The sequence below is a fragment of the Schistocerca americana genome, chromosome 5, assembly GCF_021461395.2.
Source record: "Schistocerca americana isolate TAMUIC-IGC-003095 chromosome 5, iqSchAmer2.1, whole genome shotgun sequence".
Taxonomy (NCBI): domain Eukaryota; kingdom Metazoa; phylum Arthropoda; class Insecta; order Orthoptera; family Acrididae; genus Schistocerca; species Schistocerca americana.
Genome location: NC_060123.1, coordinates 692739494 through 692811582, shown reverse-complemented (window position 1 = coordinate 692811582; position 72089 = coordinate 692739494).

Here is a 72089-nt window from a genome sequence, read left to right as displayed (position 1 = left end):
GGACCTTCTATTTGGCGATGAAACACAGAAATCGCATCCGAATTTAATACAAAAAGCACAATGCAGACTTAAGTTCAAGAGGATTGACACTCTAACCTTCTATGATTTGAACCTCTCCTGTGGGTCGTGTTTTAGATTCCAATGCTTCACTTCAGGTTTACTGTATCCATTGGACCTTCTTATTGACGATGAAACACAGAAATTGCATCCGAATTTAATACAAAAGCGCAATGCCACTTAAGTACAAGAGGACTGACACTGTAACTTCCTATGATTTGAACGACTCTTGTGAGTCGAGTTTTAGATTCCGATGCTTCACTTCAGGTTTCCTGTATATCTTGGACCTTCTTATTGATGATGAAACACAGAAATTGCATCCGAATTTAATACAAAAGGCACAATGCCACTTAAGTACAAGAGGACTGACACTGTAACTTCCTATGATTTGAACCTCTCCTGTGAGTCCAGTTTTAGATTCCGATGCTTTACTTCAGGTTTTCTGTATACCTTGGACTTTCTTATTGACGATGAAACACAGAAATTGCATCCGAATTTAATACAAAAGGCACAATGCCGACTTAAGTACAAGACCACTGACACTATAACATTCTATGATTTGAACCTCTCCTGTAAGTCCAGTTTTAGGGACCGATGCTTCACTTCAGGTTTACTGTAACCCTTGTACCATCTTCTTGACGATGAAGCACAGAAATTGCATCGGAATTAAATTCAAAACGCACAATGCCGACATAAGTACAAGAGGACTGACACTCTAACTTTCTATAATTTGAACCTCTCCTGTAAGTCCAGTTTTAGATTCCGATGCTTCACTTCTGGTTTACTGTATCCCTAGGACCTTCTTATTGACGATGAAACACAGAAATTGCATCCGAATTTAATACAAAAGGCACAATGCCGACTTAAGTACAAGAGGACTGACACTCTAACTTTCTATGATTTGAACCTCTCCTGTGAGTCCAGTTTTAGATTCCGTGCTTCACTTCAGGTTTACTGTATCCCGTGGACCTTCTTATTGACGATGAAACACAGAAATTGCATCCGAATTCAATACAAAAGGCAAAATGCCGACTTAAGTACAAGAGGTCGGACACTCTCACTTTCTATAATTTGAAGCTCACTTGTGAGTCCAGTTTTACATTCCGATGCTTCACTTCAGGTTGACTGTATACCTTGGACCTTCTTATTCACGATGAAACACAGATATTGCATACGAATTTAATACAAAAGACACAATGCCGACTTAAGTACAAGAGGACTGACAATCTAACTTTCTATGATTTGAACCTCTCCTGTGAGTAGGGTTTTAGATTCCGATGCCTCACTTCAGGTTCACTGTATCCCTTGGACCTTCTTATTGACGATGAAACACAGAAATTGCATCCGAATTTAATAAAAAAGGCACAATGCCGACTTAAGTACACGAGGACTGACACCCTCACTTTCTATGATTTGAACGTCTCCTGTGAGTCCAGTTTTAGATTCCGATGCTTCACTTCAGGTTTACTGTATTCCTAGGATCTTATTATTGATTATGAAACACAGAAATAGCTTCCGAATTTAATACAAAAGGCACTATGCCGACATAAGTACAAGAGGACTGGCACTCTCACTTTTTATGATTTGAACCTCTCCTATGAGTCCAGTTTTAGATTCCGGTGCTTCACTTAAGGTTTACTGTATCCCTTGGACCTTCTTATTGACGATGAAACACAGACGTTGCATCCCAATTTCATACAAAAGGAACAATGCCGACTTAAGTACAAGAGCACTGACACTATCACTATCTATGATTTGAACGTCTCCGGTGAGTCCAGTTTTAGATTCCGATGCTTCATTTCAGGTTTCTTGTATACCTTGGACCTTCTAATTGACGATGAAACACAGAAATTGCAACCGAATTTAATACAAAAGTCACAATGCCGACTTAAGTACAAGAGGACTGACAATCCCACTTTCTATTATTTGATATTCTCCTGTGAGTCCAGTTTTAGAATCCGATCTTTCACTTCAGGTTTACTGGATCCCTTGGACCTTCTTATTGACGATGAGACACAGAAATTGCATCAGAATTTAATATAAAAGGCACAATGCCGACTTAAGTACAAGAGGACTGACACTCAAATTTTCTATGATTTGAACCTCTCCTGTGAATCCAGTTTTAGATTCCGATGCTTCACTTCAGGTTTACTGTATACCTTGGACCTTCTTATTGATATTGAAACACAGAAATTGCATCCGAATTTAATACAAAAGGCACAATGCCAACATAAGTACAAGAGGATTGACACTCTAACTTTCTATGATTTGAACCTCTACTGTGAGTCCAGTTTTAGATTCCGTGCTTCACTTCAGGTTCTCTGTATCCCAAGGACCTTCTTATTGACGATGAAACACAGAATTTGCATCCGAGTTTATTACAAAAGGCACAATGCCGACTTAAGTGCAAGAGGGCTGACACCTTTTATTTTCCAAGATTTGAACCTCTCCTGTGAGTCCAGTTTTAGATTCGGATGCTTCACTTAAGGTTTACTGTATTTCTTGGTCCTTCTTATTGACCATGAAACACAGAAATTGCATCCGAATTTCATACAAAAGGCACAATGCCGACTTAAGTACAAGAGGAATGACACTCTAACTTTCTATGATTTGAACCTCTCATGTAAGTCCACTTTTAGATTCCGATGCTTCACTTCAGGTTTACTGTATACTTTGGACATTCTTATTGACGATGAAACACAGAAATTGCATCCGAATTGAATTCAGAAGGCACAATTCCGACTTAAGTATAAGAGGACTGACACACTTACTTTCTATGATTAGAGCCTCTCCTGTGGATCCAGTCTTCGATTCCGATGCTTCTCTTCAGGTTTACTGTATACCTTGGACCTTCTTATTGACGTTGAAACACAGAAATTGCATCGGAATTAAATTCAAAGGGCACAATGCCGACTTAAGTACAAGATGACTGACACTCTAACTTTCTATGATTTGAACCTCTCCTGTGAGTCCAGTTTTAGAAGCCGTGCTTCACTTCAGGTTTACTGTATCCCTTGGACCTTCTTATTGACGATGGACCACAGAAATTGCATCCAAATTTAATGCAAGAGGCACAATGCCGACTTAAGTACAATAGGACTGACATTCTCACTTTCTATGATTTGAACCTCTCCTGTGAGTCCAGTTTTAGATTCCGGTGCTTCATTTCAGGTTTACTGTATCCCTTGGACCCTCTTTTTGACGATGAAACACAGAAATTGCAACCGAATATAGTACAAAAGGCACAATGCCGACTTAAGTACAAGAGGACCGACAATCTCACTTCCTATTATTTGTACCTCTCCTGTGAGTCCAGTTTTAGATTCCGATTTTTCACTTCAGGTTTACTGTATCCCTTCGACCTTCTTATTGACGATGAAACACAGAAATCGCATCCAAATTGAATACAAGAGGCACAATGCCGACTTAAGTACAAGAGGACTGACACTCTCACTTTCTATGATTTGAACCTCTCCTGTGAGTCCAGTTATAGATTCCGATGCTTCAGTTCAGGTTTACTGTACCCCTTGGACCTTCTTATTGACGATGAAACACAGAAATTGCATCCGAATTTAATAGTAAAGCACAATGCCGACTTAAGTACAAGAGGACTTACACTCTAACTTTCTATGATTTGAACCTCTCCTGTGAGTTTAGTTTTAGATTCCGATGCTTCACTTCAGGTTTCCTGCATACCTTGGACCTTCTTATTGACGATGAAACAAAGAAATTGCATCCGAATTTATTACAAAAGGCACAATGCCGACATAAGTACAAGAGGACTGACACTCTCACTTTCTATGATATGAACCTCTCATGTGAGTCCAGTTCTAGATTTCGATGCTTCACTTTAGGTTTACTGTATCCCTTGGACCTTCGTGTTGACGATGAAACACAGAAATTGCATCCGAATTTAATACAAAAGGAACAATGCCGACTTATGTACAAGAGGACTGACACTCTAACTTTCGAAGATTAGAACCTCTCCTGTGAGTCCAGTTTTAGATTCCGATGCTTCACTTCAGGTTTACTGAATAACTTAGACTTTCTTTTTGACGATGAGACACAGAAATTAAATCCGAATTTTATACAAAAGGCACAATGCCGACTTAAGTACAAGAGGACTGACACTCCAACTTTCTATGATTTGAAGCTCACCTGTCAGTCCAGTTTTAGATTCCGATGCTTCACTTCAGGTTTACTCTATACCTTGGACCTTCTTATTGACGATGAATGGCAAAAATTGCATCCGAATTTAATACAAGAGGCACAATGCCGACTTAAGTACAAGAGGACTGACACTCTAACTTTCTATGAGTTAAACCTCTCCTGTGAGTACAGTTTTAGATTCCGATCCTTCAGTTCAGGTTTACTGTATCCCTAGGATCTTCTTATTGACGATGAAACACAGAAATTGCTTCCGAATTTAATACAAAAGGCACAATGCCGACATAAGTATAAGAGGACTGACACACTTACTTTCTATGATTTCATCCCCTCCTGTGAGTCCAGTTTTACATTCCGATGCTTCACTTAAGGTTTACTGTATTTCTTGGTCCTTCTTGTTGACCATGAAACACAGAAATTGCATCCGAATTTCATACAAAAGTCACAATGCCGACTTAAGTACAAGAGGACTGACACTCAAACTTTCTATGATTTGAACCTCTCCTGTGAGTCCAGTTTTAGATTCCGTGCTTCACTTCAGGTTTACTGTATCCCTTGGACCTTCTTATTGACGATGGAACACAGAAATTGCATCCAAATTTAATACACGAGGCACAATGCCGACTTAAGTACAATAGGACTGACACTCTCACTTTCTATGATTTGAACCTCTCCTGTGAGTCCAGTTTTAGATTCCGGTGCTTCACTTCAGGTTTACTGTATCCCTTGGACCTTCTTATTGATTATGAAACACAGAAATTGCAACCGAATTTAATACAAAAGGCACAATGCCGACTTAAGTACAAGAGGACTGACAATCTCACTTTCTATTATTTGAACCTCTCCTGTGGGTCCAGTTTTAGATTCCGATGTTTCACTTCAGGTTTCCTGTATCCCTTGGACTTTCTTATTGACGATGAGACACAGAAATTGCATCCGAATTTAATATAAAAGGCACAATGCCGACTTAAGTACAACAGGACTGACACTCTAACTTTCTATGATTTGAACCTCTCTTGTGAGTCCAGTTTTAAATTCCGATGCTTCACTTCAGGTTGACTGTATACCTTGGACCTTCTTATTGACGATGAAACACAGATATTGCATCCGAATTTAATACAAAAGACACAATGCCGACTTAAGTAAAAAAGGACTGACACTCTAACTTTCTGTGATTTGAACCTCTCCTGTGAGTCCAGTTTTAGATTCCGTGCTTCACTTCAGGTTTACTGTATCCCTTGGACCTTCTTATTGACGATGAAACACAGAAATTGCAACCGAATTTAATACAAATGGCACAATGCCGACTTAAGTACAAGAGGACTGACAATCTCACTTTCTATTATTTGAACCTCTCCTGTGATTCCAGTTACAGATTCCGATGCTTCACTTCAGGTTTACTTTATCCCTTGGACCTTCTTATTGACGATGAAACACAGAAATTGCATCCGAATTTAATAGTAAAGCACAATGCCGACTTAAGTACAAGAGGACTGACACTCTAACTTTCTATGATTTGAACCTCTCCTGTGAGTTTAGTTTTAGATTCCGATGCTTCACTTCAGGTTTCCTGTATACCTTGGACCTTCTTATTGACGATGAAACACAGAAATTGCATCCGAATTAATTACAAAAGGCACAATGCCGACATAAGTACACCAGGACTGACACTCTCACTTTCTATGATATGAACCTCTCCTGTGAGTCCAGTTTTAGATTTCGATGCTTCACTTTAGGTTTACTGTATCCCTTGGACCTTCGTGTTGACGATGAAACACAGAAATTGCATCCGAATATAATACAAAAGGCACAATGCCGACTTAAGTACAAGAGGACTGACGCTCTAACTTTCTAAGATTTGAACCTCTCCTGTGAGTCCAGTTTTAGATTCCGATGCTTCACATCAGGTTTACTGAATACCTTAGACTTTCTTTTTGACGATGAAACACAGAAATTGGACACGAATTTTATACAAAAGGCACAATGCCTACTTAAGTACAAGAGGACAGACACTCCAACTTTCTATGATTTGAAGCTCACACGTGAGTCCAGTTTTAGATTCCGATGCTTCACTTCAGGTTTACTCTATACCTTGGACCTTCTTATTGACGATGAATGGCAAAAATTGCATCCGAATTTAATACAAAAGGCACAATGCCGACTTAAGTACAAGAGGACTGACACTCTAACTTTCTATGAGTTGAACCTCTCCTGTGAGTACAGTTTTAGATTCCGATCCTTCACTTCAGGTTCACTGTATCCCTTGGACGTTCTTATTGACGATGAAACACAGAAATTGCATCCGAATTTAATACAAAAGGCACAATGCCGACTTAAATACAAGAGGACTGACACCCTCACTTTCTATGATTTGAACCTCTCCTGTGAGTCCAGTTTAAGATTCCGATGCTTCACTTCAGGTTTACTGTATCCGTAGGATCTTCTTATTGACGATGAAACACAGAAATTGCTTCCGAATTTAATACAAAAGGCACAATGCCGACATAAGTACAAGAGGACTGACACACTTACTTTCTATGATTTCAACCTCTCCTGTGAGTCCAGTTTTAGATTCCGATGCTTCACGTAAGGTTTACTGTATTTCTTGGTCCTTCTTATTGACCATGAAACACAGAAATTGCATCTGAATTTCATACAAAAGTCACAATGCCGACTTAAGTACAAGAGGACTGACACTCAAACTCTCTATGATTTGAACCTCTCCTGTGAGTCCAGTTTTAGATTCCGTGCTTCACTTCAGGTTGACTGTATACCTTGGACCTTCTTATTGATTATGAAACACAGAAATTGCAACCGAATTTAATACATAAGGCAGAATGCCGACTTAAGTACAAGAGGACTGACAATCTCACTTTCTATTATTTGAACCTCTCCTGTGGGTGCAGTTTTAGATTCCGATGTTTCACTTCAGGTTTCCTGTATCCCTTGGACTTTCGTGTTGACGATGAAACACAGAAATTGCATCCGAATTTAATACCAAAGGCACAATGCCGGCTAAAGTACAAGAGGACTGACACTCTAACTTTCTAAGATTTGAACCTCTCCTGTGAGACCACTTTTGGATTCCGATGCTTCACCTTAGGTTTACTGAATACTTTAGACTTTCTTATTGACGATGAAACACAGAAATTGGATCCGAATTTCATACAATAGGCGCAATGCCGACTTAAGTACAAGAGGAATGACACTCTAACTTTCTATGATTTGAAGCTCTCATGTAAGTCCAGGTTTAGATTCCGATGCCTCACTTCAGGTTTACCGTATACCTTGGACATTCGTATTGACGATGAAACACAGAGATTGCATCCGAATTTAATTCAAAAGTCACAATTCCGACTTAAGTATAATAGGACTGACACACTTACTTTCTATGATTTCAGCCTCTCCTGTGAGTTCAGTTTTAGATTCCGATGCTTCACTTCAAGTTTACTGTGAACCTTGGACCATCTTATTGATGATGAAGCACAGAAATTGCATCGGAATTAAATTCAAAAGGCACAATGCCGACTTAAGTACAAGAGGACTGACACTCTAACTTTCTATGATTTGAACCTCTCCTATGAGTCCAGTTTTATACTCCGATGCTTCATTTCAGGTTTACTGTATGACTTGGACCTTCTTATTGACGATGTAACACAGAAATTGCATGCGAATTTAATACAAAACGCACAATGCCGACTTAAGTACAAGAGAACTGACACTCTAACTTTCTATGATTTGAACCTCTCCTGTGAGTCCAGTTTTAGATTCCGATGTTTCCCTTCAGGTTTACTGTATCCCTTGGACCTTCTAATTGACGTTTAGAACAGAAATTGCATCCGAATTTAATATAAAAGGCACGATGCCGACTTAAGTACAAGAGGACTGACACTCAAACTTTCTATGAATTGAACCTCTCTTGTGAGTCCAGTTTTAGATTCCGATGCTTCACTTCAGGTTTACTGTATACCTTGGACCTTCTTATTGACGATGAAACACTGATATTGCATCCGAATTTAATACAAAAGACACAATGCCGACTTAAGTACAAGAGGACTGACACTCTAACTTTCTATGATTTGAACCTCTCCTGTGAGTCCAGTTTTAGATTCCGTGCTTCACATCCGGTTTCCCGTATGCCTTGGACCTTCTTATTAACGATGAAACACAGGAATTGCATCCGAACTTGTTACAAAAGGCACAATGCCGACTTAAGTACAAGAGGACTGACACTCTCAGTTTCTATGATTTGAACCTCTCCTGTGAGTTCAGTTTTAGATTCCGATGCTTCACTTTGGGTTTACTGTATCCCTTGGACCTTCGTGTTGACGATGAAACACAGAAATTGCATCCGAATGTAATACAAAAGGCACAATGCCGACTTAAGTTTAAGAGGACTGACACTCTAACTTTCTAAGATTGGAACCTCTCCTGTGAGTCCACTTTTAGATTCCGATGCTTCACTTCAGGTTTACTGAATACCTTAGACTTTCTTATTGACTATGAAACACAGAAATTGGATCCGAATTTTATACAAAAGGCACAATGCCGACTTAAGTACAAGAGGACTGACACTCCAACTTTCTATGATTTCAAGCTGACCTGTGAGTCCAGTTTTAGATTCCGATGCTTCACTTCAGGTTTACTCTATACCTTGGACCTTCTTATTGACCATGAATGGCAAAAATTGCATCCGAATTTAATACAAAAGGCACATGCCGACTTAAATACAAGAGGACTGACACCCTCACTTTCTATGATTTGAACCTCTCCTGTGAGTCCAGTTTTAGATTCCGATGCTTCACTTCAGGTTTACTGTTTCCCTAGGATCTTCTTATTGACGATGAAACAGAGAAATTGCTTCCGAATTTAATACAAAAGTCACAATGCCGACATAAGTACAAGAGGACTGGCACTTTCACTTTCCATGATTTGAACCTCTCCTGTGAGTCCAGTTTTGGATTCCGGTGCTTCACTTTAGGTTTACTGTATCCCTTGGACCTTCTTATTGACGATGAAACACAGACGTTGCATCCGAATTTAATACAAAAGGCACAATGCCGATTTAAGTACACGAGCACTGACACTCTAACTTTCTATGATTTGAACCTCCCCGGTGAGTCCAGTTTTCGATTCCGATGCTTCACTTAAGGTTTACTGTATATCTTGGTCCTTCTTATTGACCATGAAACACAGAAATTGCATCCGAATTTCATACAAAAGGCACAATGCCGACTTAAGTACAAGAGGAATGACACTCTAACTTTTCTATGATTTGAAGCTCTCATGTAAGTCCAGTTTTAGATTCCGATGCTTCACTTCAGGTTTACTGTATACCTTGGACATTCGTATTGACGATGAAACACAGAAATTGCATCCGAATTTAATACAAAACGCACATTGCCGACTTAAGTACAAGAGGACTGACACTCTAACTTTCTATGATTTGAACCTCTCCTGTGAGTCCAGTTTTCGATTCCGGTGCCTCACTTCAAGTTTACTGTATCCCTTGGACCTTCTTATTGACGATGAAACACAGATATTGCAACCGAATTTAATACAAAAGGCACAATGCCGACTTAAGTACAAGAGGACTGACAATCCCACATTCCATTATTTGAACCTCTCCTGTGAGTCCAGATTTGGATTCCGATGCTTCACTTCAGGTTTACTGTATACCTTGGACCTTCTTATTGACGATGAAACACTGATATTGCATCCGAATTTAATACAAAAGGCACAATGCCGACTTAAATACAAGAGGACTGACACCCTCACTTTCTATGATTTGAACCTCTCCTGTGAGTCCAGTTTAAGATTCCGATGCTTCACTTCAGATTTACTGTATCCGTAGGATCTTCTTATTGACGATGAAACACAGAAATTGCTTCCGAATTTAATACAAAAGGCACAATGCCGACATAAGTACAAGAGGACTGACACACTTACTTTCTATGATTTCAACCTCTCCTGTGAGTCCAGTTTTAGATTCCGATGCTTCACGTAAGGTTTACTGTATCTCTTGGTCCTTCTTATTGACCATGAAACACAGAAATTGCATCTGAATTTCATACAAAAGTCACAATGCCGACTTAAGTACAAGAGGACTGACACTCAAACTCTCTATGATTTGAACCTCTCCTGTGAGTCCAGTTTTAGATTCCGTGCTTCACTTCAGGTTGACTGTATACCTTGGACCTTCTTATTGATTATGAAACACAGAAATTGCAACCGAATTTAATACATAAGGCAGAATGCCGACTTAAGTACAAGAGGACTGACAATCTCACTTTCTATTATTTGAACCTCTCCTGTGGGTGCAGTTTTAGATTCCGATGTTTCACTTCAGGTTTCCTGTATCCCTTGGACTTTCTTAGTGACGATGAGACACAGAAATTGCATCCGAATTTAATATAAAAGGCAGAATGCCGACTTAAGTACAAGAGGACTGACACTCTAACTTTCTATGATTTGAACCTCTCTTGTGAGTCCAGTTTTAAATTCCGATGCTTCACTTCAGGTTGACTGTATACCTTGGACCTTCTTATTGACGATGAAACACAGAAATTGCATCCGAATTTATTACAAAAGGCACAATGCCGACTTAAGTACAAGAGGACTGACCCTCTCACTTTCTATGATTTGAACCTCTCCTGTGAGTTCAGTTTTAGATTCCGATGCTTCACTTTAGGTTTACTGTATCCCTTGGACCTTCGTGTTGACGATGAAACACAGAAATTGCATCCGAATTTAATACCAAAGGCACAATGCCGGCAAAAGTACAAGAGGACTGACACTCTAACTTTCTAAGATTTGAACCTCTCCTGTGAGACCACTTTTGGATTCCGATGCTTCACCTTAGGTTTACTGAATACTTTAGACTTTCTTATTGACGATGAAACACAGAAATTGGATCCGAATTTCATACAATAGGCGCAATGCCGACTTAAGTACAAGAGGAATGACACTCTAACTTTCTATGATTTGAAGCTCTCATGTAAGTCCAGGTTTAGATTCCGATGCCTCACTTCAGGTTTACCGTATACCTTGGACATTCGTATTGACGATGAAACACAGAAATTGCAACCGAATTTAGTACAAAAGGCACAATGCCGACTTAAGTACAAGAGGACTGACAATCTCACTTTCTATTATTTGAACCTCTCCTGTGAGTCCAGTTACAGATTCCGATGCTTCACTTCAGGTTTACTTTATCCCTTGGACCTTCTTATTGACGGTGAAACACAGAAATTGCATCCGAATTTAATAGTAAAGCACAATGCCGACTTAAGTACAAGAGGACTGACACTCTAACTTTCTATGATTTGAACCTCTCCTGTGAGTTTAGTTTTAGATTCCGATGCATCACTTCAGGTTTCCTGTACACCTTGGACCTTCTTATTGACGATGAAACACAGAAATTGCATCCGAATTTATTACAAAAGGCACAATGCCGACTTATGTACAAGAGGACTGACACTCTAACTTTCTATGATTTGAACCTCTCCTGTGAGTTTAGTTTTAGATTCCGATGCTTCACTTCAGGTTTCCTGTATACCTTGGACCTTCTTATTGACGATGAAACACAGAAATTGCATCCGAATTTATTACAAAAGGCACAATGCCGACTTCAGTACAAAAGGACTGACACTCTAACTTTCTAAGGTTTGAACCTCTCCTGTGAGACCACTTTTGGATTCCGATGCTTCACCTTAGGTTTACTGAATACTTTAGACTTTCTTATTGACGATGAAACACAGAAATTGGATCCGAATTTCATACAAGAGGCGCAATGCCGACTTAAGTACAAGAGGAATGACACTCTAACTTTCTATGATTTGAAGCTCTCATGTAAGTCCAGGTTTAGATTCCGATGCCTCACTTCAGGTTTACCGTATACCTTGGACATTCGTATTGACGATGAAACACAGAGATTGCATCCGAATTTAATTCAAAAGTCACAATTCAGACTTAAGTATAATAGGACTGACACACTTACTTTCTATGATTTCAACCTCTCCTGTGAGTTCAGTTTTAGATTCCGATGCTTCACTTCAGGTTTACTGTGAACCTTGGACCTTCTTATTGATGATGAAGCACAGAAATTGCATCGGAATTAAATTCAAAAGGCACAATGCCGACTTAAGTACAAGAGGACTGACACTCTAACTTTCTATGATTTGAACCTCTCCTGTGAGTCCAGTTTTATATTCCGATGCTTCATTTCAGGTTTACTGTATCCCTTGGACCTTCTTATTGACGATGTAACACAGAAATTGCATCCGAATTTATTACAAAAGGCACAATGCCGACTTAAGTACAAGAGGACTGACCCTCTCACTTTCTATGATTTGAACCTCTCCTGTGAGTCCAGTTTTAGATTCCGATGCTTCACTTCAGGTTTACTGTTTCCCTAGGATCTTCTTATTGACGATGAAACAGAGAAATTGCTTCCGAATTTAATACAAAAGTCACAATGCCGACATAAGTACAAGAGGACTGACACTCTAACTTTCTATGATTTGAACCTCTCCTGTGAGTCCAGTTTTAGATTCCGATGTTTCCCTTCAGGTTTACTGTACCCCTTGGACCTTCTAATTGGCGTTTAGAACAGAAATTGCATCCGAATTTAATATAAAAGGCACAATGCCGACTTAAGTACAAGAGGACTGACACTCAAACTTTCTATGAATTGAACCTCTCTTGTGAGTCCAGTTTTAGATTCCGATGCTTCACTTCAGGTTTACTGTATACCTTGGACCTTCTTATTGACGATGAAACACTGATATTGCATCCGAATTTAATACAAAAGACACAATGCCGACTTAAGTACAAGAGGACTGACACTCTAACTTTCTATGATTTGAACCTCTCCTGTGAGTCCAGTTTTAGATTCCGTGCTTCACATCCGGTTTCCCGTATGCCTTGGACCTTCTTACTAACGATGAAACACAGGAATTGCATCCGAACTTGTTACAAAAGGCACAATGCCGACTTAAGTACAAGAGGACTGACACTCTCACTTTCTATGATTTGAACCTCTCCTGTGAGTTCAGTTTTAGATTCCGATGCTTCACTTTGGGTTTACTGTATCCCTTGGACCTTCGTGTTGACGATGAAACACAGAAATTGCATCCGAATGTAATACAAAAGGCACAATGCCGACTTAAGTTTAAGAGGACTGACACTCTAACTTTCTAAGATTGGAACCTCTCCTGTGAGTCCACTTTTAGATTCCGATGCTTCACTTCAGGTTTACTGAATACCTTAGACTTTCTTATTGACTATGAAACACAGAAATTGGATCCGAATTTTATACAAAAGGCACAATGCCGACTTAAGTACAAGAGGACTGACACTCCAACTTTCTATGATTTCAAGCTGACCTGTGAGTCCAGTTTTAGATTCCGATGCTTCACTTCAGGTTTACTCTATACCTTGGACCTTCTTATTGACCATGAATGGCAAAAATTGCATCCGAATTTAATACAAAAGGCACATGCCGACTTAAATACAAGAGGACTGACACCCTCACTTTCTATGATTTGAACCTCTCCTGTGAGTCCAGTTTTAGATTCCGATGCTTCACTTCAGGTTTACTGTGTCCCTAGGATCTTCTTATTGACGATGAAACACAGACGTTGCATCCGAATTTAATACAAAAGGCACAATGCCAATTTAAGTACACGAGCACTGTCACTCTAACTTTCTATGATTTGAACCTCTCCGGTGAGTCCAGTTTTCGATTCCGATGCTTCACTTAAGGTTTACTGTATATCTTGGTCCTTCTTATTGACCATGAAACACAGAAATTGCATCCGAATTTCATACAAAAGGCACAATGCCGACTTAAGTACAAGAGGAATGACACTCTAACTTTCTATAATTTGATGCTCTCATGTAAGTCCAGTTTTAGATTCCGATGCTTCACTTCAGGTTTACTGTATACCTTGGACATTCGTATTGACGATGAAACACAGAAATTGCATCCGAATTTAATACAAAACGCACAATGCCGACTTAAGTACAAGAGGACTGACACTCTAACTTTCTATGATTTGAACCTCTCCTGTGAGTCCAGTTTTCGATTCCGGTGCCTCACTTCAGGTTTCCTGTATCCCTAGGATCTTCTTATTGACGATGAAACACAGAAATTGCTTCCGAATTTAATACAAAAGTCACAATGCCGACATAAGTACAAGAGGACTGGCACTTTCACTTTCTATGATTTGAACCTCTCCTGTGAGTCCAGTTTTGGATTCCGGTGCTTCACTTTAGGTTTACTGTATCCCTTGGACCTTCTTATTGACGATGAAACACAGACGTTGCATCCGAATTTAATACAAAAGGCACAATGCCGACTTAAGTACAAGAGGAATGACACTCTAACTTTCTATGATTTGAAGCTCTCCGGTGAGTCCAGTTTTCGATTCCGATGCTTCACTTAAGGTTTACTGTATATCTTGGTCCTTCTTATTGACCATGAAACACAGAAATTGCATCCGAATTTCATACAAAAGGCACAATGCCGACTTAAGTACAAGAGGAATGACACTCTAACTTTCTATGATTTGAAGCTCTCATGTAAGTCCAGTTTTAGATTCCGATGCTTCACTTCAGGTTTACTGTATACCTTGGACATTCGTATTGACGATGAAACACAGAAATTGCATCCGAATTTAATACAAAACGCACATTGCCGACTTAAGTACAAGAGGACTGACACTCTAACTTTCTATGATTTGAACCTCTCCTGTGAGTCCAGTTTTCGATTCCGGTGCCTCACTTCAAGTTTACTGTATCCCTTGGACCTTCTTATTGACGATGAAACACAGATATTGCAACCGAATTTAATACAAAAGGCACAATGCCGACTTAAGTACAAGAGGACTGACAATCCCACATTCCATTATTTGAACCTCTCCTGTGAGTCCAGATTTGGATTCCGATGTTTCACTTCAGGTTTACTGTCTCCCTTGGACCTTCTTATTGACGATGAGACACAGAAATTGCATCCGAATTTAATATAAAAGGCACAATGCCGACGTAAGTACAAGAGGACTGACACTCTAACTTTCTATGATTTGAACCTCTCCTGTGAGTCCAGTTTTAGATTCCGATGCCTCACTTCAGGTTGACTGTTACCTTGGACCTTCTTATTGACGATGAAACACAGATATTGCATCCTAATTTAATACAAAAGACACAATGCCGACTTAAGTACAAGAGGACTGACACTCTAACTTTCTATGATTTGAACCTCTCATGTGAGTCCAGTTTTAGATTCCGTGCTTCACTTCAGGTTTACTGTATCCCTTGGACCGTCTTATTGACGATGAAACACAGAAATCGCATCCAAATTGAATACAAGAGGCACAATGCCGACTTAAGTACAAGTGGACTGACACTCTCACTTTCTATGATTTGAACCTCTCCTGTGAGTCCAGTTATAGATTCCGATGCTTCACTTCAGGTTTACTGTATCCCTTGGACCTTCTTATTGACGATGAAACACAGAAATTGCATCCGAAGTTAATAGTAAAGCACAATGCCGACTTAAGTACAAAAGGACTGACTCTCTCACTTTCTATGATTTGAACCTCTCCAGTGAGTCCAGTTTTAGATTCCGATGCTTCACTTCAGGTTTACTGTATACCATGGACCTTCTTATTGACGATGAAACACTGATATTGCATCCGAATTTAATACAAAAGACACAATGCCGACTTAAGTACAAGAGGACTGACACTCTAACTTTCTATGATTTGAACCTCTCCTGTGAGTCCAGTTTTAGATTCGGTGCTTCACATCCGGTTTACCGTATGCCTTGGACCTTCTTATTAACGATGAAACACAGGAATTGCATCCGAACTTGTTACAAAAGGCACAATGCCGACTTAAGTACAAGAGGACTGACACTCTCACTTTCTATGATTTGAACCTCTCCTGTGAGTTCAGTTTTAGATTCCGATGCTTCACTTTGGGTTTACTGTATCCCTTGGACCTTCGTGTTGACGATGAAACACAGAAATTGCATCCGAATGTAATACAAATGGCACAATGCCGACTTAAGTTTAAGAGGACTGACACCCTAACTTTCTAAGATTGGAACCTCTCCTGTGAGTCCACTTTTAGATTCCGATGCTTCACTTCAGGTTTACTGAATACCTTAGACTTTCTTATTGACTATGAAACACAGAAATTGGATCCGAATTTTATACAAAAGGCACAATGCCGACTTAAGTACAAGAGGACTGACACTCCAACTATCTATGATTTCAAGCTGACCTGTGAGTCCAGTTTTAGATTCCCATGCTTCACTTCAGGTTTACTCTATACCTTGGACCTTCTTATTGACCATGATTGGCAAAAATTGCATCCGAATTTAATACAAAAGGCACAATGCCGACACATGTACAAGAGGACTGACACCCTCACTTTCTATGATTTGAACATCTCCTGTGAGTCCAGTTTTAGATTCCGATGCTTCACTTCAGGTTTACTGTATCCCTAGGATCTTCTTATTGACGATGAAACACAGAAATTGCTTCCGAATTTAATACAAGAGGCACAATGCCGACATAAGTACAAGAGTACTGGCACTCTCACTTTCTATGATTTGAACCTCTCCTGTGAGTCCAGTTTTGGATTCCGGTGCTTCACTTTAGGTTTACTGTATCCCTTGGACCTTCTCATTGACGATGAAACACATACGTTGCATCCGAATTTAATACAAAAGGCACAATGCCGATTTAAGTACACGAGCACTGACACTCTAACTTTCTATGATTTCAACCTCTCCGGTGAGTCCAGTTTTCGATTCCGATGCTTCACTTAAGGTTTACTGAATATCTTGGTCCTTCTTATTGACCATGAAACACAGAAATTGCATCCGAATTTCATACAAAAGGCACAATGCCGACTTAAGTAAAAGAGGAATGACACTCTAACTTTCTATGATTTGAAGCTCTCATGTAAGTCCAGTTTTAGATTCCGATGCTTCACTTCAGGTTTACTGTATACCTTGGACATTCGTATTGACGATGAAACACAGAAATTGCATCCGAATTTAATACAAAACGCACAATGCCGACTTAAGTACAAGAAGACTGACACTCTAACTTTCTATGATTTGAACCTCTCCTGTGAGTCCAGTTTTCGATTCCGATGCCTCACTTCAAGTTTACTGTATCCCTTGGACCTTCTTATTGACGATGAAACACAGATATTGCAACCGAATTTAATACAAAAGGCACAATGCCGACTTAAGTACAAGAGGACTGACAATCCCACATTCCATTATTTGAACCTCTCCTGTGAGTCCAGATTTGGATTCCGATGTTTCACTTCAGGTTTACTGTATCCCTTGGACCTTCTTATTGACGATGAGACACAGAAATTGCATCCGAATTTAATATAAAAGGCACAATGCCGACGTAAGTGCAAGAGGACTGACACTCTAACTTTCTATGATTTGAACCTCTCCTGTGAGTCCAGTTATAGATTCCGATGCTTCACTTCAGGTTTACTGTATCCTTTGGACCTTCTTATTGACGATGAAACACAGAAATCGCATCCAAATTGAATACAAGAGGCACAATGCCGACTTAAGTACAAGAGGACTGACACTCTCACTTTCTATGATTTGAACCTCTCCTGTGAGTCAAGTTATAGATTCCGATGCTTCACTTCAGGTTTACTGTATCCCTTGGACCTTCTTATTGACGATGAAACACAGAAATTGCATCCGAAGTTAATAGTAAAGCACAATGCCGACTTGAGTACAAAAGGACTGACACTCTCACTTTCTATGATTTGAACCTCTCCTGTGAGTGCAGTTTTAGATTCCGATGCTTCACTTTAGATTTACTGTATCCCTTGGACCTTCGTGTTGACGATGAAACACAGAAATTGCATCCGAATGTAATACAAAAGGCACAATGCCGACTTAAGTACAAGAGGACTGACACTCTAACTTTCTAAGATTTGAACCTCTCCTGTGGGTCCAGTTTTAGATTCCGATGCTTCACATCAGGTTTACTGAATACCTTAGACATTCTTTTTGACGATGAAACACAGAAATTGGATCAGAATGTAATACAAACGACACAATGCCGACTTAAGTACAAGAGGACTGACACTCTAACTTTCTATGATTTGAAGCTCTCCTGTGAGTCCAGTTTTAGATTCCGTGCTTCACTTCAGGTTTACTGTATCCCTTGGACCTTCTTATTGACGATGAAACACAGAAATCGCATCCAAATTGAATACAAGAGGCACAATGCCGACTTAAGTACAAGAGGACTGATACTCTCACTTTCTATGATTTGAACCTCTCCTGTGAGTTTAGTTTTAGATTCCGATGCTCACTTCAGCTTTCCTGTATACCTTGGACCTTCTTATTGACGATGAAACACAGAAATTGCATCCGAATTTATTACAAAAGGCACAATGCCGACTTAAGTACAAGAGGACTGAAACTCTCACTTTCTATGATTTGAACCTCTCCTGTGAGTCCAGTTTTAGATTCCGATGCTTCACTTTAGATTTACTGTATCCCTTGGACCTTCGTGTTGACGATGAAACACAGAAATTGCATCCGAATGTAATACAAAAGGCACAATGCCGACTGAAGTACAAGAGGACTGACACTCTAACTTCCTAGGATTTGAACCTCACCTGTGCATCCAGTTTTAGATTCCGGTGCTTCACTTCAGGATAACTGAATACCTTAGACTTTCTCATTGACTATGAAACACAGAAATTGGATCCGAATTTAATACAAAAGGCACAATGCCGACTTAAGTACAAGAGGACTGACACTCCAACTTTCTATGATTTGAAGCTCTTCTGTGAGTCCAGTTTTACATTCCGATGCTTCACTTCAGGTTTACTCTATACCTTGGACCTTCTTATTGACGATGAATGGCTAAAATTGCATCCGAATGTAATACAAAAGGCACAATGCCGACTTAAGTACAAGAGGACTGACACTCTAACTTTCTATGATTTGAACCTCTCCTGTGAGTACAGTTTTAGATTCCGATGCTTCACTTCAGGTTCACTGTATCTCTTGGACCTTTTTATTGACGATGAAACACAGACATTGCACCGAATTTAATACAAAAGGCACAATGCCGACATATGTACAAGAGGACTGACACCCTCACTTTCTATGATTTGAACCTCTCCTGTGAGTCCAGTTTTAGATTACGATGCTTCACTTCAGGTTTACTGTATCCCTAGGATCTTCTTATTGACGATGAAACACAGAAATTGCTTCCGAATTTAATACAAGAGGCGCAATGCCGACATAAGTACAAGTGTACTGGCACTCTCACTTTCTATGATTTGAACCTCTCCTGTGAGTCCGGTTTTTGATTCCGGTGCTTCACTTCATCCTTAATGTATCCCTTGGACCTTCTTATTGACGATGGAACACAGACTTTGCATCCGAATTTAATACAAAAGGCACAATGGCGACTTAAGCACAAGAGCACTGACACTCTCACTTTCTATGATTTGAACCTCTCCGGTGAGTCCAGTTTTAGATTCCGATGCTTCACTTCAGGTTTCTTGTATACCTTGGACCTTCTCATTGACGATGAAACACAGAAATTGCAACCGAATTTGATACAAAAGGCACAATGCCGACTGAAGTACAAGAGGACTGACAATCTCACTTTCTATTATTTGAAATTCTCCTGTGAGTCCAGTTTTCGATTCCGATGTTTCACTTCAGGTATACTGGATCCCTTGGACCTTCTTATTGACGATGAGACACAGAAATTGCATCCGAATTTAATATAAAAGGCACAATGCCGACTTAAGTACAAGAGGACTGACACTCTAACTTCCTATGATTTGACCCTCTCCTGTGAGTGCAGTTTTAGATTCCAATGCTTCACTTCAGGTTTACTGTATACCTTGGACCTTCTTATTGACGATGAAACACAGAAATTGCATCCGAATTTAATACAAAAGGCACAATGCCGACTTAAGTACAAGAGGACTGACACTCTAACTTTCTACGATTTGAACGTCTCCTGTGAGTCCACTTTTAGATTCCGTGCTTCACTTCACGTTTACTGTATACCTTGGACCTTCTTATTGATGATGAAACACAGAAATTGCATCCGAATTTAATACAAAAGGCACAATGCCGACTTAAGTACAAGAGGACGGACACTCTAACTTTCTATGATTTGAACCTCTCCTGTGAGTATAGTTTTAGATTCCGATGCTTCACTTCTGGTTCACTGTATCCCTTGGACCTTCTTATTGACGATGAAACACAGAAATTGCATCCAAGTTTATTACAAAAGGCACAATGCCGACTTAAGTGCAAGAGGACTGACACCTTTTACTTTCTAAGATTTGAACCTCTCCTGTGAGTCCAGTATGAGATTCCGATGCATCACTTAAGGTTTACTGTATTTCTTGGTCCTTCTTATTGACCATGAAACACAGAAATTGCATCCGAATTTCATACAAAAGACACAATGCCGACTTAAGTACAAGAGGAATGACACTCTAACTTTCTATGATTCGAACCTCTCATGTAAGTCCAGTTTTAGATTCCGATGCTTCACTTCAGGTTTACTGTATACCATGGACATTCTTATTGACGATGAAACACAGAAATTGTTTCAGAATTTAATTCAAAAGGCACAATTCCGACTTAAGTATAAGAGGACTGACACACTTACTTTCTATGATTTCAACCTCTCCTGTGAGTCCAGTTTTAGATTCCGATGCTTCACTTCAGGTTTACTGTGTACCTTGCACCTTCTTATTGATGATGAAGCACAGAAATTGCATCGGAATTGAATTCAAAAGGCACAATGCCGACTTAAGTACAAGAGGACTGACACTTCAACTTTCTATGATTTCAAGCTGACCTGTGAGTCCAGTTTTAGATTCCGATGCTTCACTTCAGGTTTACTCTATACCTTGGACCTTGTTATTGACGATGAATGGCAAAAATTGCATCCGAATTTAATACAAAAGGCACAATGCCGACTTAAGTACAAGAGGACTGACACTCAAACTTTCTATGATTTGAACCTCCCCTGTGAGTACAGTTTTAGATTCCGATGCTTCACTTCAGGTTCACTGTGTACCTTGAACCTTCTTATTGACGATGAAACATAGAAATTGCATCCGAATATAATACAAAAGGCACAATGCCGACTTAAATACAAGAGGACTGACACCCTCACTTTCTTTGATTTGAACCTCTCCTGTGAGTCCAGTTTTAGATTCCGATGCTTCACTTCAGGTTTAGTTTTTCCCTAGGATCTTCTTATTGACGATGAAACACCGAAATTGCTTCCGAATTCAATACAAAATTCACAATGCCGACATAAGTACAAGAGGACTGGCACTCTCACTTTCTATGATTTGAACCTCTCCTGTGAGTCCAGTTTTGGATTCCGGTGCTTCACTTTAGTTTTACTGTATCCCTTGGACCTTCTTATTGACGATGAAACACAGACGTTGCATCCGAATTTAATACAAAGGGCACAATGCCGACTTAAGTACAAGAGGACTGACAATCCCACATTCCATTATTTGAACCTCTCCTATGAGTCCAGATTTAGATTCCGATGTTTCCCTTCAGGTTTACTGTATCCCTTGGACCTTCTTATTGACGATGAGACACAGAAATTGCATCGGAATTTAATATAAAAGGCACAATGCCGACTAAAGTACAAGAGGACTGACACTCTAACTTTCTATGATTTGAACCTATCCTGTGAGTCCAGTTTTAGATTCCGATGCCTCACTTCAGGTTGACTGTATACCTTGGACCTACTTATTGACGATGAAACACAGATATTGCATCCTAATTTAATACAAAAGACACAATGCCGACTTAAGTACAAGAGGACTGACACTCTAACTTTCTATGATTTGAACCTCTCATGTGAGTCCAGTTTTAGATTCCGTGCTTCACTTCAGGTTTACTGTATCCCTTGGACCTTCTTATTGACGATGAAACACAGAAATCGCATCCAAATTGAATACAAGAGGCACAATGCCGACTTAAGTACAAGTGGACAGACACTCTCACTTTCAATGATTTGAACCTCTCCTGTGAGTACAGTTTTAGATTCCGATGCTTCAATTCAGGTTCACTGTATCCCTTGGACCTTTTTATTGACGATGAAACACAGAAATTGCATTCGAATTTAATACAAAAGGCACAATGCCGACTTATGTACAAGAGGACTGACACCCTCACGTTCTATGATTTGAACCTCTCCTGTGAGTCCAGTTTTAGATTCCGATGCTTCACTTCATTTTTACTGTATCCCTAGGATCTTCTTATTGACGATGAAACACAGAAATAGCTTCCGAATTTAATACAAGAGGCACAATGCCGACATAAGAACAAGAGGACAGGCACTCTCACTTTCTATGATTTGAACCTCTCCTGTGAGTCCAGTTTTTGATTCCGGTGCTTCACTTCAGGTTTACTGTATCCCTTGGACCTTCTTATTGACGATGGAACACAGACGTTGCATCCGAATTTAATACAAAAGGCACAATGCCGACTTAGGTACAAGAGCACTGTCACTCTCACTTTCTATGATTTGAACCTCTCCGGTGAGTCCAGTTTTAGATTCCGATGCTTTACTTCAGGTTACTTGTATACCTTGGACCTTCTCATTGACGATGAAACACAGAAATTGCAACCGAATTTAATACAAAAGGCACAATGCTCACTTAAGTACAAGAGGACTGACAATCTCACTTCTATTATTTGAAATTCTCCTGTGAGTCCAGTTTTAGATTCCGATGTTTCACTTCAGGTTCACTGGATCCCTTGGACCTTCTTATTGACGATGAGACACAGAAATTGCATCCAAATTTAATATAAAAGGCAAAATGCCAACTTAAGTACAAGAGGACTGACACTATAACTTTCTATGATTTGAACCCCTCCTGTGAGTCCAGTTTTAGATTCCGATGCTTCACTGCAGGTTGACTGTATACCTTGGACCTTCTTATTGACGATGAAACACAGATATTGCATCCGAATGTAATAGAAACGATACAATGCCGACTTAAGTACAAGAGGACTGACACTCTAACTTTCTATGATTTGAACCTCTCCTGTGAGTCCAGTTTTAGATTCCGTGCTTCACTTCAGGTTTGCTGTATCCCTTGGACCTTCTCATTGACGATGAAACACAGAAATCGCATCCATATTGAATACAAGAGGCACAATGCCGACGTAAGTACAAGAGGACTGATACTCTCACTTTCTATGATTTGAACCTCTCCTGTGAGTCCAGTTATAGACACCGATGTTTCACCTCAGGTTTACTGTATACCTTGGACCATCTTATTGACGATGAAACATAGAAATTGCATACGAATTTAATAGTAAAGCACAATGCCGACTTAAGTACAAGAGGACTGACACTCTAACTTTCTATGATATCAACCTCTCCTGTGTGTCCAGTTTTAGATTCCGATGCTTCACTTTAGATTTACTGTATCCCTTGGACCTTCGTGTTGACGATGAAACACAGAAATTGCATCCGAATTTAATACAAAAGGCACTATGCCGACTGAAGTACAAGAGGACTGACACTCTAACTTTCTAAGATTTGAACCTCTCCTGTGCGTCCAGTTTTAGTATCCGATGCTTCACTTCAGGATTACTGAATACCTTAGACTTTCTCATTGACTATGAAACACAGAAATTGGATCCGAATTTAATACAAAAGGCACAATGCCGACTTAAGTACAAGAGGACTGACACTCCAACTTTCTACGATTTGAAGCTCTTCTGTGAGTCCAGTGTTTCATTCCGATGCTTCACTTCAGGTTTACTCTATACCTTACACCTTCTTATTGACGATGAATGGCAAAAAGTGCATCCGAATGTAATACAAAAGGCACAATGCCGACTTATGTACAAGAGGACTGACACTCTAACTTTCTATGATTTGAACCTCTCCTGTGAGGACAGTTTTAGATTCCGATGCTTCTCTTCAGGTTCACTGTATCTCTTGGACCTTTTTATTGACGATGAAACACAGACATTGCATCCGAATTTAATATAAAAGGCACAATGCCGACACATGTACAAGGGGACTGACACCCTCACTTTCTATGATTTGAACCTCTCCTGTGAGTCCAGTTTTAGATTCCGATGCTTCACTTCAGGTTTACTGTATCCCTAGGATCTTCTTATTGACGATGAAACACAGAAATTGCTTCCGAATTTAATACAAGAGGCACAATGTCGACATAGGTACAAGAGTACTGGTACTCTCACTTTCTATGATTTGAACCTCTCCTGTGAGTCCGGTTTTTGATTCCGGTGCTTCACTTCAGGCTTATTGTATCCCTTGGACCTTCTTATTGACGATGGAACACAGACTTTGCATCCGAATTTAATACAAAAGGCACAATGGCGACTTAAGTACAAGAGCACTGACACTCTCACTTTCTATGATTTGAACCTCTCCGGTGAGTCCAGTTTTAGATTCCGATGCTTCACTTCAGGTTTCTTGTATACCTTGGACCTTCTCATTGACGATGAAACACAGACTTTGCAACCGAATTTAATACAAAAGGCACAATGCCGACTTAAGTACAAGAGGACTGACACTCTAACTTTCTATGATTTGAACGTCTCCTGTGAGTCCACTTTTAGATTCCGATGCTTCACTTCACGTTTACTGTATACCTTGGACCTTCTTATTGATGATGAAACACAGAAATTGCATCCGAATTTAATACAAAAGGCACTATGCCGACTGAAGTACAAGAGGACTGACACTCTAACTTTCTAAGATTTGAACCTCTCCTGTGCGTCCAGTTTTAGATTCCGATGCTTCACTTCAGGATTACTGAATACCTTAGACTTTCTCATTGACTATGAAACACAGAAATTGGATCCGAATTTAAAACAAAGGCACAATGCCGACTTAAGTACAAGAGGACTGACACTCCAACTTTCTATGATTTGAAGCTCTTCTGTGAGTCCAGTTTTACATTCCGATGCTTCACTTCAGGTTTACTCTATACCTTGGACCTTCTTATTGACGATGAATGGCAAAACTTGCATCCGAATGTAATACAAAAGGCACAATGCCGACTTAAGTACAAGAGGACTGACACTCTAACTTTCTATGATTTGAACCTCTCCTGTGAGGACAGTTTTAGATTCCGATGCTTAACTTCAGGTTCACTGTATCTCTTGGACCTTTTTATTGACGATGAAACACAGACATTGCATCCGAATTTAATACAAAAGGCACAATGCCGACACATGTACAAGAGGACTGACACCCTCACTTTCTATGATTTGAACATCTCCTGTGAGTCCAGTTTTAGATTCCGATGCTTCACTTCAGGTTTACTGTATCCCTAGGATCTTCTTATTGACGATGAAACACAGAAATTCCTTCCGAATTTAATACAAGAGGCACAATGCCGACATAAGTACAAGAGTACTGGCACTCTCATTTTCTATGATTTGAACCCCTCCTGTGAGTCCAGTTTTAGATTCCGATGCTTCACTGCAGGTTGACTGTATACCTTGGACCTTCTTATTGACGATGGAACACAGTTATTGCATCCGAATGTAATAGAAACGACACAATGCCGACTTAAGTACAAGAGGACTGACACTCTAACTTTCTATGATTTGAACCTCTCCTGTGAGTCCAGTTTTAGATTCCGTGCTTCACTTCAGGTTTACTGTATCCCTTGGACCTTCTCATTGACGATGAAACACAGAAATCGCATCCATATTGAATACAAGAGGCACAATGCCGACGTAAGTACAAGAGGACTGATACTCTCACTTTCTATGATTTGAACCTCTCCTGTGAGTCCAGTTATAGACACCGATGCTTCACCTCAGGTTTACTGTATACCTTGGACCTTCTTATTGACGATGAAACATAGAAATTGCATACGAATTTAATAGTAAAGCACAATGCCGACTTAAGTACAAGAGGACTGACACTCTAACTTTCTATGATATCAACCTCTCCTGTGTGTCCAGTTTTAGATTCCGATGCTTCACTTTGGATTTACTGTATCCCTTGGACCTTCGTGTTGACGATGAAACACAGAAATTGCATCCGAATTTAATACAAAAGGCACTATGCCAACTGAAGTACAAGAGGACTGACACTCTAACTTTCTAAGATTTGAACCTCTCCTGTGCGTCCAGTTTTAGATTCCGATGCTTCACTTCAGGATTACTGAATACCTTAGACTTTCTCATTGACTATGAAACACAGAAATTGGATCCGAATTTAATACAAAAGGCACAATGCCGACTTAAGTACAAGAGGACTGACACTCCAACTTTCTACGATTTGAAGCTCTTCTGTGAGTCCAGTTTTTCATTCCGATGCTTCACTTCAGGTTTACTCTATACCTTGGACCTTCTTATTGACGATGAATGGCAAAAATTGCATCCGAATGTAATACAAAAGGCACAATGCCGACTTAAGTACAAGAGGACTGACACTCTAACTTTCTATGATTTGAACCTCTCCTGTGAGGACAGTTTTAGATTCCGATGCTTCACTTCAGGTTCACTGTATCTCTTGGACCTTTTTATTGACGATGAAACACAGGCATTGCATCCGAATTTAATATAAAAGGCACAATGCCGACACATGTACAAGGGGACTGACACCCTCACTTTCTATGATTTGAACCTCTCCTGTGAGTCCAGTTTTAGATTCCGATGCTTCACTTCAGGTTTACTGTATCCCTAGGATCTTCTTATTGACGATGAAACACAGAAATTGCTTCCGAATTTAATACAAGAGGCTCAATGTCGACATAAGTACAAGAGTACTGGCACTCTCACTTTCTATGATTTGAACCTCTCCTGTGAGTCCGGTTTTTGATTCCGGTGCTTCACTTCAGGCTTACTGTATCCCTTGTACCTTCTTATTGACGATGGAACACAGACTTTGCATCCGAATTTAATACAAAAGGCACAATGGCGACTTAAGTACAAGAGCACTGACACTCTCACTTTCTATGATTTGAACCTCTCCGGTGAGTCCAGTTTTAGATTCCGATGCTTCACTTCAGGTTTCTTGTATACCTTGGACCTTCTCATTGACGATGAAACACAGACTTTGCAATCGAATTTAATACAAAAGGCACAATGCCGACTTAAGTACAAGAGCACTCACAATCTCACTTTCTATTATTTGAAATTCTCCTGTGAGTCCAGTTTTCAATTACGATGTATCACTTCAGGTTTACTGGATCCGTTGGACCTTCTTATTGACGATGAGACACAGAAATTGCATCCGAATTTAATATAGAAGGCACAATGCCGACTTAAGTACAAGAGGACTGACTCTCTAATTTTCTATGATTTGACCCTCTCCTGTGAGTCCAGGTTTAGATTCCAATGCTTCACTTCAGGTTTACTGTATACCTTGGACCTTCTTATTGACGATGAAACACAGATATTGCATCCGAATTTAATACAAAAGGCACAATGCCGACTTAAGTACAAGAGGACTGACACTCTAACTTTCTATGATTTGAACGCCTCCTGTGAGTCCACTTTTAGATTCCGATGCTTCACTTCACGTTTACTGTATACCTTGGACCTTCTTATTGATGATGAAACACAGAAATTGCATCCGAATTTAATACAAAAGGCACTATGCCGACTGAAGTACAAGAGGACTGACACTCTAACTTTCTAAGATTTGAACCTCTCCTGTGCGTCCAGTTTTAGATTCCGATGCTTCACTTCAGGATTACTGAATACCTTAGACTTTCTCATTGACTATGAAACACAGAAATTGGATCCGAATTTAAAACAAAAGGCACAATGCCGACTTAAGTACAAGAGGACTGACACTCCAACTTTCTATGATTTGAAGCTCTTCTGTGAGTCCAGTTTTACATTCCGATGCTTCACTTCAGGTTTACTCTATACCTTGGACCTTCTTATTGACGATGAATGGCAAAACTTGCATCCGAATGTAATACAAAAGGCACAATGCCGACTTAAGTACAAGAGGACTGACACTCTAACTTTCTATGATTTGAACCTCTCCTGTGAGGACAGTTTTAGATTCCGATGCTTAACTTCAGGTTCACTGTATCTCTTGGACCTTTTTATTGACGATGAAACACAGACATTGCATCCGAATTTAATACAAAAGGCACAATGCCGACACATGTACAAGAGGACTGACACCCTCACTTTCTATGATTTGAACATCTCCTGTGAGTCCAGTTTTAGATTCCGATGCTTCACTTCAGGTTTACTGTATCCCTAGGATCTTCTTATTGACGATGAAACACAGAAATTGCTTCCGAATTTAATACAAGAGGCACAATGCCGACATAAGTACAAGAGTACTGGCACTCTCACTTTCTATGATTTGAACCCCTCCTGTAAGTCCAGTTTTAGATTCCGATGCTTCACTTCAGGTTGACTGTATACCTTGGACCTTCTTATTGACGATGAAACACAGAAATTGCATCCGAATTTAATACAAAAGGCACTATGCCGACTGAAGTACAAGAGGACTGACACTCTAACTTTCTAAGATTTGAACCTCTCCTGTGCGTCCAGTTTTAGATTCCGATGCTTCACTTCAGAATTACTGAATACCTTAGACTTTCTCATTGACTATGAAACACAGAAATTGGATCCGAATTTAATACAAAAGGCACAATGCCGACTTAAGTACAAGAGGACTGACACTCCAACTTTCTATGAGTTGAAGCTCTTCTGTGAGTCCAGTTTTACATTCCGATGCTTCACTTCAGGTTTACTCTATACCTTGGACCTTCTTATTGACGATGAATGGCAAAAATTGCATCCGAATGTAATACAAAAGGCACAATGCCGACTTAAGTACAAGAGGACTGACACTCTAACTTTCTATGATTTGACCCTCTCCTGTGAGGACAGTTTTAGATTCCGATGCTTCACTTCAGGTTCACTGTATCTCTTGAACCTTCTTATTGACGATGAAACACAGACATTGCATCCGAATTTAATACAAAAGGCACAATGCCGACACATGTACAAGGGGACTGACACCCTCACTTTCTATGATTTGAACCTCTCCTGTGAGTCCAGTTTTAGATTCCGATGCTTCACTTCAGGTTTACTGTATCCCTAGGATCTTCTTATTGACGATGAAACACAGAAATTGCTTCCGAATTTAATACAAGAGGCACAATGCCGACATAAGTACAAGAGTACTGGCACTCTCACTTTCTATGATTTGAACCTCTCCTGTGAGTTCGGTTTTTGATTCCGGTGCTTCACTTCAGGCTTACTGTATCCCTTGGACCTTCTTATTGACGATGGAACACAGACTTTGCATCCGAATTTAATACAAAAGGCACAATGGCGACTTAAGTACAAGAGCACTGACACTCTCACTTTCTATGATTTGAACCTCTCCGGTGAGTCCAGTTTTAGATTCCGATGCTTCACTTCAGGTTTCTTGTATACCTTGGACCTTCTCATTTACGATGAAACACAGACTTTGCAACCGAATTTAATACAAAAGGCACAATGCCGACTTAAGTACAAGCGGACTCACAATCTCACTTTCTATTATTTGAAATTCTCCTGTGAGTCCAGTTTTCAATTCCGATGTATCACTTCAGGTTTACTGTATACCTTGGACCTTCTTATTGACGATGAAACACAGATATTGCATCCGAATTTAATACAAAAGGCACAATGCCGACTTAAGTACAAGAGGACTGACACTCTAATTGTCTATGATTTGACCCTCTCCTGTGAGTCCAGTTTTAGATTCCGATGCTTCACTTCACGTTTACTGTATACCTTGGACCTTCTTATTGATGATGAAACACAGAAATTGCATCCGAATTTAATACAAAAGGCACAATGCCAACTTAAGTACAAGAGGACTGACACTCTAACTTTCTATGATTTGAACCTCTCCTGTGAGTCCAGTTTTAGATTCCGTGCTTCACTTCAGGTTTACTGTATCCCTTGGACCTTCTTATTGACGTTGAAACACAGAAATTACATTCAAATTTAATACAAGAGACACAATGCCGACTTAAGTACAAGAGGACGGACACTCTAACTTTCTATGATTTGAACGTCTCCTGTGAGTCCACTTTTAGATTCCGATGCTTCACTTCACGTTTACTGTATACCTTGGACCTTCTTATTGATGATGAAACACAGAAATTGCATCCGAATTTAATACAAAAGGCACTATGCCGACTGAAGTACAAGAGGACTGACACTCTAACTTTCTAAGATTTGAACCTCTCCTTTGCGTCCAGTTTTAGATTCCGATGCTTCACTTCAGGATTACTGAATACCTTAGACTTTCTCATTGACTATGAAACACAGAAATTGGATCCGAATTTAAAACAAAAGGCACAATGCCGACTTAAGTACAAGAGGACTGACACTCCAACTTTCTATGATTTGAAGCTCTTCTGTGAGTCCAGTTTTACATTCCGATGCTTCACTTCAGGTTTACTCTATACCTTGGACCTTCTTATTGGCGATGAATGGCAAAACTTGCATCCGAATGTAATACAAAAGGCACAATGCCGACTTAAGTACAAGAGGACTGACACTCTAAATTTCTATGATTTGAACATCTCCTGTGAGGACAGTTTTAGATTCCGATGCTTAACTTCAGGTTCACTGTATCTCTTGGACCTTTTTATTGACGATGAAACACAGACATTGCATCCGAATTTAATACAAAAGGCACAATGCCGACACATGTACAAGAGGACTGACACCCTCACTTTCTATGATTTGAACCTCTCCTGTGAGTACAGTTTTAGATTCCGATGCTTCACTTCAGGTTTACTGTATCCCTAGGATCTTCTTATTGACGATGAAACACAGAAATTGCTTCCGAATTTAATACAAGAGGCACAATGCCGACATAAGTACAAGAGTACTGGCACTCTCACTTTCTATGATTTGAACCCCTCCTGTGAGTCCAGTTTTAGATTTCGATGCTTCACTTCAGGTTGACTGTATACCTTGGACCTTCTTATTGACGATGAAACACAGATATTGCATCCGAATGTAATAGAAACGACACAATGCCGACTTAAGTACAAGACGACTGACACTCTAACTTTCTATGATTTCAACCTTTCCTGTGAGTCCAGTTTTAGATTCCGTGCTTCACTACAGGTTTACTGTATCCCTTGGACCTTCTTATTGACGATGAAACACAGAAATCGCATCCATATTGAATACAAGAGGCACAATGCCGACGTAAGCACAAGAGGACTGATACTCTCACTTTCTATGATTTGAACCTCTCCTGTGAGTCCAGTTATAGACACCGATGCTTCACTTCAGGTTTACTGTATACCTTGGACCTTCTTATTGACGATGAAACATAGAAATTGCATACGAATTTAATAGTAAAGCACAATGCCGACTTAAGTACAAGAGGACTGACACTCTAACTTTCTATGATTTCAACCTCTCCTGTGTGTCCAGTTTTAGATTCCGATGCTTCACTTTAGATTTACTGTATCCCTTGGACCTTCGTGTTGACGATGAAACACAGAAATTGCATCCGAATTTAATACAAAATGCACTATGCCGACTGAAGTACAAGAGGACTGACACTCCAACTTTCTAAGATTTGAACCTCTCCTGTGCGTCCAGTTTTAGATTCCGATGCTTCACTTCAGGATTACTGAATACCTTAGACTTTCTCATTGACTATGAAACACAGAAATTGGATCCGAATTTAATACAAAAGGCACAATGCCGACTTAAGTACAAGAGGACTGACACTCCAACTTTCTATGATTTGAAGCTCTTCTGTGAGTCCAGTTTTACATTCCGATGCTTCACTTCAGGTTTACTCTATACCTTGGACCTTCTTATTGACGACGAATGGCTAAAATTGCATCCGAATGTAATACAAAAGGCACAATGCCGACTTAAGTACAAGAGGACTGACACTCTAACTTTCTATGATTTGAACCTCTCCTGTGAGGACAGTTTTAGATTCCGATGCTTCACTTCAGGTTCACTGTATCTCTTGGACCTTTTTATTGACGATGAAACACAGACATTGCATCCGAATTTAATACAAAAGGCACAATGCCGACACATGTACAAGGGGACTGACACCCTCACTTTCTATGATTTGAACCTCTCCTGTGAGTCCAGTTTTAGATTCCGATGCTTCACTTCAGGTTTACTGTATCCCTAGGATCTTCTTATTGACGATGAAACACAGAAATTGCTTCCGAATTTAATACAAGAGGCACAATGCCGACATAAGTACAAGAGTACTGGCACTCTCACTTTCTATGATTTGAACCTCTCCTGTGAGTCCGGTTTTTGATTCCGGTGCTTCACTTCAGGCTTACTGTATCCCTGGGACCTTCTTATTGACGATGGAACACAGACTTTGCATCCGAATTTAATACAAAAGGCACAATGGCGACTTAAGTACAAGAGCACTGACACTCTCACTTTCTATGATTTGAACCTCTCCGGTGAGTCCAGTTTTAGATTCCGATGCTTCACTTCAGGTTTCTTGTATACCTTGGACCTTCTCATTGACGATGAAACACAGACTTTGCAACCGAATTTAATACAAAAGGCACAATGCCGACTTAAGTACAAGAGGACTCACAATCTCACTTTCTATTATTTGAAATTCTCCTGTGAGTCCAGTTTTCAATTCCGATGTATCACTTCAGGTTTACTGTATACCTTGGACCTTCTTATTGACGATGAGACACAGATATTGCATCCGAATTTAATACAAAAGGCACAATGCCGACTTAAGTACAAGAGGACTGACACTCTAATTGTCTATGATTTGACCCTCTCCTGTGAGTCCAGTTTTAGATTCCGATGCTTCACTTCACGTTTACTGTATACCATGGACCTTCTTATTGATGATGAAACACAGAAATTGCATCCGAAATTAATACAAAAGGCACAATGCCAACTTAAGTACAAGAGGACTGACACTCTAACTTTCTATGATTTGAACCTCTCCTGTGAGTCCAGTTTTAGATTCCGTGCTTCACTTCAGGTTTACTGTATCCCTTGGACCTTCTTATTGACGTTTAAACACAGAAATTACATTCAAATTTAATACAAGAGACACAATGCCGACTTAAGTACAAGAGGACGGACACTCTAATTTTCTATGATTTGAACCTCTCCTGTGAGTATAGTTTTAGATTCCGATGCTTCACTTCTAATTCACTGTATCCCTTGGACCTTCTTATTGACGATGAAACACAGAAATTGCATCCGAGTTTATTACAAAAGGCACAAAGCCGACTTAAGTGCAAGAGGACTGACACCTTTTACTTTCTAAGATTTGAACCTCTCCTGTGCTTCCAGTATGAGATTCCGATGCATCACTTAAGGTTTACTGTACTTCTTGGTCCTTCTTATTGACCATGAAACACAGAAATTGCATCCGAATTTCATACAAAAGGCACAATGCCGACTTAAGTACAAGAGGAATGACACTCTAACTTTCTATGATTTGAACCTCTCATGTAAGTCCAGTTTTAGATTCCGATGCTTCACTTCAGGTTTACTGTATACCATGGACATTCTTATTGACGATGAAACACAGAAATTGCATCCGAATTTAATTCAAAAGGCACAATTCCGACTTAAATGTAAGAGGACTGACACACTTACTTTCTATGATTTGAACCTCTCCTGTGAGTCCAGTTTTAGATTCCGATGCATCACTTCAGGTTTACTGTGTACCTCGGACCTTCTTATTGACGATGAAACACAGAAATTGCATCCGAATTTAATACAAAAGGCACAATGAAGACTTAAGTACAAGCGGACTGACACTCGAATTTTCTATGATATGAACCTCTCCTGTGAGTCCAGTTTTAGATTCCGATGCTGCACTTCAGGTTAACTGTATACCTTGGACCTTCTTATTGACGATGAAACACATGAATTGCATCGGAATTAAAATCTAAAGGCACAATGCCGACTTAAGTACAAGAGGACTGACACTCTAACTTTCTATGATTTGAGCCTCTCCTGTGGATCCAGTTTTCGATTCCAATGCTTCACTTCAGGTTTACTGTATACCTTGTACATTCTTATTGACGATGAAACACAGAAATTGCATCCGAATGTAATTCAAAAGGCACAATTCCGACTTAAGTACAAGAGGACTGACACACTTACTTTCTATGATTTGAACCTCTCCTGTGAGTCCAGTTTTAGATTCCGATGCATCACTTTAGGTTTACTGTGTACCTCGGACCTTCTTATTGACGATGAAACACAGAAATTGCATCCGAATTTAATACAAAAGGCACAATGAAGACTTAAGTGCAAGCGGACTGACACTCGAATTTTCTATGATATGAACCTCTCCTGTGAGTACAGTTTTAGATTCCGATGTTGCACTTCAGGTTAACTGTATACCTTGGACCTTCTTATTGACGATGAAACACAGGAATTGCATCGGAATTAAATTCTAGAGGCATAATGCCGACTTAAGTACAAGAGAACTGACACTCTCACTTTCTATGATTTGAATCTCTCCTGTGAGTCCAGTTTAATATTCCGAAGATTCACTTCCGGTTTACTGTATGCCTTGGACCTTCTTACTGACGATGAACCACAGGAATGGCATCCGTTTTAAATTCAAAAGGCACAATGCCGACCTAAGTACAAGAGGACTGACAATCTCTCTTTCTATTATTTGAAATTCTCCTGTGAGTCCAGTTTTAGATTCCGATGTTTCACTTCACGTTTACTGGATCCCTTGGACCTTCTTATTGACGATGAGACACAGAAATTGCATCCGAATTTAATATAATAGGCACATTGCCGACTTAAGTACAAGAGGATTGACACTCTAACTTTCTATGATTTGAACCTCTCCTGTGAGTCCAGTTTTAGATTCCGATGCTTCACTTCAGGTTTACTGTATACCTTGGACCTTCTTACTGACGATGAAACACAGATATTGCATCCGAATTTAATACAAAAGGCACAATGCCGACTTAAGTACAAGAGGACTGACACTCTAACTTTCTATGATTTGAACGTCTCCTGTGAGTCCAGTTTTAGATTCCGATGCTTCACTTCACGTTTACTGTATACCTTGGACCTTCTTATGGATGATGAAACACAGAAATTGCATCCGAATTTAATACAAAAGGCACAATGCTAACTTAAGTACAAGAGAACTGTCACTCTAACTTTCTATGATTTGAACCTCTCCTGTGAGTCCAGTTTTAGATTCCGTGCTTCACTTCAGGTTTACTGTATCCCATGGACCTTCTTATTGACGATGAAACACAGAAATTACATTCAAATTTAATACAAGAGACACAATGCCGACTTAGGCACAAGAGGACGGACACTCTAACTTTCTATGATTTGAACCTCTCCTGTGAGTATAGTTTTAGATTCCGATGCTTCACTTCTGGTTCACTGTATCCCTTGGACCTTCTTATTGACGATGAAACACAGAAATTACATTCAACTTTAATACAAGAGACACAATGACGACTTAGGCACAAGAGGACTGACACTCTCACTTTCTATGATTTGAGCCTCTCCTGTGAGTCCAGTTTTAGATTCCGATGCTTCACTTCACGTTTACTGTATACCTTGGACCTTCTTATTGATGATGAAACACAGAAATTGCATCCGAATTTAGTAGAAAAAGCACAATGCCAACTTAAGTACAAGAGAACTGACACTCTAACTTTATATGATTTGAACCTCTCCTGTGAGTCCAGTTTTAGATTCCGTGCATCACTTCAGGTTTACTGTATCCCTTGGACCTTCTTATTGACGATGAAACACAGAAATTACATTAAAATTTAATACAAGAGACACAATGGCGACATAGGCACAAGAGGACTGACACTCTCACTTTCTATGATTTGAACCTCTCCTGTGAGTCCAGTTTTAGATTCCGGTGCTTCACTTCAGGTTTACTGTATCCCTTGGACTTTCTTATTGACGATGAAACACAAACGTTGCATCCGAATTTAATACTAAAGGCACAGCGCCGACTTAAGTACAAGAGCACTGACACTCTAACTTTCTATGATTTGAACCACTCCGGTGAGTCCAGTTTTAGATTCCGATGCGTCACTTCAGGTTTCTTGTATTCCTTGGACCTTCTTATTGACGATGAAACACAGATATTGCAACCGAACTTAATACAAAAGGCACAATGCCGACGTAAATACAAAAGGTCTGACAATCTCACTTTCTATTATTTGAACCTCTCCTGTGAGTCCAGTTTTAGATTCCGATGTTTCACTTCAGGTTTACTGTATCCCTTGGACATTCTTATTGACGAAGAGACACAGAAATTGCATCCGAATTTAATATAAAAGGCACAATGCCGACTTAAGTACAAGAGGACTGACACTCTAACTTTCTATGATTTGAACCTCTCCTGTGAGTCCAGTAATAGAATCCGATGCTTCACTTCAGGATTACTGTATACCTTGGACCTTCTTATTGACGATGAAACACAGATATTGCATCCGAATTTAATACAAAAGGCACAATGCCGACTTAAGTACAAGAGGACTGACACCTTAACTTTCTATGATTTGAACGACTCCTGTGAGACCAGTTTTAGATTCCGATGCTTCACTTCACGTTTACTGTATACCTTGGACCTTCTTATTGATGATGAAACATAGAAATTGCATCCGAATGTAATACAAAAGGCACAATGCCAACTTAAGTACAAGAGGACTGACACTCTAACTTTCTATGATTTGAACCTCTCCTGTGAGTCCAGTTTTAGATTCCGTTCTTCACTTCAGGTTTACTGTATCGCTTGGACCTTCCTATTGACGATGAAACACAGAAATTACATTCAAATTTAATACCAGAGGCACAAAGCCGACATAAGTACAAGAGGACGGACACTCAAACTTTCTATGATTTGAGCCTCTCCTGTGGATCCAGTTTTCGATTCCGATGCTTCACTTCAGGTTTACTGTATACCTTGGACATTCTTATTGACGATGAAACACAGAAATTGCATCCGAATTTAATTGAAAAGGCAAAATTCCGACTTAAGTACAAGAGGACTGACACACTTACTTTCTATGATTTGAACCTCTCCTGTGAGTCCAGTTTTAGATTCCGATGCTTCACTTCAGGTTTAATGTGTACCTCGGACCTTCTTATTGACGATGAAACACAGAAATTGCATCCGAATTTAATACAAAAGGCACAATGAAGACTTAAGTACAAGCGGACTGACACTCGAATTTTCTATGAAATGAACCTCTCCTGTGAGTCCAGTTTTAGATTCCGATGCTGCACTTCTGGTTAACAGTATACCTTGGACCTTCTTATTGACGATGAAACACAGGAATTGCATCGGAATTAAATTCTAAAGGCATATTGCCGACTTAAGTACAAGAGGACTGACACTCTCATTTTCTATGATTTGAATCTCTCCAGTGAGTCCAGTTTTATATTCCGATGCTTCACTTCAGGTTTACTGTATACCTTGGACCTTCTTACTGACGATGAAACACAGGAATAGCATCCGAATGAAATTCAAAAGGCACAATGCCGACTTAAGTACAAGAGCACTGACAATCTCACTTTCTATTATTTGAAATTCTCCTGTGAGTCCAGTTTTAGATTCCGATGTTTCACTTCACGTTTACTGGATCCCTTGGACCTTCTTATTGACGATGAGACACAGAAATTGCATCCGAATGTAATATAAAAGGCACAATGCCGTCTTAAGTACAAGAGGATTGACACTCTAACTTTCTATGATTTGAACCTCTCCTGTGAGTCCAGTTTTAGATTCCGATGCTTCACTTCAGGTTTACTGTATACCTTGGACCTTCTTATTGACGATGAAACACAGATTTTGCATCCGAATTTAATACAAAAGGCACAATGCCGACTTAAGTACAAGAGGACTGACACTCTAACTTTCTATGATTTGAACGTCTCCTGTGAGTCCAGTTTTAGATTCCGATGCTTCACTTCACGTTTACTGTATACCTTGGACCTTCTTATTGATGATGTAACACAGAAATTGCATCCGAATTTAATACGAAACGCACAATGCCAACTTAAGTACAAGAGAACTGACACTCTAATTTTCTATGATTTGAACCTCTCCGGTGAGTCCAGTTTTAGATTCCGTGCTTCACTTCAGGTTTACTGTATCCCATGGACCTTCTTATTGACGATGAAACACAGAAATTACATTCAAATTTAATACAAGAGACACAATGCCGACTTAGGCACAAGAGGACGGACACTCTAACTTTCTAGGACTTGAACCTCTCCTGTGAGTATAGTTTTAGATTCCGATGCTTCACTTCTGGCTCACTGTATCCCTTGGACTTTCTTATTGACGATGAAACACAGAAATTGCATCCGAGTTTATTACAAAAGGCACAATGCCGACTTAAGTGCAAGAGGACTGACACCTTTTACTTTCTAAGATTTGAACCTCTCCTGTGAGTCCAGTTTTAGATTCCGATGCTTCACTTAAGGTTTTCTGTATTACGTGGTCCATCTTATTGACCATGAAACACAGAAATTGCATCCCAATTTCATACAAAAGACACAATGCCGACTTAAGTACAAGAGGAATGACACTCTAACTTTCTATGATATGAACCTCTCATGTAAGTCCAGTTTTAGATTCCGATGCTTCACTTCAGGTTTACTGTATACCTTGGACATTCCTATTGACGATGAAACACAGAAATTGCATCCGAATTTAATTCAAAAGGCACAATTCCGACTTAAGTATAAGAGGACTGACACACACACTTTCTATGATTTCAACCTCTCCTGTGAGTCCAGTTTTAGATTCCGATGCTTCACTTCAGGTTTACTGTGTACCTTGGACTTTCTTATTGATGATGAAGCACAGAAATTGCATCGGAATTAAATTCAAAAGGCACAATGCCGACTTAAGTACAAGAGGACTGACACTCTAACATTCTATGATTTGAACCACTCCGGTGAGTCCAGTTTTAGATTCCGATGCGTCACTTCAGGTTTCTTGTATTCCTTGGACCTTCTTATTGACGATGAAACACAGAAATTGCAACCGAATTTAATACAAAATGCACAATGCCAACTTAAGTACAAGAGGACTGACACTCTAACTTTCTATGATTTGAACCTCTCCTGTGAGTCCAGTTTTAGATTCCGGTGCTTCACTTCAGGTTTACTGTATCCCTTGGACTTTCTTATTGACGATGAAACACAAACGTTGCATCCGAATTTAATACAAAAGGCACAGCGCCGACTTAAGTACAAGAGCACTGACACTCTAACTTTCTATGATTTGAACCACTCCGGTGAGTCCAGTTTTAGATTCCGATGCGTCACTTCAGGTTTCTTGTATTCCTTGGACCTTCTTATTGACGATGAAACACAGATATTGCAACCGAATTTAATACAAAAGGCACAATGCCGACGTAAATACAAAAGGTCTGACAATCTCACTTTCTATTATTTGAACCTCTCCTGTGAGTCCAGTTTTAGATTCCGATGTTTCACTTCAGGTTTACTGTATCCCTTGGACATTCTTATTGACGAAGAGACACAGAAATTGCATCCGAATTTAATATAAAAGGCACAATGCCGACTTAAGTACAAGAGGACTGACACTCTAACTTTCTATGATTTGAACCTCTCCTGTGAGTCCAGTAATAGAATCCGATGCTTCACTTCAGGATTACTGTATACCTTGGACCTTCTTATTGACGATGAAACACAGATATTGCATCCGAATTTAATACAAAAGGCACAATGCCGACTTAAGTACAAGAGGACTGACACCTTAACTTTCTATGATTTGAACGACTCCTGTGAGACCAGTTTTAGATTCCGATGCTTCACTTCACGTTTACTGTATACCTTGGACCTTCTTATTGATGATGAAACACAGAAATTGCATCCGAATTTAATACAAAAGGCACAATGCCAACTTAAGTACAAGAGGACTGACACTCTGACTTTCTATGATTTGAACCTCTCCTGTGAGTCCAGTTTTAGATTCCGTTCTTCACTTCAGGTTTACTGTATCGCTTGGACCTTCCTATTGACGATGAAACACAGAAATTACATTCAAATTTAATACCAGAGGCACAATGCCGACATAAGTACAAGAGGACGGACACTCAAACTTTCTATGATTTGAGCCTCTCCTGTGGATCCAGTTTTCGATTCCGATGCTTCACTTCAGGTTTACTGTATACCTTGGACATTCTTATTGACGATGAAACACAGAAATTGCATCCGAATTTAATTGAAAAGGCAAAATTCCGACTTAAGTACAAGAGGACTGACACACTTACTTTCTATGATTTGAACCTCTCCTGTGAGTCCAGTTTTAGATTCCGATGCTTCACTTCAGGTTTAATGTGTACCTCGGACCTTCTTATTGACGATGAAACACAGAAATTGCATCCGAATTTAATACAAAAGGCACAATGAAGACTTAAGTACAAGCGGACTGACACTCGAATTTTCTATGAAATGAACCTCTCCTGTGAGTCCAGTTTTAGATTCCGATGCTGCACTTCTGGTTAACAGTATACCTTGGACCTTCTTATTGACGATGAAACACAGGAATTGCATCGGAATTAAATTCTAAAGGCATGTTGCCGACTTAAGTACAAGAGGACTGACACTCTCATTTTCTATGATTTGAATCTCTCCAGTGAGTCCAGTTTTATATTCCGATGCTTCACTTCAGGTTTACTGTATACCTTGGACCTTCTTACTGACGATGAAACACAGGAATTGCATCCGAATGAAATTCAAAAGGCACAATGCCGACTTAAGTACAAGAGCACTGACAATCTCACTTTCTATTATTTGAAATTCTCCTGTGAGTCCAGTTTTAGATTCCGATGTTTCACTTCACGTTTACTGGATCCCTTGGACCTTCTTATTGACGATGAGACACAGAAATTGCATCCGAATGTAATATAAAAGGCACAATGCCGTCTTAAGTACAAGAGGATTGACACTCTAACTTTCTATGATTTGAACCTCTCCTGTGAGTCCAGTTTTAGATTCCGATGCTTCACTTCAGGTTTACTGTATACCTTGGACCTTCTTATTGACGATGAAACACAGATTTTGCATCCGAATTTAATACAAAAGGCACAATGCCGACTTAAGTACAAGAGGACTGACACTCTAACTTTCTATGATTTGAACGTCTCCTGTGAGTCCAGTTTTAGATTCCGATGCTTCACTTCACGTTTACTGTATACCTTGGACCTTCTTATTGATGATGTAACACAGAAATTGCATCCGAATTTAATACGAAACGCACAATGCCAACTTAAGTACAAGAGAACTGACACTCTAATTTTCTATGATTTGAACCTCTCCGGTGAGTCCAGTTTTAGATTCCGTGCTTCACTTCAGGTTTACTGTATCCCATGGACCTTCTTATTGACGATGAAACACAGAAATTACATTCAAATTTAATACAAGAGACACAATGCCGACTTAGGCACAAGAGGACGGACACTCTAACTTTCTAGGATTTGAACCTCTCCTGTGAGTATAGTTTTAGATTCCGATGCTTCACTTCTGGCTCACTGTATCCCTTGGACTTTCTTATTGACGATGAAACACAGAAATTGCATCCGAGTTTATTACAAAAGGCACAATGCCGACTTAAGTGCAAGAGGACTGACACCTTTTACTTTCTAAGATTTGAACCTCTCCTGTGAGTCCAGTTTTAGATTCCGATGCTTCACTTAAGGTTTTCTGTATTACGTGGTCCATCTTATTGACCATGAAACACAGAAATTGCATCCCAATTTCATACAAAAGACACAATGCCGACTTAAGTACAAGAGGAATGACACTCTAACTTTCTATGATATGAACCTCTCATGTAAGTCCAGTTTTAGATTCCGATGCTTCACTTCAGGTTTACTGTATACCTTGGACATTCCTATTGACGATGAAACACAGAAATTGCATCCGAATTTAATTCAAAAGGCACAATTCCGACTTAAGTATAAGAGGACTGACACTCTAACATTCTATGATTTGAACCTCTCCTGTGAGTCCAGTTTTAGATTCCGATGCTTCACTTCAGGTTTACTGTATACCTTGGACCTTCTTATTGACGATGAAACACAGATATTGCATCCGAAATTAATACAAAAGGCACAATGCCGACTTAAGTACAAGAGGACTGACACTCTAACTTTCTATGATTTGAACGTCTCCTGTGAGTCCAGTTTTAGATTCCGATGCTTCACTTCACGTTTACTGTATACCTTGGACCTTCTTATTGATGATGAAACACAGAAATTGCATTTGAATTTAATAGAAAAGGCACAATACCAACTTAAGTACAAGAGAACTGACACTCTAACTTTCTATGATTTGAACCTCTCCTGTGAGTCCAGTTTTAGATTCCGTGCTTCACTTCAGGTTTACTGTATCCCTTGGACCTTCTTATTGACGATGAAACACAGAAATTACATTCAAATTTAATACAAGAGACACAATGCCGACTTAGGCACAAGAGGACTGACACTCTCACTCTCTATGATTTGAACCTCTCCTGTGAGTCCAGTTTTAGATTCCGGTGCTTCACTTCAGGTTTAATGTAACCCTTGGACATTCTTATTGACGATGAAACACAGACGTTGCATCCGAATTTAATACAAAAGGCACAGCGCCGACTTAGGTACAAGAGCACTGACACTCTAACTTTCTATGATTTGAACCACTCCGGTGAGTCCAGTTTTAGATTCCGATGCGTCACTTCAGGTTTCTTGTATTCCTTGGACCTTCTTATTGACGATGAAACACAGAAATTGCAACCGAATTTAATACAAAATGCACAATGCCAACTTAAGTACAAGACGACTGACACTCTAACTTTCTATGATTTGAACCTCTCCTGTGAGTCCAGTTTTAGATTCCGTGCTTCACTTCAGGTTTACTGTATCGCTTGGACCTTCTTATTGACGATGAAACACAGAAATTGCATTCAAATTTAATACAAGAGGCACAATGCCGACATAAGTTCAAGAGGACGGACACTCTAACTTTCTATGATTTGAACTTCTGCTGTGAGTTTAGTTATAGATTCCGATGCTTCACTTCAGGTTCACTGTATCCTTTGGACCTTCTTATTGACGATGAAACACAGAAATTGCACCCGAATTTAATACAAAAGGCACAATGCCCACTTAAGTGCAAGAGGACTGACACCTTTCACCTTCTAAGATTTGAACCTCTCCTGTGAGTCCAGTTTTAGATTCCGATGCTTCACTTAAGGTTTACTGTATTTCTTGGTCCTTCTTATTGACGATGAAACACAGAATTAGCATCCGAATTTCATACAAAAGGCACAATGCCGACTTTAGTACAAGAGCAATGACATTCTAACTTTCTATGATTTGAACCTCTCATGTAAGCCCTGTTTTAGATTCCGATGCTTCTCTTCAAGTTTACTGTATACCTTGGACCTTCTTATTGATGATGAAACACAGAAATTGCATCCGAATTTAATACAAAAGGCACAATGCCAACTTAAGTACAAGAGGACTGACACACTTACTTTCTATGATTTGAACCTCTCCTGTGAGTCCAGGTTTAGATTCCGATGCTTCACTTCAGGTTTACTGTGTACCTCGGACCTTCTTATTGACGATGAAGCACAGAAATTGCATCGGAATTACATTCAAAAGGCACAATGCCGACTTAAGTACTAGAGGACTGACACTCTAACTCTCTATGATTTGAACCTCTCCTGTGGGTCCAGTTTTAGATTCCGATGCTTCACTTCAGGTATACTGTATCCCTTGGACCTTCTTATTGACGATGAAACACAGAAATTGCATCCGAACTTAATACAAAAGGCACAATAAAGACTTAAGTACAAGCGAACTGACACTCGAACTTTCTATGATATGAACCTCTCCTGTGAGTCCAGTTTTAGATTCCTATGCTGCAATTCAGGTTTTCTGTATACCTTGGACCATCTTATTGACGATGAAACACAGAAATTGCATCCGAATATCATACAAAAGGCACAATGCCGACTTAAGTGCAAGAAGACTGACACTCTAACTTTCTATGATTTGAACATCTCCTGTGGATCCAGTTTTAGATTCCGACGCTTCACTTCAGGTTTACTGTATACCTTGGACCTTCTTATTGACGATGAAACACAGAAATTGCATCGGAATTAAATTCAAAAAGCACAATGCCGACTTAAGTACGAGAGGACGGACAGTCTAACTCTCTATGATTTGAACCTCTCCTGTGAGTCCAGTTTTAAATTCCGATGCTTCACTTCAGGTTTACTGTATCCCTTGGACCTTCTTATTGACGACGAAACACAGAAATTGCATCACAATTAAATTGAAAAGGCACAATGCCGACTTAAGTACAAGAGGACTGACACTCTAACTTACTATGATTTGAACCCCTCCTGTCAGCCCAGTTTTAGATTCCGATGCTCCACTTCAGGTTTACTGTATACCTTTGACCTTCTAATTGACGATAAAACACAGAAATTGCATCGCAATTACATTCATAAGGCACAATGCCGACTTAAGTACAAGAGGACTGACACTCTAACTTTCTATGATTTGAACCTCTGCTGTGAGTCCAGTTTTAGATTCCGATGGTTCACTTCAGGTATACTATATCCCTTGGACCATCTTATTGACGATGAAGCACAGAAATTGCATCCGAATTCACTTAAAAAGGCACAATGCTGACTTAAGTACAAGAGGACTGTCACTCTAACTTTCTATTATTTGAACCTCTCCTGTGAGTCCAGTATTAGATTCCGATGCTTGACTTCAGGTTTACTGTATACCTCGGACATTCTTTTCAACGATGAAACAAAGAAATTGCATCCGAAATTAGTACAAAAGGCACAATGCCGACTTAAGTACAAGAGGACTGACACTCTCACTGTCTATGATTTGAACCTCTCCTGTGAATCCAGTTTTAGATTCCGATGCTTCACTTCAGGTTTACTGTATACCTTGGACCTACTTATTGACGATGAAACACAGAAATTGCTTCCGAATTTTATACAAAAGGCACAATGCCGACTTAAGTACAAGAGGAGTGGCACTCTAATTTTCTATGATTTGAACCTCTCCTGTGAGTCCAGTTTTAGATTCCGATGCTGCACTTCAGGTTTATTGTACACCTTGGACCTTCTTATTGATGATGAAAGACAGGAATTGCATCGGAATTAAATTCTAAAGGCACAATGCCGACTTAAGTACAAGAGGACTGACACTCTAACTTTCTATGATTTGAGCTTCTCCTGTGGATCCAGTTTTAGATTCCGATGCTTCTCTTCAGGTTTACTGTATACCTTGGACCTTCTTATTGACGATGAAACACAGAAATTGCATCGGAATTAAATTCAAAGGGCACAATGCCGACTAAAGTACAAGATGTCTGACACTCTAACAATCTATGATTTGAACCTCTCCTGTGAGTCCAGTTTTAGATTCCGAAGCTTCACTTCAGGTTTTCTCTATACCTTGGACTATCTTATTGACGACGAAACACAGAAATTGCATCCGAATTTCATACAAAAGGCACAATGCCGACTTAAGTACAAGAGGACTGACACTCTCACTTTCTATGATGTGATCCTCTCCTGTGAGTCAAGTTTTATATTCCGATGCTTCACTTCAGGTTTACTGTATACCTTGGACCTTCTTATTGACGATGAAACACAGGAATTACATAGGAATTAAATTCAAAAGGCACATCGCCGGCTTAAGTACAAGAAGACTGACACTCTAAGTTTCTATGATTTGATCCTCTCCTGTGGATCCAGTTTTAGATTCCGATGCTTCACTTCAGGTTTACTGTATACCTTGGACCTTCTTATTGACGATGAAACACAGAAATTGCATCGGAATTAAATTCAAAAAGCACAATGCCGACTTAAGTACGAGATGACGGACTCTCTAATTCTCTATGACTTGAACCTCTCCCAGGCACGGCTCGTGGTTTCTATATTGGGGAAGGCTGCGGCATTTATGATTGGAGCCAACATAGACCTCGGGTTACACTACAGATTAGTCTGACATAAACAACTAAAAATTCAGGGGGAGGGGGGTGGCAGATCACTCTCTACCCATAATTTTACGTACTGTATCTTCTATAATCAGGTATTAAATATGATTAAAAGCTAACTTCGAATTAAAATCTTTGGTTAGTGTTTTTATACGTCATCATTACATAATCTGACACTGCAGCAAATCATATGAAAAGACGCGTTTTGGAGAGATCTTTAATGCGATGAATGTTAACTTTGCGGTTGCTTAATGTTTTTGGTGTTTTCAGTACTAAACGTAAGGCGTTTATTGTGGTTAACCTCCAAAGCTCGAAGTTTGCGAGTTCGCATGACGATACTGTAATGTTTTCGTGACGTCACAAGTCTTGTGCTGTGATTGGGTGGCATGAGCAATCCGTGCAACTGCCATATTATTTCGCATGTTTGAGAAGCGAACAGTTCGTATTTATTGTGTATTATGAAAATATGCATTTATATGAAATAGCGCACTAAAGATCTCTCCCAAATACGTCATTTTTAGTACGGTTTGTTGTGCTAAAGTACACAAAATGTGACACTGTAGCGCAACACACTGTACCGGTACCAAAAGTGATTCGTTTCGGAAAATGTCATCACGTTTATGACTGGCTAAACATGACACTACACTTTTTTATCCACTTCACTTAATAGGCTAAGTAGGACTTAATATAAAGAATTACCTCTTATCAATTATGAATGCACTTTTGCTTACCTCAATTCATTTGTCTATAGACGAAGTCAGCTCGTCTCCCCTTCTGCGCAGCAAAGTGGTCTATGACCATTTCATTGAAATTTGGCCGATTCAATAATTCTTTTTCTAGGGAACACATTGCAAGCGCACAAAGTCTGTCCTCATTCATAGTGTTGCGCATGAATATTTTCACTCGCTTTAACGTCGAGAAACAGCGTTCTGCCTCGCCGGTCGTCATAGGGAATGTTACTATTATTTGCAGAAGTTTTACACTTTCAGGAAAAGCTTTAGCCAGGTTGTTATCGTAAAGACAGTTCAACAAGGTCAAAGCACCTGACGCCTTCATAAAATCTTTTCGGCTGTACAACACGTTCAGCTCATGACGTAGATCAGAAGACTGTAAATTGAACAAATTAACAGCTATTTTAAACTCTTTTTCCGGAAAAATAGTTTGATGTTTTGCAAACAACGATGGATCAAACAGCTGTGCAATCGATAAGTGATCATTGAAACTGAATCGTTCTCTGATCTGAGTTGTGATGAGGTCGCAAACGTTTCGTGCACACACTATTCTTGATTCTGTGAAACGTCCCCGTTTTGCAGTTGGTTCTACCTGTTCCCAGAGATCGTCAGTTTCAAGTGAGGCCCTAACTTGCTGGACAGAATCTGCAAAGTGCGAAACATATTCAACAGTTTTCACTGCATCAATATTCCTCTGCTGCAGTTGATTAAAGAGAATGTCACAGTGAGGCATGACTGTATTAAAAAAATTTAACCAGAAGAGGAAATCTTCGTCTTGCAGGAAACCCTTCAGTCCTGTGGCTTTGTTTATTGTCTTGTAATCACTGGCATCATCATCAATAATTCTTTCTAGGCACTCAACAATTTCCTTTTGGTATTTGTACACAGTGGTTACGCTCCGTGATTTAAAATTCCATCTGATGGACTGAGGACAGGTAGGAATACGCTTCTTCACTACTTCGTCAAGAATGGCTGTACGGCTAGAAGACCGTGAAAAAAAGGTGGAAATTCCTTCCAAGTTGCTAAAGAAGATCCGCACTTGTTTATTGCCCGTCACACAACGTTCAACAATTAAATTTAACTGATGGGCGTAACAGTGAATAAAGTGAGCATTCCTGTACACTTCTCTAATTCTAGTTTTAACTCCACTTTTGTGGCCACTCATAACAGGAGCACCGTCGTAACACTGAGCTATCAGTTTTTCAGGTGTTTCTTGTACATTCATTTTCTCTAGCTCGCAGAGAACAGCTGCAGTTACATCGTCTGCACTGTGACTTTTTGGGCGTACAAAGGAAGTAAATCTTTCATTTATTTGTCCCAGTAGCTCATAGCGAATTATTAGGACCAATTGTGACAAATTTGCACAGTCAGTAGTTTCATCAACTTCTATTGCGAGAAAGTTTGCCTTCGACAGTTCACTCTTGATGAGATTAAGGCACACCTCATAAATTGATTCCAGGAGTTCATTTTGAATTGTCTTCGATAGGCCTAAGAAAACACGGTTTTCTGATTTCTCAATGTGCTGCTTCAAGACGCAGTCCAGTTCTGCCTTAAGACTGACTAATCCTCGAAAAATTCCTGGGTTTTTGGAATCTTCTGTTTCATCGTGGCCCCTTAAGGCAAGCTCGAATTTGCCGCAAAATTTAATACAGTCTATCAGTTTACCCATAATATACCGATTTTTTGATACATTTTCATTATATATCTTTATATTACGGCGGTAAGCACTGTCTAATTGGCACATAATGTCCACTTTCCCTAGCATTGAAAACTCAATGAACCCATTTAAATATTTTTCGCTGGAATTATGTTTTTTCACCTTTGCGTGAAAGTTCTTTAAGTCAGCGATACCAGTTTCAGTCCAGGCAATATCAGTACTATTTGTAAGAAGACAGGTGAAACAGAAAAATGCGTTTTTCACTTCACAACCACACAACCACTCAGCTGCATCGTACATTGCTCTATTAAAACTGCGTTTGTATCCTTGCCTAGATTTACACTGTTTCTGTTCTTGATTGATCGTTAGATCGGGTCTGGGTGCACCAAGTTCTTTCACTTTCATCCTGTGGCCGTGTTCCAAGCTTTTACCTATTAAATTGCACACTGAATTCATGTTGCGCTGGTTTCACACTCGCCGTAATTCACAGATATTCACAAGGAAGTAAAACTCACTAAAATCTTGCAAAATACACTCCGAAATAGAAACTTGCTAATATCACACGGTGTCAACAAAAGCAGTCAGCATCAGAAAGCACGGAAAATAAAGTAACGGGACAAATTTCGCGCGCTTTGTCCTCTAATCACTTACGAAACTCTCGCTAGATGGCAGTACTGTTATGTTACTGTAGTCTAGTGCACTCTGGCGGGATATTTGCAAACTTACTCTAAATGTGGATACAATAGCCAATGGCAGAAACAAAACTACTATGTAAAACATTATCAAAACAAAAATACTAAACGTCGATTAATGACGCATCGAGGCGTAGTAGAGATGTGCAGAGACAGATATTGGATAGCGAAGTTTCGGCCACTCTACATTCCTTTATTACATAGATAGTGGAACGTGAAAAACGTGTGGTGATTGGTATAACACCCTTAGGCTGCAAGCTCTGAGCCTTCGGATCACCCATAACGAGCAATACTATGTAGAAGCCACGACCCTAAACCGCTAATACACGCAGCTTACGGACTTTCCAAGGCGCAGCCTAAACACTACTAACCGTTCGGAAAACATTCATCGATACAAACAGTTCCAAAAACGATGAACGTCGTTATTTTAATCGGAATGGGAAATATACGAAATTCGCCCTAATAATTTAAAGTATGTAATACGCTCTTGCGAAATTTACTTTAACATATATTTTGGGGCGGCTCCGCCTCAGAGCCTTTAATTACGAGCCGCGCCTGACCTCACCTGTGAGTCCAGTTTTAGATTCCGATGCTACACTTCAGGTTTACTGTTTACCATGGACCTTCTTATTGACGATGAAACACAGAAATTGCATCCGAATTTAATACAAAAGGCACAATGCCGACTTAAGTACAAGAGGACTGACACTCTAACTTTCTATGAATTGAACCTCTCCTGTGAGTCCAGTATTAGATTCCGATGCTTCACTTCAGGTTTACTGTATACCACGGACCTTCTTATTGACGATGAAACAAAGAAATTGCATCCGAAATTAATACAAAAGACACAATGCCGACTTAAGTACAAGAGGACTGACACTCTCACTTATTATGATTTGAACCTCTCCTGTGAATCCAGTTTTAGATTCCGATGCGTCACTTCAGGTTTACTGTATACCTTGGACCTACTTATTGACGATGAAACACAGAAATTGATTCCGAATTTTTTACAAAAGGCACAATGCCGACATAAGTACAAGAGCACTGACACTCTAACTTTCTATGATTTCAACCTCTCCTGTGAGTCCAGTTTTAGATTGCGATGCTTCACTTCAGGTTTACTGTATACCTTGGACCTTCCTATTGACGATGAAACACAGGAACTGCATCGGAATTAAATTCAAAAGGCACAATGCCGACTTAAGTACAAGAGGACTGACACTCTAACTTTCTATGATTTGAACCTCTCCTGTGAGTCCAGTTTTAGGTTCCGATGCTTCACTTCAGGTTTACTGTATACCTTGGACCTTCCTATTGACGATGAAACACAGGAACTGCATCGGAATTAAATTCAAAAGGCACAATGCCGACTTAAGTACAAGAGGACTGACACTCTAACTTTCTATGATTTGAACCTCTCCTGTGAGTCCAGTCTTAGATTCCGATGCTTCAGGTTTACTATATCCCTTGGACCTTCTTATTGACGATGAAGCACAGAAATTGCATCCCAATTTAATTAAAAAGGCACAAAGCTGACTTAAGTACAAGAGGACTGACACTCTAACTTTCTGTGATGTGAACCTTTCCTGTGAGTCCATTTTTAGATGCTGATGCTTCACTTCAGGTTTACCGTATCCCTTGGACCTTCTTATTGACGATGAAACACAGAAATTGCATCCGAAACTAATACAAAAGGCACAATGCGGACTTAAGTAAAGAGGACTGACACTCTAACTTTCTATGATTTGAAACTCTCCTGTAAGTCCAGTTTTAGATTCCGATGCTTCACTTCAGGTTTACTATATCCCTTGGACCTTCTTATTGACGATGAAGCACAGAAATTGCATCCGAATTCAATTAAAAAGGCACAATGCTGACGTAAGTACAAGAGGGCTGACACTCTAACTTTCTATGAATTGAACCTCTCCTGTGAGTCCAGTATTAGATTCCGATGCTTCACTTCAGGTTTACTGTATACCTCGGACCTTCTTATTGACGATGAAACAAAGAAATTTCATCGGAAATTAATACAAAAGGCACAATGCCGACTTAAGTACAAGAGGACTGACACTCAAATTTTCTATGATTTCAACCTCTCCTGTGAGTCCAGTTTTAGATTGCGATGCTTCACTTCAGGTTTACTGTATAACTTAGACCTTCTTATTGACGATGAAACACAGAAATCGCATCCGAAGTAAATACAAAAGGCACAATGCCGACCTAAGTACAAGGGGACTGACACTCTAACTTTCTATGATTTGACCCTCTCCTGTGAGTCCAGTTTTAGATTCCGATGCTTCACTTCAGGTTTACTGTATACCTTGGACCTTCTAATTGACGATGAAACACAGAAATTGCATCGGAATTAAATTCAAAAGGCACAATGACGACTTAAGTACAAGAGGACTGACACTCTAACTTTCTATGATTTGAACCTCTCCTGTGAGTCCAGTTTTAAGTTCCGATGCTTCACTTCATTTTTACTGTATACCTTGGACCATCCTATTGACGATGAAACACAGGTATTGCATCGGAATTAAATTCAAAAGGCACAATGCCGACTTAAGTACAAGAGGACTGACACTCTAAGTTTCTATGATTTGAACCTCTCCTGTGGATCCAGTGTTAGATTCCGATGTTTCACTTCAGGTGTACTGTATACCTTGGACATTCTTATTGATGATGAAACACAGAAATTGCATCGGAATTAAATTAAAAAGGCACAATGCCGACTTAAGTACAAGAGGACTGACACCCTAAATTACTATTATTTTAACCTCACCTGTGAGTCCAGTTTTAGATTCCGGTGCTTCACTTCAGGTTTACTGTATACCTTGGACCTTCTTATTGACGATGAAACACAGAAATTGCATCGGAATTACATTAGAAGGCACAATGCCGACTTAAGTACAAGAGGACTGACACTCTAACTTTCTATGATGTGAACCTCTCCTGTGAGTCCATTTTTAGATTCCGATGCTACACTTCAGGTGTACCGTATCCCTTGGACCTTCTTATTGACGATGAAACACAGAAATTGCTTCCGAAATAAATACAAAAGGCAACAATGCCGACTTAAGTAAAGAGGACTGACACTCTAATTTTCTATGATTTGAATCTCACCTGTTAGTCCAGTTTTACATTCCGATACTTCACTTCAGGTTTACTTTATCCCTTGGACTTTCTTATTGACGATGAACCACAGAACTTGCATCCGAATTTCATAGAAAAGGCACAATGCCGACTTCAGTACAAGAGGACTGACACTCTAACTTTCTATGTTTTGAACCTCTCCTGTGAGTCCAGTTGTAGATGCCGATTCTTTGCTTCAGGTTTACTGTATACCTTGGACCTTCTGATTGACGATGAAACACAGCAATTGCATCGGAATTAAATTCCAAAGGCACAATGACGACTTAAGTACAAGAGGACTGACACTCTAACTTTCTATGATTTGAACCTCTCCTGTGAGTCCAGTTTTAAGTTCCGATGCTTCACTTCAGGTTTACTGTATACCTTGGACCTTCTTATTGACGATGAAACACAGAAATTGCATCCGACAAAAAGCTCAATGCCGACTTAAGTACATGAGGACTGACACTCTAACTTACTATGATTTGAACCTGTCCTGTGAGTCCAGTTTTTGATTCCGATGCTTCCCTTCAGGTTCACTGTATACCTTGGACCTTCTAATTGACGTTGAAACACAGAAAATGCATCGGAATTACATTCAAAAGGCACAATGCCGACTTAAGTACAAGAGGACTGACACTCTAACTTTCTATGATTTGAACCTCTCCTGTGAGTCCAGTTTTGGATTCCGATGCTTCAGGTTTACTATATCCCTTGGACCTTCTTATTGACGATGAAGTACAGAAATTGCATCCGAATTTAATTAAAAAGGCACAAAGCTGACTTAAGTACAAGAGGACTGACACTCTAACTTTCTATGATATTAACCTCTCCTGTGAGTCCAGTTTTAGATTGCGATGCTTCACTTCAGGTTTACTGTATACCTTGGACCTTCTTATTGACGATGAAACACAGAAATCGCATCCGAAGTAAATACAAAAGGCACAATGCCGACTTCAGTACAAGGGGACTGACACTCTAACTTTCTATGATTTGACCCTCTCCTGTGAGTCCAGTTTTAGATTCCGATGCTTCGCTTCAGGTTTACTGTATCCCTTGGACTTTCTTATTGACGATGAACCACAGAACTTGCATCCGAATTTCATAGAAAAGGCACAATGCCGACTTCAGTACAAGAGGACTGACACTCTAACTTTCTATGTTTTGAACCTCTCCTGTGAGTCCAGTTTTAGATGCCGATTCTTCGCTTCAGGTTTACTGTATACCTTGGACCTTCTGATTGACGATGAAACACAGCAATTGCATCGGAATTAAATTCTAAAGGCACAATGACGACTTAAGTACAAGAGGACTGACACTCTAACTTTCTATGATTTGAACCTCTCCTGTGAGTCCAGTTTTAAGTTCCGATGCTTCACTTCAGGTTTACTGTATACCTTGGACCTTCTTATTGACGATGAAACACAGAAATTGCATCCGACAAAAAGCTCAATGCCGACTTAAGTACATGAGGACTGACACTCTAACTTACTATGATTTGAACCTGTCCTGTGAGTCCAGTTTTTGATTCCGATGCTTCCCTTCAGGTTCACTGTATACCTGGGTCCTTCTTATTGACGATGAAACACAGAAATTGCATCGGAATTAAATTCAAAAGTCACAATGACGACTTAAGTACAAGAGGACTGACACTCTAACTTTCTATGATTTGAACCTCTCCTGTGAGTCCAGTTTTAAGTTCCGATGCTTCACTTCAGGTTTACTGTATACCTTGGACCTTCCTATTGACGATGAAACACAGGAATTGCATCGGAATTAAATTCAAAAGGCACAATGCCGACTTAAGTACAAGAGGACTGACACTCTAAGTTTCTATGATTTGAACCTCTCCTGTGGATCCAGTGTTAGATTCCGATGCTTCACTTCAGGTTTACTGTATACCTTGGACATTCTTATTGACGATGAAACACAGAAATTGCATCGGAATAAAATTAAAAAGGCACAATGCCGACTTAAGTACAAGAGGACTGACACCCTAAATTACTATGATTTTAACCTCACCTGTGAGTCCAGATTTAGATTCCGATGCTTCACTTCAGGTTTACTGTATACCTAGAACCTTCTTATTGACGATGAAACACACAAATTGCATCGGAATTACATTAGAAGGAACAATGCCGACTTAAGTACAAGAGGACTGACACTCTAACTTTCTATGATGTGAACCTCTCCTGTGAATCCATTTTTAGATTCCGATGCTTCACTTCAGGTTTACCGAATCCCTTGGACCTTCTTATTGACGATGAAACACAGAAATTGCTTCCGAAATTAATACAAAAGGCACAATGCCGACTTAAGTAAAGGGGACTGACACTCTAATTTTCTATGATTTGAATCTCACCTGTTTGTCCAGTTTTACATTCCGATCCTTCACTTCAGGCTTACTTTATCCCTTGGACTTTCTTATTGACGATGAAACACAGAACTTGCATCCGAATTTCATAGAAAAGGCACAATGCCGACTTCAGTACAAGAGGACTGACACTCTAACTTTCTATGATTTGAACCTCTCCTGTGAGTCCTGTTTTAGATTCCGATGCTTCACTTCATCAACATCTACATCTACATCTATACTCCGCGAGCCACCTTACGGTGTGTGGCGGAGGGTACTTATTGTACCACTATCTGATCCCCCCTTCCCTGTTCCATTCACGAATAGTGCGTGGGAAGAACGACTGCTTGTAAGTCACCGTATTTGCTCTAATTTCTCGGATCTTTTCGTTGTGATCATTACGCGAGATATATGTGGGCGGTAGTAATATGTTATCCATCTCTTCCCGGAATGTACTCTCTCGTAATTTCGATAATAAACCTCTCCGTATTGCGTAACGCCTTTCTTGAAGTGTCCGCCACTGGAGCTTGTTCAGCATCTCCGTAACGCTCTCGCGCTGACTAAATGTCCCCATGACGAATCGCGCTGCTTCTCGCTGGATCATGTCTATCTCTTCTATTAATCCAACCTGGTAAGGGTCCCATACTGATGAGCAATACTCAAGAATCGGACGAACAAGCGTTTTGTAAGCTACTTCTTTCGTCGATGAGTCACATTTTCTTAGAACTCTTCCTATGAATCTCAACCTGGCGCCTGCTTTTCCCACTATTTGTTTTATGTGATCATTCCACTTCAGATCGCTCCGGATAGCAACTCCTTTGTATTTTACGGTCGTTACCGCTTCCAATGATTTACCCCCAATGGCATAATCGTACTGGAATGGATTTCTGCCCCTATATATGCGCATTATATTACATTTATCTACGTTTAGGGAAAGCTGCCAGCTGTCGCACCATGCATTAATCCTCTGCAGATCCTCCTGGAGTACGTACGAGTCTTCTGATGTTGCTACTTTCTTGTAGACAACCGTGTCATCTGCAAATAGCCTCACGGAGCTACCGATGTTGTCAACTAAGTCATTTATGTATATTGTAAACAATAAAGGTCCTATCACGCTTCCCTGCGGTACTCCCGAAATTACCTCTACATCTGCAGATTTTGAACCGTTAAGAATGACATGTTGTGTTCTTTCTTCTAGGAAATCCTGAATCCAATCACAAACCTGGTCCGATATTCCGTAAGCTCGTATTTTTTTCACTAAACGTAAGTGCGGAGCCGTATCAAATGCCTTCCTGAAGTCCAGGAATACGGCATCAATCTGCTCGCCAGTGTCTACGGCACTGTGAATTTCTTGGGCAAATAGGGCGAGCTGAGTTTCACATGATCTCTGTTTGCGGAATCCATGTTGGTTATGATGAAGGAGATTTGTATTATCTAAGAACGTCATAATACGAGAACACAAAACATGTTCCATTATTCTACAACAGATTGACGTAAGCGAAATGGGCCTATAATTATTCGCATCTGATTTATGACCCTTCTTGAAAATGGGAACGACCTGCGCTTTCTTCCAGTCGCTAGGTACTTTACGTTCTTCCAGCGATCTACGATAAATTGCTGATAGAAAGGGGGCAAGTTCTTTAGCATAATCACAGTAGAATCTTAAGGGTACCTCGTCTGGTCCGGATGCTTTTCCGCTACTAAGTGATAGCAGTTGTTTTTCAATTCCGATATCGTTTATTTGAATATTTTCCATTTTGGCGTCCGTGCGACGGCTGAAGTCAGGGACCGTGTTACGATTTTCCGCAGTGAAACAGTTTCGGAACACTGAATTGAGTATTTCTGCCTTTCTTCGGTCGTCCTCTGTTTCGGTGCCATCGTGGTTAACGAGTGACTGAATAGGGGATTTAGATCCGCTTACCGATTTTACATATGACCAAAACTTTTTAGGGTTCTTGTTTAGATTGTTTGCCAATGTTTTATGTTCGAATTCGTTGAATGCTTCTCTCATTGCTCTCTTTACGCTCTTTTTCGCTTCGTTCAGCTTTTCCTTATCAGCTATGATTCGACTACTCTTAAACCTATGATGAAGCTTTCTTTGTTTCCGTAGTACCTTTCGTACATGATTGTTATACCACGGTGGATCTTTCCCCTCGCTTTGGACCTTAGTCGGTACGAACTTATCTAAGGCGTACTGGACGATGTTTCTGAATTTTTTCCATTTTTGTTCCACATCCTCTTCCTCAGAAATGAACGTTTGATGGTGGTCACTCAGATATTCTGCGATTTGTGCCCTATCACTCTTGTTAAGCAAATATATTTTCCTTCCTTTCTTGGCATTTCTTATTACACTTGTAGTCATTGATGCAACCACTGACTTATGATCACTGATACCCTCTTCTACATTCACGGAGTCGAAAAGTTCCGGTGTATTTGTTGCTATGAGGTCTAAAACGTTAGCTTCACGAGTTGGTTCTCTAACTATCTGCTCGAAGTAATTCTCGGACAAGGCAGTCAGGATAATGTCACAAGAGTCTCTGTCCCTGGCTCCAGTTCTGATTGTGTGACTATCCCATTCTATACCTGGTAGATTGATGTCTCCCCCTATTACAACAGTATGATCACGAAACTTCTTCACGACGTTCTGCAGGTTCTCTCTGAGGCGCTCAACTACTACGGTTGCTGATGCAGGTGGTCTATAGAAGCATCCGACTATCATATCTGACCCACCTTTGATACTTAACTTAACCCAGATTATTTCACATTCGCATTCGCTAATAACTTCACTGGATATTATTGAATTCTTTACTGCTATAAATACTCCTCCACCATTGGCGTTTATCCTATCCTTGCGGTATATATTCCATTCTGTGTCTAGGATTTCGTTACTGTTCACTTCCGGTTTTAACCAACTTTCCGTTCCTAATACTATATGCGCACTATTTCCTTCAATAAGAGATACTAATTCAGGAACCTTGCACTGGACACTCCTGCAGTTTACCAATATTACGTTAACTTTTCCTGTTTTTGGTCTCTGAGGACGGACGTTCTTTATCAACGATGATAATGTCCTCTCTGGTAAGCCGTCAGGTATTTTATCGTTTCGCCCAAGGGGGGGGTCCCTCTAACCTAAGAAACCCCCGTGTGCACGCCACACGTACTCTGCTACCCTAGTAGCTGCTTCCGGTGTGTAGTGCACGCCTCACCTGTCTAGGGGGGCCCTACAGTTCTCCACTCAATAACGGAGGTCGATGAATTTGCAACCATTATAGTCGCAGAGTCGTCTGAGCCTCTGGTTTAGACCCTCCACACGGCTCCAAACCAGAGGACCGCGATCGACTCTGGGCACTATGCTGCAGACATTAAGCTCAGCTTGCACTCCACGTGCGATGCTGGTTGTCTTCACCAAATCAGCCAGCCGCCGGAAGGAACCAAGGATGGCCTCAGAACCCAAGCGGCAGGCGTCATTCGTTCCGACATGTGCTACTATCAGCAGCCGGTCACACCCAGTGCGTTCAATAGCTGCCGGAAGGGCCTCCTCCACATTACGGACGAGACCCCCCGGCAAGCACACCGAGTGCACACTGGCATTCTTCCCCGACCTATCCGCTATTTTCCTAAGGGGCTCCATAACCCGCCTAACGTTGGAGCTCCCTATAACTAATAGGCCCGCCCTCTGCGACTGTCGGGACATTGCCGGAGAATCGGCCACTGGCCCAACAGGCGAGGCATCCTGTGGTGGCTCGGAAACGATGTCATCACCACTAGGAAGCACCCCGTACCTGTTGGAAAGGGGTAAGGCAGCTGCCAAGCGGCCAGATCCCACCTTCGCCTTTCGGCCAGGCACGCGCGAGCCCACCACTGTCCGCCATTCACAATGGAGTGATGGCTGACCGGTAAGATGTTCACTGCCGGAAGACGCAGCGACATCAGGGGTTCCATGTGATTCCAAGGCCACCGAAGTAGGCATAGGTCTCACCACAGTTGCCCCAACGCCACTACGAGCCGATGCCTGTGCCTCGAGCTCGATGAGCCTAACAGACAAAGCCTCAACCTGCCCCCGAAGAGTGGCCAATTCTCCTTGCGTCCGCTCACAACAACCAGAGTCCCTACACATGACTATGTTTACCCTACTCTATACGGTGACAAATTCCCAAGATAATCTTCTGATGAGCTACTCTGATAATCAAGAAACACTCACTGAAATACGAAACGCGAAAACTACGCTAGGTTTTCCCAGAAAAACTATTCTAAAGCTACGCGCAGCAAATAAGTACAAAAACGCTTTATACAAACAGTACTCGCTGCTGCTGGTGCTCTCGCTCTGACTGTCACAAGACAACTGCTGATTCAGGTGACTAGTGGCTAACGGCCGCGAAACAAACAAATGACGGTTTTAGGGCGCTTTCTGCTCTAAACGATCAAGAAAACACTAAGAAATCTAACACGAAAACTACGTAAAGTTTTATTAAGAACTGTTAGTTACTATGCAGAGCAGGTTTACTGTATACCTTGGACCTTCTTATTGACGATGAAACACAGGAAATGCATCGGAATTAAATTCAAAAGTCGCAATGCCAACTTAAGTACAAGCGGACTGACACTCTAAGTTTCTATGATTTGAACCTCTCCTGTGAGTCCAGTTTTAGGTTCCGATGCTTCACTTCAGGTTTACAGTATACCTTGGACATTATTATTGACGATGAAACATAGAAACTGCAACGGAATTAAATTCAAAGGGCACAATGCCGACTAAAGTACAAGAGGACTGACACTATGACGTTCTATGATTTGAACCTTTCCTGTGAGTCCAGTTTTAGATTCCGAAGCTTCACTTCAGGTTTCCTGTATACCTTGGAACTTCTTATTGACGACGAAGCACAGAAACTATATCAGAATTAAATTCAAAAGGCACAATGCCTTATTAAGTACAAGAGGACGAACACTATAACTTTCTATGATTTGAACCTCTCCTGTGAGTCCAGTTTTAGATTCCGATGCTTCCCTTAAGGTTTACTGTATCCCTTGGACCTTCTTATTGGCGATGAAACACAGAAATTGCAACCGAATTTAATACAAAAGGCACACTGCCGACATAAGTACAAGAGGACTGACACTATAACTTTCTATGATTTGAACCTCTCCTGTGAGTACAGTTTTAGATTCCAATGCTTCACTTCAGGTTAACTGTATCCCTTGGACCGTCTTATTGACGATGAAACACAGAAATTGCATTGGAATTAAATTCAAAAGGCACAATGCCTTATTAAGTACAAGAGGGCTGACACTCTAACTTTCTATGACTTGAACCTCTCCTGTGAGTCCAGTTTTAGATTCCGATGCTTCACTTCGGGTTTACTGTAACCCTTGGAGCTTCTTATTGACGAGGAAACACAGAAATTGCATCCGAATTTAAAAGATAATACACAATGCCAACCCAAGTACAAGAGGACTGACACTCTAACTGTCTATGATTTGAACCTCTCCTGTGAGTCCTGTTTTAGATTCCGATGCATCACTTCAGGTTTACTGTATCCCTTGGAGCTTCTTATTAACGATGAAACACAGAAATTGCAACCGAATTTAATACATAATCCACAATTCCGACTTAAGTTCAACAGCACTGACACGCTAACTTTCTATGATATGAACCTCTCCTGTGGGTCCAGTTTTAGATTCCGATGCTTCACTTCAGGTTTAGTGTATCCCTTGGACCTTCTTATTGACGGTGAAACACAGAAATTGCATCCGAATTTAATACAAAAGGCACAATGCCGACTTAAGTACAAGAGGTCTGACACTCTAACTTTCTATGATTTGAACCTCTCCAGTAAATCCTGTTTTAGATTCCGATGCATCACTTCAGGTTTACTGTAACCCTTGGAGCTTCTTATTGACGAGGAAACACAGAAATTTCATCCGAATTTAAAAGATAATACACAATGCCGACTTAAGTACAAGAGGACTGAAACTCTAACTTTCTATAATTTGAACCTCTCCTGTGAGTCCTGTTTTAGATTCCGATGCATCACTTCAGGTTTACTGTATCCCTTGGAGCTTCGTATTGACGATGAAACACAGAAATTGCATCCGAATTTAATACACAATCCACAATGCCGACTTAAGTACAAGATTAATGACACTCTAACTTTCTATGATATGAACCTCTCCTGTGAGTCCAGTTTCTGATTCCGATGCTTCACTTGAGGTTTACTGTATCCCCTGGACCTTCTTATTGACGATGAAACATAGAAATTGCATCCGAATTTAATACAAAAGGCACAATGCCGACTAAAGTACAAGAGGACTGACACACTAACTTTCTATGATATGAACCTCTCCTGTGAGTCCAGTTTTAGATTTCGATGCTTTTCTTCAGGTTTACTGTATCCCTTGGATCTTCTTATTGACGATGAAACACAGAAATTGCATCCGAATTTAATACAAAAGGCACAATGCCGACTTAAGTACAAGAGGACTGACACTCTAACTTTCTATGATTTGAACCTCTCCTGTGAGTCCAGTTTTTGATTCCGATGCTTCACTTCAGGTTTACCGTATCCCTTGGACCTTCTTATTGACGATGAAACACAAAAATTGCATCCGAATTTAATACAAAAGGCAATATGCCGACATCTGTACAAGAGGACTGACACTCTAACTTTCTATGATATGAACCTCGCCTGTGAGTCTAGTTTTAGATTCCAATGCTTCACTTCAGGTTTACTGTATCCCTTGGACCTTCTTATTGACGATGAAACACAGAAATTGCATCCGAATTTAATACAAAAGGCAATATGAAGACTAAAGTACAAGAGGACTGACACTCTAACTTTATATGATTTGAACCTCTACTGTGAGTCCAGTTTTAGGTTCCGATGCTTCACTTCAGGTTTACTGTATACCTTGGTCATTCTAATTGACGATGAAACATAGAAAATGCAACGGAATTACATTCTAAGGGCACAATGCCGACTAATGTACAAGAGGACTGACACTCTAACTTTCTATGATTTGAACCTCTCCTGTGAGTCCAGTTTTAGATTCCGATGCTTCACTTACGGTTTACTGTATCCCTTGGACCATCTTATTGACGATGTAGCATAAAAATTGCATCGGAATTAAATTAAAAAGGCAAAATGCCGACTTAAGAACAAGAGGTCTGACACCCTAACATATTATGATTTTAACCTCATCTGTGAGTCCAGTTTTAGATTCCGATGCTTCACTTCAGGTTTACTGTATACCGTGGCCTTCTTATTGACGATGAAACACAGATATTGCATCGGAATTACATTCAAAAGGCACAATGCCGACATAAGTACAAGAGGACTGACACTCTAATTTTCTATGATTTGAACCTCTCCTGTGAGTCCATATTTAGATTCCGATGCTTCACTTCAGGTTTACTACATCCCTAGGACTTTCTTATTGACGATGAAGCATAGAAATTGCATCCGAATTTAATTGAAAACTCACAATGCTGACTTAAGTACATGAGGACTGACACTCTAACTTTCTATGATTTGAAACTCTCCTGTGAGTCCAGTTTTAGATTCCGATGCTTCACTTCAGGTTAACTGTATACCTTGGACCTTCTTATTGATAATGAAACATAGAAATTGCATCGGAATTAAATTCAAAGTGCACAATGCCGACTAAAGTACAAGAGGACTGATACTCTAAATTTCTATGATTTGATCCTCTCCTGTGAGTCCAGTTATAGGTTCCGATGCTTCACTTCATGTTTACTGTATACCTTGGACTTTCTTTTTGACGATGAAACACAGAAATTGCATCCGAATTTAATACAAAAGGCACAATGCCGACTTAAATACAAGAGGACTGACAATCTAACTTTCTATGATTTGAACCTCTCCTGTGAGTACAGTTTTAGATTCCGATGCTTCACATCAGGTTTACTGTATCCCTTGGACCTTCTTATTGACGTTGAAACACAAAAATTGCATTGGAATTAAATTCAAAAGGCACAATGCCGACTTAAGTACAAGAGGACTTTCACTCTAACTTACTATGATATGAACGTCTCCTGTGAGTCCACTTTTAGATTCCGATGCTGCCCTTCAGGTTTACTGTATCCCTTGGAGCTTCTTATTGACGAGGAAACACAGAAATTGCATCCGAATTTAAAAGGTAATACACAATGCCGACTTAAGTACAAGAGGACTGAAACTCTAACTTTCTATAATTTGAACCTCTCCTGTGAGTCCTGTTTTAGATTCCGATGCATCACTTCAGGTTTACTGTATCCCTTGGAGCTTCGTATTGACGATGAAACACAGAAATTTCATCCGAATTTAATACACAATCCACAATGCCGACTTAAGTACAAGATTAATGACACTCTAACTTTCTTTGATATGAACCTCTTCTGTGAGTCCAGTTTTAGATTCCGATGCTTCACTTCAGGTTTACTGTATCCCTTGGACCTTCGTATTGACGATGAAACACAGAAATTGCATGTGAATTTAATACAAAGGGAACAATTCCGACTTAAGTACAAGAGGACTGACACTCTAACTTTCTATGATATGAACCTCTCCTGTGAGTCCAGTTTTAGATTCCAATGCTTCACTTCAGGTTTACTGTATCCCTTGGACCTTCTTATTGACGATGAAACACAGAAATTGCATCCGAATTTAATACAAAAGGCAATATGCCGACTAAAGTACAAGAGGACTGACACTCTAACTTTCTATGATTTGAACCTCTCCTGTGAGTCCAGTTTTAGGTTCCGATGCTTCACTTCAGGTACTGTATACCTTGGTCATTCTAATTGACGATGAAACATAGAAACTGCAACGGAATTAAATTCAAAGGGCACAATGCCGACTAATGTACAAGAAGACTGACACTCTAACTTTCTATGATTTGAACCTCTCCTGTGAGTCCAGTTTTAGATTCCGATGCCTCACTTCACGTTTACTGTATCCCTTGGACCATCTTATTGACGAAGAAACACAGAAATATGATTGGAATTAAATTCAAAAGGCACAATGCCGACTTAAATACAAGAGGACTGACAATCTAACTTTCTATGATTTGAACCTCTCCTGTGAGTACAGTTTTAGATTTAGATGCTTCACATCAGGTTTACTGTATCCCTTGGACCTTCTTAATGACGATGAAACACAGAAATATGATTGGAATCAAATTCAAAAGGCACAATGCCGACTTAAGTACAAGAGGACTTTCACTCTAACTTTCTATGATTTGAACGTCTCCTGTGAGTCCAGTTTTAGATTCCGATGCTGCCCTTCAGGTTTACTGTAACCCCTGGAGCTTCTTATTGACGAGGAAACACAGAAATTGCATCCGAATTTAAAAGATAATGCACAATGCCGACTTAAGTACAAGAGGACTGAAACTCTAACTTTCTATAATTTGAACCTCTCCTGTGAGTCCTGTTTTAGATTTCGATGCATCACTTCAAGTTTACTGTATCCCTTGGAGCTTCGTATTGACGATGAAACACAGAAATTGCATCCGAATTTAATACACAATCCACAATGCCGACTTAAGTACAAGATTAATGACACTCTAACTTTCTATGATATGAACCTCTCCTGTGAGTCCAGTTTTAGATTCCGATGCTTCACTTCAGGTTTACTGTATCCCTTGGACCTTCGTATTGACGATGAAACACAGAAATTGCATGTGAATTTAATACAAAGGGAACAATTCCGACTTAAGTACAAGAGGACTGACACTCTAACTTTCTATGATATGAACCTCTCCTGTGAGTCCATTTTTAGATTCCGATGCTTCACTTCAGGTTTACTGTATCCCTTGGACCTTCGTATTGACGATGAAACACAGAAATTGCATGTGAATTTAATACAAAGGAAACAATTCCGACTTAAGTACAAGAGGACTGACACTCTAACTTTCTATGATATGAACCTCTCCTGTGAGTCCAGTTTTAGATTCCAATGCTTCACTTCAGGTTTACTGTATCCCTTGGACCTTCTTATTGACGATGAAACACAGAAATTGCATCCGAATTTAATACAAAAGGCAATATGCCTACTAAAGTACAAGAGGACTGACACTCTAACTTTCTATGATTTGAACCTCTCCTGTGAGTCCAGTTTTAGGTTCCGATGCTTCACTTCAGGTTTACTGCATACCTTGGTCATTCTAATTGACGATGAAACACAGAAACTGCAACGGAATTAAATTCAAAGGGCACAATGCCAACTAATGTACAAGAAGACTGACACTCTAACTTTCTATGATTTGAACCTCTCCTGTGAGTACAGTTTTAGATTCCGATGCTTCACATCAGGTTTACTGTATCCCTTGGACCTTCTTATTGACGATGAAACACAGAAATATGATTGGAATTAAATTCAAAAGGCACAATGCCGACTTAAGTACAAGAGGACTTTCACTCTAACTTTCTATGATTTGAACGTCTCCTGTGAGTCCAGTTTCAGATTCCGATGCTGCCCTTCAGGTTTACTGTAACCCTTGGAGCTTCTTATTGACGAGGAAACACAGAAATTGCATCCGAATTTAAAAGATAATGCACAATGCCGACTTAAGTACAAGAGGACTGAAACTCTAACTTTCTATAATTTGAACCTCTCCTGTGAGTCCTGTTTTAGATTTCGATGCATCACTTCAAGTTTACTGTATCCCTTGGAGCTTCGTATTGACGATGAAACACAGAAATTGCATCCGAATTTAATACACAATCCACAATGCCGACTTAAGTACAAGATTAATGACACTCTAACTTTCTATGATATGAACCTCTCCTGTGAGTCCAGTTTTAGATTCCGATGCTTCACTTCAGGTTTACTGTATCCCTGGGACCTTCGTATTGACGATGAAACACAGAAATTGCATGTGAATTTAATACAAAGGGAACAATTCCGACTTAAGTACAAGAGGACTGACACTCTAACTTTCTATGATATGAACCTCTCCTGTGAGTCCAGTTTTAGATTCCGATGCTTCACTTCACGTTAACTGTATCCCTTGGCCCTTCTTATTGAAGATGAAACATAGAAATTGCATCCGAATTTAATACAAAAGGCACAATGCCGACTAAAGTACAAGAGGACTGACACACTAACTTTCTATGATATGAACCTCTCCTGTGAGTCCAGTTTTAGATTTCGATGCTTCCCTTCAGGTTTACTGTATCCCTTGGATCTTCTTATTGACGATGAAACACAGAAAATGCATCCGAATTTAATACAAAAGGCACAATGCCGACTTAAGTACAAGAGGACTGACACTCTAACTTTCTATGATTTGAACCTCTCCTGTGAGTCCAGTTTTTGATTCCGATGCTTCACTTCAGGTTTACCGTATCCCTTGGACCTTCTTATTGACGATGAAACACAAAAATTGCATCCGAATTTAATACAAAAAGCAATATGCCGACATCTGTACAAGAGGACTGACACTCTAACTTTCTATGATATGAACCTCGCCTGTGAGTCTAGTTTTAGATTCCAATGCTTCACTTCACGTTTACTGTATCCCTTGGACCTTCTTATTGACGATGAAACACAGAAATTGCATCCGAATTTAATACAAAAGGCAATATGCCGACTAAAGCACAAGAGGACTGACACTCTAACTTTCTATGATTTGAACCTCTCCTGTGAGTCCAGTGTTAGGTTCCGATGCTTCACTTCAGGTTTACTGTATACCTTGGTGATTCTAATTGACGATGAAACATAGGAACTGCAACGGAGTTAGCTCAAAGGGCACAATGCCGACTAATGTACAAGAGGACTGACACTCTAACTTTCTATGATTTGAACCTCTCCTGTGAGTCCAGTTTTAGATTCCGATGCTTCACTTCTGGTTTACTGTATCCCTTGGACCATCTTATTGACGATGTAGCATAGAAATTGCATCGGAATTAAATTAAAAAGGCAAAATGCCGACTTAAGAACAAGAGGACTGACACCCTAACATAATATGATTTTAACCTCATCTGTGAGTCCAGTTTTAGATTCTGATGCTTCACTTCAGGTTTACTGTATACCGTGGACCTTCTTATTGACGATGAATCACAGATATTGCATCGGAATTACATTCAAAAGGCACAATGCCGACATAAGTACAAAAGGACTAACACTCTAACTTGCTATGATTTGAACCTCTCCTGTGAGTCCATATTTAGATTCCGATGCTTCACTTCAGGTTTACTACATCCCTTGGACTTTCTTATTGACGATGAAGCACAGAAATTGCATCCGAATTTAATTGAAAACTCACAATGCTGACTTAAGTACATGAGGACTGACACTCTAACTTTCTATGATTTGAAACTCTCCTGTGAGTCCAGTTTTAGATTCCGATGCTTCACTTCAGGTTAACTGTATACCTTGGACCTTCTTATTGACAATGAAACATAGAAATTGCATCGGAATTAAATTCAAAGTGCACAATGCCGACTAAAGTACAAGAGGACTGATACTCTAACTTTCTATGATTTGATCCTCTCCTGTGAGTCCAGTTACAGGTTCCGATGCTTCACTTCAGGTTTACTGTATACCTTGGACTTTCTTATTGACGATGAAACATAGAAACTGCAACGGAATTAAATTCAAAGGGCACAATGCCGACTAAACTACAAGAGGACTGACACTCTAACTTTCTATGATTTGAACCTTTCCTGTGAGTCCAGTTTTAGATTCCGATGCTTAACTTCAGGTTTTCTGTATACCTTGGAACTTCTTATTGACGACAAAGCACAGAAACTGCATCAGAATTATATTAAAAAGGCACAATGCCTTATTAAGTACAAGGGGACTGACACTCTAACTTTCTATGATTAGAACCTCTCCTGTGAGTCCAGTTTTAGATTCCGATTCTTCCCTTCAGGTTTACTGTATCCCTTGGACCTTCTTATTGACGATGAAACACAGAAATTGCATCCGAATTTAATACAAAAGGCACAATTCCAACATATGTACAAGAGGACTGAAACTCTAACTTTCTATGATCTGAACCTCTCCTGTGAGTACAGTTTTAGATTCCGATGCCTCACTTCAGGTTTACTGTATCCCTTGGACCTTCTTATTGACGATGAAACACAGAAATTGCATAGGAATTTAATACAAATGGCAATATGCCGACTAATGTACAAGAGGACTGACACTCTAACTTTCTATGATATGAACCTCTTCTGTGATTCCAGTTTTAGATTCCGATGCTTCACTTCAGGTTTACTGTATCCCTTGGATCTTCTTATTGACGATGAAACACAGAAATTGCATCCGAATTTAATACAAAAGGCACAAAGCCGACTAAAGTACAAGAGGACTGACACTCTATCTTTCTATGATATGAACCTCTCCTGTAAGTCCAGTTTTAGATTCCGATGCTTCACTTCAGGTTTACTGTATCCCTTGGACCTTCTTATTGACGATGAAACACAGAAATTGCATTGGAATTAAATTCAAAAGGCACAATGCCGACTTAAGTACAAGAGGACTGACACTCAAATTTTCTTTGATTTGAACGTCTCCTGTGAGTCCAGTTCTAGATTCCGATGCTTCACTTCAGGTTTACTGTAACCCTTGAAGCTTCTTATTGACGAGGAAACACAGAAATTGCATCCGAATTTAAAAGATAATACACAATGACGACTTAAGTACAAGAGGACTGACACTCTAACTTTCTATGATTTGAACCTCTCCTGTGAGTCCTGTTTTAGATTCCGATGCATCAATTCAGGTTTACTGTATCCCTTGGAGCTTCTTATTGACGATGAAACACAGAAATTGCATCCGAATTTAATACATAATCCACAATGCCGACTTAAGTACAAGAGGAATGACACTCTAACTTTCTATGATATGAACCTCTCCTGTGAGTCCAGTTTTAGATTCCGATGCTTCACTTCAGGTTTACTGTATCCCTTGGACCTTCTTGTTGACGATGAAACACAGAAATTGCATGTGAATTTAATACAAAGGGAACAATTCCGACTTAAGTACAAGAGGACTGACACTCTAACATTCTTTGATATGAACCTCTCCTGTGAGTCCAGTTTTAGATTCCGATGTTTCACTTCAGGTTAACTGTATCGCTTGGAACTTCTTATTGACGATGAAACACAGAAATTGCATCCGAATGTAATACAAATGGCACAGCGCCGACTTAAGTACAAGCGGACTGACACTCTGACTTTCTATGATTTGAACCTCTCCTGTGAGACCAGTTTTTGATTCCGATGCTCCACTTCAGGTTTACTGTATCCCCTGGACCTTCTTATTGACGATGAAACATAGGAATTGCATCCGAATTTAATGCAAAAGGCACAATGCCGACTAAAGTACAAGAGGACTGACACTCTAACTTTCTATGATATGAACCTCTCCTGTGAATCCAGTTTCGGATTCCGATGCTTCACTTCAGGTTTACTGTATCCCTTGGACCTTCTTACTGACGATGAAACACAGAAATTGCATCCGAATTTAATACAAAAGGCAATATGCCGACTAATGTACAAGAGGACTGACACTCTAACTGTCTATGATATGAACCTCTCCTGTGAGTCCAGTTTTAGATTCCGATGCTTCACTTCAGGTTAACTGTATACCTTGCACCTTCTTATTGACGATGAAACATAGAAATTGCATCGGAATTAAATTCAAAGGGCACAATGCCGACTAAAGTACAAGAGGACTGATACTCTAACTTTATATGATTTGAACCTCTCCTGTGAGTCCAGTTTTAGGTTCCGATGCTTCACTTCAAGTTTACTGTATACCTTGGACATTCTTATTGACGATGAAACATAGAAACTGCAACGGAATTAAATTCAAAGGGCACAATGCCGACTTAAGTACAAGAGGACTGGCACTCAAACTTTCTTTGATTTGAACCTTTCCTGTGAGTCCAGTTTTAGATTCCGTTGCTTCACTTCAGGTTTTCTGTATACCTTGGAACTTCTTATTGACGACGAAGCACAGAAACTGCATCAGAATTATATTCAGAAGGCACAATGACTTATTATGTACAAGAGGACTGACACTCTAACTTTCTATGATTAGAACCTCTCCTGTAAGTCCAGTTTTAGATTCCGATGCTTCCCTTCAGGTTTACTGTATCCCTTGGACCTTCTTATTGACGATGAAACACAGAAATTGCATCCGAATTTAATAGAAAAGGCACAATGCCGACATAAGTACAAGAGGACTGAAACTCTAACTTTCTATGATTTGAACCTCTCCTGTGAGTCCAGTTTTAGATTCCGAAGCTTCACTTTAGGTTTACTGTATCCCTTGGACCTTCTTATTGACGATGAAACACAGAAATTGCATCCGAATTTAATACAAAAGGCAATATGCCGACTAAAGTACAAGAGGACTGACACTCTAACTTTCTATGCTATGAACCTCTCCTGTGAGTCCAGTTTTGGATTCCGATGCTCCACTTCAGGTTTACTGTATCCCTTGGACCTTCTTATTGACGATGAAACACAGAAATTGCATCGGAATTTAATACAAACGGGCACAATGCCGACTTAAGTACAAGAGGACGGACACTCTAACTTTCTATGATTTGAACCTCTCCTGTGAGTCCAGTTTTTGATTCCGATGCTTCACTTCAGGTTTACTGTATACCTTGCACCTTCTTATTGACGATGAAACATAGAAATTGCATCGGAATCAAATTCAAAGGTCACAATGCCGACTAAAGTACAAGAAGACTGATACTCAAACTTTATATGATTTGAACCTCTCCTGTGAGTCCAGTTTTAGGTTCCGATGCTTCACTTCAGGTTTACTGTATACCTTGGACATTCTTATTGACGATGAACCATAGAAACTGCAACGGAATTAAATTCAAAGGGCACAATGCCGACTAAAGTGCAAGAGGACTGACACTCTAACTTTCTATGATTTGAACCTCTCCTGTGAGTCCAGTTTTTGATTCTGATGCTTCACTTCCGGTTTACTGTATACCTTGGACATTCTTATTGACGATGAAACATAGAAACTGCAACGGAATTAAATTCAAAGGGCACAATGCCGACTTAAGTACAAGAATACTGACACTCTAACTTTCTTTGATTTGAACCTTTCCTGTGAGTCCAGTTTTAGATTCCGATGCTTCACTTCAGGTTTTCTGTATACCTTGGAACTTCTTATTGACGACGAAGCACAGAAACTGCATCAGAATTGTATTCAAAAGGCACAATGCCTTATTATGTACAAGAGGACTGACACTCTAACTTTCTATGATTAGAACCTCTCCTGTAAGTCCAGTTTTAGATTCCGATGCTTCCCTTCAGGTTTACTGTATCCCTTGGATCTTCTTATTGACGATGAAACACAGAAATTGCATCAGAATTTAATACAAAAGGCACAATGCCGACATAATTACAAGAGGACTGAAACTCTAACTTTCTAAGATTTGAACCTCTCCTGTGAGTTCAGTTTTAGATTCCGATGCTTCACATCAGGTTTACTGTATCCTTTAGACCTTCTCATTGACGATGAAACACAGAAATTGCATTGGAATTAAATTCAAAAGGCACAATGCCGACTTAAGTACAAGAGGACTGAAACTCTAACTTTCTATGATTTGAACCTCTCCTGTGAGTATAGTTTTAGATTCCGATGCTTCACTTCAGGTTAACTGTATCCCTTGGACATTCTTATTGACGATGAAACACAGAAATTGCATTGGAATTAAATTCAAAAGGCACAATGCCGACTTAAGTACAAGAGGACTGACACTGTAACTTTCTTTGATTTGAACGTCTCCTGTGAGTCCAGTTTTAGATTCCGATGCTTCACTTAAGGTTTACTGTAACCCTTGGAGCTTCTTATTGACGAGGAAACACAGAAATTGCATCCAAATTTAAAAGATAATACACAATGCCGACTTAAGTACAAGAGGACTGACACTCTAACTTTCTGTGATATGAACCTCTCCTGTGAGTCCAGTTTTAGATTCCGATGCTTCCCTTCAGGTTTACTGCATCCCTTGGACCTTCTTATTGACGATGAAACACGGAAATTGCATCCGAATTTAATACAAAAGCACAATGCCGACATAAGTACAAGAGGACTGAAACTCTAACTTTCTATGATTTGATCCTCTCCTGTGAGTACAGTTTTAGATTCCGATGCTTCACATCAGGTTTACTGTATCCCTTAGACCTTCTTATTGACGATGAAACACAGAA